This window comes from Triturus cristatus, chromosome 9 (assembly GCF_964204655.1).
Source record: "Triturus cristatus chromosome 9, aTriCri1.1, whole genome shotgun sequence".
Classification (NCBI taxonomy): Eukaryota; Metazoa; Chordata; class Amphibia; order Caudata; family Salamandridae; genus Triturus; species Triturus cristatus.
In genome coordinates this window covers 575,302,488-575,374,576 of record NC_140592.1, presented here as the reverse complement: position 1 = coordinate 575,374,576, position 72,089 = coordinate 575,302,488, and the positions used below count along the sequence as shown (strand labels likewise).

The 72,089-nt window shown below is 46.5% G+C and overlaps 1 protein-coding gene across 1 annotated transcript; it reads right to left on the bottom strand.

Moving 5' to 3' along the window:
• Window positions 1-45,348: 45,348 nt before the first annotated feature.
• Window positions 45,349-56,653, bottom strand: IRF2BP1 (interferon regulatory factor 2 binding protein 1). Its single transcript, XM_085625597.1, has one exon. It carries the CDS (start codon window positions 56,421-56,423, stop codon window positions 54,549-54,551), a length of 1,875 nt encoding a protein of 624 aa, XP_085481723.1. The 5' UTR covers window positions 56,424-56,653; the 3' UTR covers window positions 45,349-54,548.
• Window positions 56,654-72,089: the final 15,436 nt, after the last annotated feature.

Below are 72,089 nucleotides of genomic sequence, written 5' to 3'. Positions count from 1 at the left end.
ACTTATTTTCATTTTAAACTTTTGGCATAGGCGTACCCGCCGACGCTACTTCATGGACCACAATTCTTTGGGGTAACACGCTGGTAGGACTAGCAGAGTGCGGCCAATCGGATTTTTGTTTACATTCAGGCTCCCTTGAGCAGGTGGGGCTGACGAGCCCATGGCTACGCACCTGCGCGCCTTGAGCGGTACTTTACCTGAGAATATTTTTGGCAGCCTACGCAGCAACCCTACACACATACCTACTCCCTGCTGACGAGAGGCAACTACCTCGAAACACGTGTCCAGGGATGGCTAACGCGACACTTATTTTCATTTTAAACTTTTGGCATAGGCGTACCCGCCGACGCTACTTCATGGACCACAATTCTTTGGGGTAACACGCTGGTAGGACTAGCAGAGTGCGGCCAATCGGATTTTTGTTTACATTCAGTCTCCCTTGAGCCGGTGGGGCTGACGAGCCCATGGCTACGCACCTGCGCGCCTTGAGTGGTACTTTACCTGAGAATATTTTTGGCAGCCTACGCAGCAACCCTACACACATACCTACTCCCTGCTGACGAGAGGCAACTACCTTGAAACACGTGTCCAGGGATGGCTAACGCGACACTTATTTTCATTTTAAACTTTTGGCATAGGCGTACCCGCCGACGCTACTTCATGGACCACAATTCTTTGGGGTAACACGCTGGTAGGACTAGCAGAGTGCGGCCAATCGGATTTTTGTTTACATTCAGGCTCCCTTGAGCCGGTGGGGCTGACGAGCCCATGGCTACGCACCTGCGCGCCTTGAGTGGTACTTTACCTGAGAATATTTTTGGCAGCCTACGCAGCAACCCTACACACATACCTACTCCCTGCTGACGAGAGGCAACTACCTCGAAACACGTGTCCAGGGATGGCTAATGCGACATTTATATTCATTTAAAACTTTTGGCATAGGCGTACCCGCCGACGCTACTTCATGGACCACAATTCTTTGGGGTAACACGCTGGTAGGACTAGCAGAGTGCGGCCAATCGGATTTTTGTTTACATTCAGGCTCCCTTGAGCCGGTGGGGCTGACAAGCCCATGGCTACGCACCTGCGCGCCTTGAGTGGTACTTTACCTGAGAATTTTTTTGGCAGCCTACGCAGCAACCCTACACAAATACCTACACCTGCTGACGAGAGGCAACTACCTCGAAACACGTGTCCAGGGATGGCTAACGCGACACTTATTTTCATTTTAAACTTTTGGCATAGGCGTACCCGCCGACGCTACTTCATGGACCACAATTCTTTGGGGTAACACGCTGGTAGGACTAGCAGAGTGCGGCCAATCGGATTTTTGTTTACATTCAGGCTCCCTTGAGCCGGTGGGGCTGACGAGCCCATGGCTACGCACCTGCGCGCCTTGAGTGGTACTTTACCTGAGAATATTTTTGGCAGCCTACGCAGCAACCCTACACACATACCTACTCCCTGCTGACGAGAGGCAACTACCACGAAACACGTGTCCAGGGATGGCTAACGCGACACTTATTTTCATTTTAAACTTTTGGCATAGGCGTACCCGCCGACGCTACTTCATGGACCACAATTCTTTGGGGTAACACGCTGGTAGGACTAGCAGAGTGCGGCCAATCGTATTTTTGTTTACATTCAGGCTCCCTTGAGCCGGTGGGGCTGACGAGCCCATGGCTACGCACCTGCGCGCCTTGAGTGGTACTTTACCTGAGAATATTTTTGGCAGCTTACGCAGCAACCCTACACACATACCTACTCCCTGCTGACGAGAGGCAACTACCTCGAAACACGTGTCCAGGGATGGCTAATGCGACACTTATATTCATTTTAAACTTTTGGCATAGGCGTACCCGCCGTTGCTACTTCATGGACCACAATTCTTTGGGGTAACACGCTGGTAGGACTAGCAGAGTGCGGCCAATCGGATTTTTGTTTACATTCAGGCTCCCTTGAGCCGGTGGGGCTTACGAGCCCATGGCTACGCACCTGCGCGCCTTGAGTGGTACTTTACTTGAGAATATTTTTGGCAGCCTACGCAGCAACCCTACACACATACCTACTCCCTGCTGACGAGAGGCAACTACCACGAAACACGTGTCCAGGGATGGCTAACGCGACACTTATTTTCATTTTAAACTTTTGGCATAGGCGTACCCGCCGACGCTACTTCATGGACCACAATTCTTTGGGGTAACACGCTGGTAGGACTAGCAGAGTGCGGCCAATCGGATTTTTGTTTACATTCAGGCTCCCTTGAGCAGGTGGGGCTGACGAGCCCATGGCTACGCACCTGCGCGCCTTGAGCGGTACTTTACCTGAGAATATTTTTGGCAGCCTACGCAGCAACCCTACACACATACCTACTCCCTGCTGACGAGAGGCAACTACCTCGAAACACGTGTCCAGGGATGGCTAACGCGACACTTATTTTCATTTTAAACTTTTGGCATAGGCGTACCCGCCGACGCTACTTCATGGACCACAATTCTTTGGGGTAACACGCTGGTAGGACTAGCAGAGTGCGGCCAATCGGATTTTTGTTTACATTCAGTCTCCCTTGAGCCGGTGGGGCTGACGAGCCCATGGCTACGCACCTGCGCGCCTTGAGTGGTACTTTACCTGAGAATATTTTTGGCAGCCTACGCAGCAACCCTACACACATACCTACTCCCTGCTGACGAGAGGCAACTACCTTGAAACACGTGTCCAGGGATGGCTAACGCGACACTTATTTTCATTTTAAACTTTTGGCATAGGCGTACCCGCCGACGCTACTTCATGGACCACAATTCTTTGGGGTAACACGCTGGTAGGACTAGCAGAGTGCGGCCAATCGGATTTTTGTTTACATTCAGTCTCCCTTGAGCCGGTGGGGCTGACGAGCCCATGGCTACGCACCTGCGCGCCTTGAGTGGTACTTTACCTGAGAATATTTTTGGCAGCCTACGCAGCAACCCTACACACATACCTACTCCCTGCTGACGAGAGGCAACTACCTTGAAACACGTGTCCAGGGATGGCTAACGCGACACTTATTTTCATTTTAAACTTTTGGCATAGGCGTACCCGCCGACGCTACTTCATGGACCACAATTCTTTGGGGTAACACGCTGGTAGGACTAGCAGAGTGCGGCCAATCGGATTTTTGTTTACATTCAGGCTCCCTTGAGCCGGTGGGGCTGACGAGCCCATGGCTACGCACCTGCGCGCCTTGAGTGGTACTTTACCTGAGAATATTTTTGGCAGCCTACGCAGCAACCCTACACACATACCTACTCCCTGCTGACGAGAGGCAACTACCTCGAAACACGTGTCCAGGGATGGCTAACGCGACACTTATTTTCATTTTAAACTTTTGGCATAGGCGTACCCGCCGACGCTACTTCATGGACCACAATTCTTTGGGGTAACACGCTGGTAGGACTAGCAGAGTGCGGCCAATCGGATTTTTAGAAAGTTAATAGAGAAATGCATCATTTTTGCAACATTAATTAATTGATTAATTAAGTTGGTTAGAACATATTAAATTAACCAAAGAAGATTTTCAGTTTTGTAGAAAAGATGGTGTTCACCTTTCTTTCATAGGCAATGAAATATATTTTCTTAACATTAAAGAAAAGTTAGCGGGGAGGAGCCTAGCGCCGGACCAAGATGGCCGCGTGAGCTTTGAGCTCCCGAGACCCACGCGCCCTCCGTCGACTATCCTGTCTTCAATCCTGTATTATATGCACGGCATTTTGCAGATGACTTGTTATGGAGGCGATTGATGCCGCCCGAGTTCGGATCGCCCACCGGGAACCGGAGTTGTGCACGGCGGAAGATTGAGGCCTGTCTCCGAGGGTGCCAGGGGCTGGCGTTGGCAGGATGCCCGACCTCTAATTGAACAACAGCGGCCAGGTGAGGTGTGAACTGTCGGACGGAAGATCCCGTCCTTTCACTTTCACTTTCTCGCCCTTTGTCTGCCTTGGCCTGGGAGTGCTTTCGGCTGCTTTATTATCCTCTGGACGCTCTGCGCCCTACCCAGGCGGGCTATTGCAGATCTGACCTCTCCTGTTCCCTCTACCTGAGAGAGGGCCGTCTTTTGGCACCGGACTGCTTGGAGCCAGACATGTCGGGTAAAGCAGAGGTGGATCGTCTGAAACCCAAGGCTACCAGGCGGGGAGCTTATACTCAAGCTAATAACATGGACCGGTATGCCCAGCAGAAGGGGTCGCCCGGTGGATCGAGCCAGTCGCTGGATGGACAGAAGACTGCCTCACCCCCGGCCTCGAAGCTCTTGTTGCAGGACGTCATGGGCGCGCTCGAAGGGATGCAGGCCTCGATTGGGAGACAGTTTGATGCCCTGGCGCATAAAGTGGATACCATCTTGGTGGACGTTAACCTGATCCGCGCGGACTTGGGCAAAACTAATGAACGGGTAAAAACCCTTGATCTTAAGACCACGGGCCTCACTGACGATGTCTCGGAACTTCAGACTGAGGTTCGTAAGCTGCGGGCCGAGAGTGACCTCTCCGCCCGTCGGCTCGAGGACTTCGAGAGCCGGGCCAGGCGCAACAACGTGCGCATTATCGGGGTCCCGGAGTCCTCGGACGAGGTTTCTGTGGACCTTCTCGTGGAGGACTTGGTGCTTAATCATCTGAAGCCTAAGGGCCTTGGGAAGTTCTTCGCAGTTGAGCGAGCCCACAGAGTGCCAGGCGGGAGGCCCAGGGTGGGAGCGCCACCGAGACCGGTTGTCGCCAGGCTCTTTCACTTCCGAGATCGAGACGCTATCCTGCAAGCATCTCGGGTGACGGGCCCGGTCCCTTTTCAGAACGCGTCGGTGAGTTTCTATCCTGACTTCACCCAGCTGGTGCAAAAGCAAAGGCTGAGCTTCCTGGGGGTGAAGAGACGGCTTCGGGAGAGGGACCTGAAGTATGCCATGCTTTTCCCTGCCTGATTACGGGTGGTGTATGAAGACCGAACTTTCTTCTTTGAGTCGCCTGCAATGGCCGGTGAATGGCTGGACGCTTTGCCCCGACGACGGACTGGTGAGGATGCCGCCACAGACGGGGACAGTGGCCGGGATGGGCAGGGTTGATGCCTTTGGAGCCGGACTGACTTGATTTGGTTCCGGATGATGACTTGACCTGATTGCAGTACAATACGGAGGGTTGCGGGAGGACGATGGGAGCTCTTTCCTCCCTCAGGGTACTTTTTGTAGATTTGGGTATTGGTGGGGCGACAGGCACACTGCAAGTTGGGGGGGCTTTGTAAGCTGCAGCAGGGGTGCAGGGTGGGGGGGATAGTTGGGATTTTGGGTTTGTTGTTGGGGGGTTTGTTTTTGCAAGGCGCAGTACTCATTGTCAGGATTTTTCCATGGTGGCTCTTCGGGTGGGGGGTGGGTCTCTTGTGGTGTGGGGATGGGGGTAGGGGTTTAAATGTTCTTAGCTGGAATGTTAATGGTTTGGGGGATCGCATTAAGCGGGGGATAGTCCTGCAGTTCTTGAAACGGTCTTTGCCGGATGTCGTCCTACTGCAGGAGACACACCTTATAGGTAATACTTGCCATGCTCTTAATAGGAAAGGTTACAAATTCATAGCTCACTCGGGATTCTCCTCTGGATCCAGGGGTGTGGGCATCCTAGTTAGAGCTTCACTACCGTTTGAGGTGAACTCCACCATTGTTCATGATAGGGGGAGGTTTGTGGCGGTGGCGGGGAGGTGGGAAGGAAGAACTTTGGTTTTGGTTTCGGTCTATGTCCCTCCTGCCCTGCAGGCCTCCACGTTCACAGATCTGGGTAGGGCCTTGTTGGACCTCCCGGAGGGTATGTTAGTGGTGGGGGGCGATTTCAATGCTGTCGGCTCTGGGCTGCTGGATAGGTACCCGCCCAGGGATACCGGGGGGGCTCAGAAGTGGCTTCCAGACTTCCTAGACACACTCGGCCTGGTAGATTGCTGGAGGCTCCGGCACCCCACACAGAGCCAATACACCTTCCACTCCGGGGCGCATGGTAGCCTCTCTAGGATAGATTACCTGCTGACCCTGGCTGCGCATGCCTCATTGGTATCTGAGGCCAGGCATATGGCGCGGGGCATATCGGATCATTCGCCAGTGTGGGTCCGGCTGGATGTCGGGCGCGAGGGAGGGGGCAGGGTTGCTCCTATTAACCCCTGGTACTTTCGGGACCCCAAGATGCGCAGTGCGTTGTTGAAGACAGTTGATCACTTTTTTAAGGACAACCAGGGGTCTGTTGACTCGGTCGTGTCGTTGTGGGAAGCATTTAAGACTGTGCTGAGGGGAGAGGCCCTCTCCCTGGTAGTGGCGGCCAAGCGGCGGAGAGATGGCGAGGTTATGCAGGTTGAGGAGGAGATCGCGGCTTTAGAGGTGGCCCTGTAGGAGGAGGTTACAGAGGCCTCCCTGCATGAGCTGAGCCTGAAGCAAGCCGAATATAAGGACCTGGTGACTAATGCCGCCAAGACCCTTAGTAGGGAACAGCAGGGCCGCTTGTATGATGTTGGGGATAAGGCCGGGAAGCTCCTAGCTTGGCTGGGCAAAAAAGAACGGGTTAATAGAGTAGTGCCGGAACTGACGAGAGAGGGGGGAGAGGTAGTTGTTGACCCCGAGGGGATAGTACAGTGTTTTTCTGATTATTTCAGTATGGTTTATGCCTCAGTTTCGGATAGGCCGACCGAGGACTCGATTGACCTCCTGCGGGACATTGATCTGCCCTGCCTGTCTGACGTAGATAGGGACGACCTCGATGGAGACATAACGGTCGATGAGGTGGCGGGTGCCATCCGTGCGCTGAACTCGGGTAAGGCCTCAGGCCCTAATGGTTTGCCGATTGACTTGTATAAGCTGTTCCCGGATAGGGTTGCCCCTCACCTGCGCGCCATGTTTGTGGAGGCGCGGGGGGGAGGGTCCCTTCCGTTGGACCAGAGACTGGCGACGATTGTTGTAATACACAAGGAGGGTAAACCCCGAGATAAGTGTTCCTCCTATCGCCCAATATCACTCCTTAATGCTGAGCTAAAAATTCTGGCTAAAATTCTGGCAGGCCGCTTGGTCAGGGTGCTCGGAGACTTGATCCATCCAGATCAATCCGGCTTTATCGCGCACCGTAACACTGCGTTGAACCTTCGGCGCCTCCATGGAGTGATTGCCAGGGCGGGCACGATTCGAGAACCAGCTATTGTGGCATCTCTCGATGCCACGATGGCTTTTGATACGGTGGAATGGGCATATCTGTGGGCAGTGCTTGCCAAGTTCGGTTTTGGCCCTGGTTTTTTGAGCTGGGTGAGGTTGCTGTATGAGGGTCTCCTTGCGAGTGTTGTGGTAAACGGGCGGGCGTCGACTCCGTTCCAGCTTGGGAGGGGAACTCGGCAGGGATGCCCCTTGTCGCCTTTGTTGTTCGCCCTTGCCCGCGAGCCGCTGGCGGCGTGGATACGCTGGCATCCGGATATACGTGGACTTAGGTGGTCGCCCGAGCACGAGGACCGTATATCGCTCTATGCCGATGACATCCTGTTATATCTCACCTCGCCCAAGAACTCGCTTATAGTGGTTTGTGACGTTCTGACGTCCTTTGGCAGGAACTCGGGTCTCGTCATCAATTGGAGTAAATCGTATTTGTATGTTCTGAGCGGCGAGGTTCCGCCTGTCCCGCGAACGTGTTCAATCCAGATTGCCCAGCAGGGCTTTGTGTACCTGGGGATCTTTATCTCCACTGACTCCACCCTGCGGTATGAGAGAAACCTGCTCCCCCCACTGGCGCGCTTGCGGCGGGATGTTGCGGGCTGGCGGAAGCTGCCGCTCTCCCTCGTTGGGCGTGCCGCTTTGTTTAAAATGATGTCTCTCCCCCGGTTCCTCTATGCTTTGCAGAATACCCTTGATTGGGTACCGGCCAGTTACTTTCGGGAGGTTGAAAGCCTCCAACGATCATTGTTGTGGGATGGTAGGCCGCGCATAGCGATTGCTAAGTTGACGCTTCCGTGGTACGACGGGGGTATTGCGCTTCCGGACATTCAACGCTATTATTGGGCCACCCAGTTGAGCGCGATTAATCATGGTTTCTATGGTCCGGCTCTAAGCCCCGGTTATGCCATGGACCGATGGTTGCTGCGCGGCGGTAATTATCATAGAGCGCTGTACTCTCGGGCGCTGGACTCGTCCCTCACGGGGCCCACGGGGGTGGCGGTGCGCGTGTGGAGGTTGGCGACTGACTCGTTGGGCTGGAAGGATAGGCTCACCCTAGCTACCCCGTTGTTTGAATCTGACAAATTGGGGAGGCTCTGGCATACGAAAGGTTTTGATAAATGGGACTTGATTGGAATCTCCAGGGTTGGAGATTTGCTGATTAAGGGGAGGGTGAAGTCCTTTGAAGAGCTGCAGCAGGAGTATGAGTTGGGGAAACCCGAGTTCTTCCGCTATGTTCAAGTGCGTCATGCCCTGCGATCAGTTCTCGTAGACGGAGAGAAGGTGCCTGAGTCCTCTCCATTGGAGGATCGGATCCTCGACGGCCATATGCCGGAGAGTACGATTTCTCTCATATACAAGAAATTGATAAACGTTCGGGCGGACCTGCTGTTGGGGCTGAGGGACCAGTGGACTAGGGACGGGCTCGAACTGGATGACGAGGATTGGCAGTCTGCGGTCTCCTCTCCTAAGGAGGTCGCGAACCCATCACGACTGAGGCTGGTGCAGCTCAAAATACTCCACAGAACCTATGTCACGGGGCCTAGGCTGGTTCGTATGGGATTCTCGGAGGAGGGTTTATGTAGGAGGGGATGCGGTATGGTGGGTACCTTTATGCATATCATTTGGGAATGTGGCGTTATCAGGGAATTCTGGAGGAGAGTCCATACGGTGATGGGGGAGGTGACGGGCATTGTTATGCAGCCGGAGGCACGGTGCTGTCTCCTGAATGTTTGGGGGCCTACCGATCACGATGTGGGACAGACCCAGTGGGTGACCCTGGGTAATATGGTGGCTAAGCGAGACATCGTGCGCCTGTGGGGCTCAGCGGCTCCCCCCACATTGACTGCGTGGAAAGAAAACATGGACTGGAGTATGCTGAGGGAAAAGACAGTATATTGTGCTAGAGGGCGCCCCCGGAAGTGGCATGCCATTTGGGGGAGGTGGAACCAGTATAGGGGTGGCATATGTCTTGCCCCTGATTTGGGTCCCCCCGATGAACAGCTCTCTCCTTAATATTCTTTCCAGCATTTGTATATGTATCTGATTGATAATTGACTTTTTGGGCCTCTGCTTTTCCCCCCTTTTTCCTCTTAACACAGAGTTGTGACTGTTAGACGACGGGGGTCTGCTCTCCCCTGAGGGGCAATCACCAGTGGTATTCAGTGTCATTCGCCTTGCTGGGGTTTTGTGTGAGTTTGTGTTTATTTAAAATAGAACCTTTTTTGCTTCTCCTCTATGCACTGTGGACGTTTCATTGTTTGCTTTCTCAAAGCTGCCGAACCTCCGGGATGTCGGCTAAATAGCTGTGTCCATGTTTTCAAGAATAAAGGTTTTTCAAAAAAAAAAAAAAAAAAAAGAAAAGTTAGCAGATATATTAACTATAAAAACTTGGTGTTAAATGTAGGCTGTTACGGCGACAGTCTGTTTTTTCGCTCTCTAGTTTAAGCGAAATGTTGAGATAGCTGTTTTGGCTACAGATCTAAGGTAGATATGTATCATTTCTTACCCATCACTTAATCCTCCTCCCCAAAAGGTTAACAATAAAGATTTTCTTTTGACAAAGGGGTCATTATCAGAACTTGGGGGGAGAGGGGAACAGGAAAAAAGCCTGGCAGGATTTTTCCTGGTGGCAGAAATTGAGGCGCTCGAGACAGGCAGGAAAGGTTGGGGGCATTGCAGAGTAGGTTCGGGCAGAAGGAACACAGGGGAGCGATGACTGAGGCAGGGTGAATGCAGTAGATGAAAGAAAGGGGATGTGAGGATGGTATGTTAGAAGAATGTTTTATTGTTGGGAAGGCTTAAGGGTGGGGCGTGTTAGGATATGATATTCTATTAGTGAGGCTTTGTTTTATATATATATATATATATATATATATATATATATATATATATATATATATATATATGATTCAAATCCCTTTATTCGTAGCAATTCAGTGAAAAAGAGGACAGCACACCAGGAAACCGCACAAAAGTTTATTGTGCACTAGCTTTAGAAGGACGACGCGTTTCGGCGTTTGCCTTTGTCAAGTTACTTCCTGCATGCCAATCGACCATAGAAATAGATGTACATGGTTCACAGACATAGAGAAAATACTTCCGTATCGTACTCTGAGGCTAGCGACATATAAGCTAAACTTCAAAATATAATCGATGATAATACATAACTTAAATGAAGTAGCAACAATCATGAGAGTTTATCCATTGCAGCAAAAGACATAATAATCGTATTTGATACTGCATCCCCCTATTAGATGATCGTCATACAGCAATTGTCAGGGAACAATAAAGATAAAAAATACTGTGAACAAAAAACAGGTAGCTTATATTTGTGCATATCCTGATTGTGCAATATTGTGCATAAGTGCGCCATCCACTAATAATTCGGTTCTATAAAGGCTAAAATAGCCCTGCATTTTAAGCTACTGTCTGTCGTGCCAAAATACACAAATTAGATAAAGTAGCAACAATTGCAAAAAAAACAACATAATACTTTGCAATAGGAGGCATAGTTATCGCAATAAATATTACATCCTCGTATTTGATGATCGTCATACATTCACAGTCAAGGAACAGTCGAATTAAACAATAAGATATATGCAAAAAACAAGTAGTTTATAATTATGCATATCCTAACTATGCAATATTATGCGCAAGTACGCCATCCAGTATTAGTTCAAGTTTATATAGGCTGAATAGCCCTGTATTCCAAAATAATGTCCATATATAGGACCCTAAGATCATTATTTCAATCGGACATTATAAAATGGGACAGGTTAGTTGGGAATGGCTCTTGCTATACGTTTACAGAATATATATATATATTACCTACTGGCGGTGGCCAATAGGTAGTTATAGTTAAGGAAAATTGTAACATTCTTTTCCCAATAACTTTGGCGTCGGTTGACGAATCTTCGCAACAGTTTCAAAACTCGTGGGGTGCTCCGGTCAGCTCCTATCCTAAAAGTTTCGGGGTGATTCAGCAAGCGGGGGCCAAGAAAAAAGGGGGGTCCCAAAACATGTTTTCTCCATGTTAATTCCCATAGGAAACTAAATGGTGTAAATCCGTCCAGTAGTTCATGAGAAATTTTAAAAAGAAAAAGTTTCAATATCTGGGCAGAGCCTAATGACACATCTCATTGTGAGATCTGATTGGCTGTCAGCACTTCATCCTGGAATTGCTGACAGCCATCTTGGGACCAATATACATGATAGTACCCCATTGAAATGCATTGTAGTGAATCGAAGATTTTGAGGGTTACCAAAAGGAGAACTATAAAGGGTGAAAACAGACTTTAGTTACATTAGAATTCATTTGTTGATGGTACCAAACTAATTTCAGGAATTGTGGTGTGTTCTAAGGTGATTTTATCCTGTGAAAAACCTTCTGCTGGGATACCATGAACCATGTTTGAGAGAAAACTGAAGCTAAAATGAGAGCATATTTTCTGTAAATTCACATTATCTTTCTCAGTCATGTGACAATGAAGTCTGTCACTCTCAGTAAATCATGTATATCCAGCGAGGGCAGAGACTGTCAGTTGATTCCTTTGTGTTCTACTGCAGCTTCCCAGAGTGTTCTACAGAAAAACTAGAGCGCTAACAGCCTTACTTATGACAAAAGTATGGCACACCAAAAGCCATCTTGATTGGAATAAACTGGTAACTCTTAAAACATTTAATTTAAAAAGGAACAACATGAGGGGGTTCATTTTGTCATAGAAATTATGATTAGTGCTGTAGAAAGAAAAATTAGGACATGTTTCAAGTGTGATCTCAAATATCTTCCTGTTATAGTTCAACAGGAGCAGCCTGTCAGTTGATGCCTTTGTGTTCTACTGCAGCTTCCCAGAGTGTTCTAAAGAACAACTAGAGCGCTAACAGTCATCTGTTTGTATGGCACACCTGAAGCCATCTTGATTGGGATAGACTGGTAACACTTAAAACATTTAATTTAAAAAGGAACAAAATGAGGGGGTTCATTTTGTCATAGAAATTATGGTTAGTGCTGTAGAAAGAAATATTAGGGCATGTTTTAAGTGAGATCTCAAATCCTCTTCTATTTCATTAGAAAATTCTGACATGCAGACTGAAACAATCACTTTCAATACCAGCAGTAGACTTCCAGTTAACTCCCTGGTGAGCAGTAGCTTTACTACAATGATCTAATGAACAACTAGTGCTAACATCATAAATTTATTGCAAATGTGTGACACATACGAATGCCTTCTTGATGGAATCAAAGTAAAAAACTGAAAACATTTCCTACTGAGGAGACTGCAGTAAATGAGGACATTAGGAAACTTCATAACAAATAAGTCTCCCAAGATGGCCACCAGAGAAAAAAGAGCCCAAATATAGCACAAATCTCACCCAGATGTAGCCCACATATAGCCCAATGACAAGTGTGCAAAACACTTTTTATTTTTAGTTTTTCTGCAGTTTTATATAGTGCAGACTGGTCAGGTATTGAAGCGTTACATCTTACTTGGACCCCTTATTGCGTATTTTGAACAAAGTACATGTGATTGATCTTGCGAAACATTGAACTTTACGATTCTGTTAACCTGAAGTTGCTCTGAACTGGGCTTTGTAACACCCGTTTTTACCTACTGGTTTTAATTAATTCTCACTGTATTGTATTAGGAAAGAGGATTTACTGTTTTTATGTACACTTTTATGATCTATGTTTCTAAATCAGATCGAATAAAGTTTAATTAATTTCATGGCAGGACGGAGGCGAGGATTATGCATAACTTTTCCTCACTTTATTTGCATAGCAGTTCAAAGAAAACGTAACACAACAATCATTAAACAAAAGACTACACATCCCGTGAACCATTAGGGGGTAGTCTCCAAGGCAACTATAGTCCAATCATATCACAGTCCATCGTATATAATATCATGACGTCCCTTCCGCTTCCTCTTTCTTCACTGCTCGTCAGTTAAGTGCATTCCTTACATTCTTGGATTAATCTGACATTGTTGCTGTTTGTATAGCGGTGTCTTGTGCACGTTATTAGAATTATTGCCTTGATATTGTTTCATATTCCCTGCGCAGCAGGCTCTTGCCCGAGAGCATTTTCCCCCTCGCGGTTTCTCCCACTGTGCGCGGTGAGATCCTGTCAGGCGCATCTGGTCCGAGTGAGGCAGCTCCGTCGAGCGCTCCTGCTGGTCTTTACGCGTGTTTGGGAATCCAGTCACTCCTTTAGTGTCCGCTTGATTCCCGACAATCCCTTGCCTAATTTTGACACCGCTACACGGTGATTTCCCCACACGGCCACGTTAGTGACCAGCGCCACCTGGTGGTGGTAATTGGTATTGCGCCTCAGTCTATTCTTATAACAGCTTCGGGGAAAGCCCAGAAGTTGGAGCACCGGCTAGGGGGCTGCCTTAAGGATTTTAAGGGCATTTGTTCTGTGCTCACACCCTCTGCTATCATGTCTTCTCCAGAAGACCATTTTTACTCCTCCTACCAGGAAGTGGAGGAGGAATGGCCCCCAAACTTCTCCCTCCAGCAGTGGACCAAGCCCTCTCTCTGGCTATTTCTAGGGCGCTGGCTCCTCTTAGGGATCAGGTTGATAAGCTGGTGAAAAGCATCCCTGGGGTGTTCAGTGACCCAGATCTGGTGGTGGCGGGTCCCAGTAGCTCCCAGATGGGGAATAAAAGGGCCATTAAGCATAACGCGGGGCACTTGGAAGGATTTGATAAATTTACGGAGACCTTCCTCAAGAATGCGCAAATGCTAAAACATGCACCCTGCCGGGAGGAGGAGGAGTCCAGAGAAAATTGTGACGCTGTCACCACTATTGTAGACCCCGACGGTGGGTTTCCCGTAGAGGGAGAGGGTGTATCGGAGGACCGTTTCTCCTCCGATGAGGATAAGGACTCGGGCGTCCCTGGCATAGGGAGTCCCACTCCTCTCAGTCCCGGGTTGGGGACGAGGTCCACTCAGATATGTTCGAGCCTACCCAAATTTACCATCCTAGGTCGGCAGAGTGGACCCCTGACACCAAAGTGGCAGAGTATGTGGTGGGGAAAATCCATCAACCCCTTGAAAGGGAGGTCAGGAATAGGATGAGGGGAGAATGCCCCAGGCCCTCACTGAAGGGGAAGGTGGCACACACGCCTTAAATTGATGAGAAACTATGTACCTTTTTCTCCAAGTATGTGAGGGATCCCAAGAAAGGAATTGATAGGTCTTCGATGTGGTAGGTCCCGTGACCAAAACTATTCAATTGGTGGAGCGTTCAAAAGAGTCAAGATCCCCATTGTCAATGGATATTGTGGCTGGTTGGGCGCACTACCCTAAACCCTAAAACACTACCCCCTCCACTACCCAAACACCACTGCACTACCCTAAACCCTAAAACACTACCACCAGCATGACTCCCTACACTACCCAAACACCACTGCACTACCCTAAACCCTACATCTACCACAGCACAACCCCCTACACTACACAAACACCACTGCACTACCCTAAACCCTAAAACACTACCCCAGAACGACCCCCTTCACTACACAAACACCACTGCACTGCCTTAAACCCTAAAACACTACCCCAGCACGACCCCCTACACTACACAAACACCACTGCACTACCCTAAACACTAAATCTACCCCCAGCACGACCCCCTTCACTACCTAAACACAACTGCACTACCCTAAACCCTAAAACACAACCCCCAGCACGACCCCCTTCACTACCCAAACACCAGTGCACGACCCTAAACCCTAAAACACGACCCCCTACACTACACAAACACCAGTGCACTACCCTTAACCCTAAAACACTAGAACCCAGCACGACCCCTACAGTACACAAACACCACTGCACTACCCTAAACCACTACCCCCAGCACTACCCCCTACACTACCCAAACACCACTGCACTACCATAAACCCTAAAACAATACCCCAGCACAACCCCCTACACTACACAAACACCACTGCACTACCCTAAACCCTAAAACACTATCCCCAGCACGACTCCCTAAACACCACTGCACTACCCTAAACCCTAAATCTACCCCCAGCACGACCCCCTACACTACCCAAACACCACTGCACTACCCTAAACCCTAAAACACTACCCCCAGCACGACCCCTACACTACACAAACACCACTGCACTACCCTAAAATACTACCACCAGCATGACCCCCTACACTACTCAAACACCACTGCACTACCCTAAACCCTAAAACACTACCCCAGCACGACCCCCTACACTACCCAAACACCACTGCACTACCCTAAACCCTAAAACACTACCCCAGCACGATCCCCTACACTACCCAAACACCACTGCACTACCCTAAACCCTAGGGGGAAAAAAACACCCCATGCCCAATCCCCCTTACCTATCACTCCTCGTGGTTCCTCTCTCGTGGTTCCTGCTTCACGTCGTCTCTGTGGGGCGGTGCATGTCGTTGTGAGGAAACGCAACAGCCTCTGTTTCCTTACAACAAGGTGGATCGTCTACATGTTTTTTAGAACGCATGGTCATTTACCATACATACCTTTACAACAAAATTTGTTTTAAAGGCATGCGTGGTAAATGACCATGCGTTGTAATGGTATCGCAAAGTAAAAAAGTCATTGTAACGGCTGTTTACAGATCGAAGCTGGCCCCTGTTCTTCAGTGAGATGTTTATTTGATTAATTAGAAGGAAGGAATGTGTTTTTTTTACCAAAAAGTGCATTCCCAGCTGTTGTATTGTGAAAGTGTCCGCGTGGCCTGGTTTCACTTCCGGTGAGAAAGTGGAAGAGTCTGTTTGGATCTAAAGGAGTTCTGTTGTTGGACGGGGCCGGCGCGACACGTCATCAGAAAACATAGCTAATGGAAAGCGTCCACCCTGAAGTGTGGAGCAGTGCCATGAGAGGTCAACAAGTGTTTGTCCCACTGCGGTATGACAGTACCGCGTGACCCATGTGCCACCACCGGGGTACGGGAAGCAGAAGCGGCATCGAAGGTCGTCTTGAAGACCGTTGTAGCACTAATTCTACATTTTGGTACTAGGGCATTTTAACTTTGTTGTTCCTGCCAGATACAAAGAGATGCTCCGGTGTTATTCAGTGCCCTCCTTACCTTTTTTGTGGGTTGTGGTACTTGTCACTTCGCTGCCCCACCGGTGCACACGACTGGTCACCCCACCTTGTGTGCCATCTGCAGGGCCTCTTCCCTTGGATCACTGGTTTCGGTTTCTGGAGTGGCAACGTAAATAGTTGCTCCCAAAGGACTAGCTTGAACACTAGCATTCCACTGAAATTCTTTCCTAGCTCTCCCATGTCGACGAGGATGTCATAATAGCACGGCTCCGTTCGCAACACCATATGACAGTGGTTCCCAAAGTGTGCGCCGCGGCACCCCGGTGCGCCGCGATTAGAACCCAGGGGCGCCGCGCCGCCGCGCAGGATGTGGGAGATTGCAGCCGCAGCTCCGATCCCCAGCAGCATTGGAGAGGCACAGCGGGATGGCATAACTCACACCTTCAGCCCCGACATGAGCTGTTAAGTCGTGTTTGAAGGTGACTGAGAGGGAGGGGCTGCAGCTTCGGTCGCAGGGGCATCTTTTCAGATGCAAACAACCCTGAATGCGTCCTGTCATGTCTCTGCAATTTAGAGGGGCCTCACACATTCCCTTCCTGCCCAGGGCCATAAAAATCGTAGAACAGGCCCTGATTACACCGAGTCAGCACGTGGTTCTCTCCACAGAGTTTAATTCATGTCACTAAATTGTAAGAAAACCTCGGTTCTTCAAACATGCAGTCTAAAATGTAATAAAATAAAGACATGGCACAATCGCACCCACACTGATTAACAAAGTATGGAGGACAATCCGTTAAATCAGTTCTCCTTTAAGTACTGTACATCACAGTGGGGGATGGCAAAACTAACATTTTTGACAGAGACCCTGTCGTCTCGTTGTCTTGTCCAGGAGGGGGTGAGGAGCCCTACCCCACCTTGGAAGAGACAAAGATGATACTAGAATACTGCATGCCCACCCCTGTGCCCACCCTGGTGGATCCTGTTCCCCCTCATGTGATGGCTCCTGTCCCCCCCCCCCCAAAACCTGTGATGGCTCCTGTCCCCTCCCCCCCTATGGTGGATCCTGTCTCCGCCCTGGGTGGTTTCTGTCCCAGTCCTGGAATGGCTCCTGCAGCGAGGGTGAAGTTCTTGATGGGCCTCTTCTCAAAAAGGCTCAGCTCAAAATTAATATGAAAAGGTGAGCGAGTGAGTAAGTGAAGGGATGGGTGGATGGCTGGATGAATTAGTGAAAGGGTGAATGGATGAATGAAAGATTGAATAGATGGAGAATGAGAGGATGGATGGATGGATGGATGAGTGAGTGGAAGGATGGATGAGAGAAAAGGTAAATAGCTGGATGTATGGGTCGAAGGGTTGCTGGATGGGTAAAAGGGTGGATGGATGAGTGAAGGGATGGATGAGTGAAAGGATGGATGTGTGAAAAGGTGGATGATGAGTGAGTAAGTGGGAGGATGGAGGTGTGAAATTATGGATGGATTGATGAATTTATAAGTGCAAGGGTGAATGGATGGATGGATGGATGAGTGAAAGGGTGGATGTAAGGATGGATGGATGGGTGAGTGAAAGGGAGGGTAGGCGGACAAAAGGATGAATAGATGAGTGAAGGAGTGAAAGGATAAATGGATGAGAGAAAGGATGGATGAGTGATCTGGTCAATGGATGGATTAATGAGTGGATGAGTAGATGGGTCGGTGGGTGGATGGATGGAAGGATGGCTAAGTGAAAGGGTCGATGGAGAGAGAAAGGGAGGATGGATGGATGGATGACTGAAAGGGTGGATGGGTGGAAGGATGAGTGACTGGGTGGATGGATGAGTAAGTGAAAGGATGGCTGGATGGGTGAAAGGGTAAATGGCTGGATGGATGAGTGAATGGATGGATGGGTAGAAGAGTGGATGGATGCGTATACAGATGGATAGGTTGAAAGGGTGGATGGATGGATAATGGATGGATGAGTGAAAGGATGGATGAAGGGATGGATGAGTGAAATGATAGATGGAAGGATACATGATGGATAGGTTTGCAAATGGTTGAATATGTTTGGATATGGCTGGGCTTACTTATGTACTACTGCGCGACCTCCTCTGATGTGTCTGTAAAACTTACCTATTGTCCTGACACCTGCCTTTTAGAACTGCACCAGCAGGACCCAGCACACTTAAAACACTGGGTAGAGGGGATCTGGTGAGCCATCTTGGGTTCATCAGAGCCCACCCCATGTAAACTTCTTGTAACGCCACAGAGCTCCTTGAGCCTTTCTCTAGCAATTGAGATGTACTTTATAAGATCTTTTTTTTTTTTTTTTTTTGAAAACCTTTATTGACAGTTCAACAGAGAACAAGTATGGGCCTACAACCCCCCGGGGCCGGCCGCTAATCAATCAGAGCAAAAACAGGCAAGTGTAGGCACAGGCAGCACATCGGGTAGCAGAATCGTGATGCTAATACTGTGAACAGCGTAGGTAGGGCACCAGGAGAAAAAGGTTTTCGTTTTATAATGAAACGAGGCAGAAGGATCAGGTGCCAGACAATTTTCAAACAGCAATTACAGGTATGCAGAGTAATAGACGTAAACGATTTACAGCAATCTATTAGGTCAATGGCGCAAACACAAAAACATCAGGATGAGGAAGAATATCATAAGCAGTTGCGCCTGCAGTCCCCCGCCAGAACTCCCGGAGAACACCCCGGAAATTGTGGTACACATGGAGCGGCAACGAGTCATAGCAAAGGAGGCGTATCACACTGATCCCAGAAAAAGAAAAACAAAAAGAATCAGAGAAGAAAAAGGAGGCCATAGAAAAAGAGATAAAAGACAAAAGAATCCCCTCCCCCAACCCCCACCCTGCACCTCTGCAGATGAGTACGGCCCCCCCCCCAGCAGTGTGCCTGTCGCCCTGGAACCAGACCCGAAATATAGGAGAATAGGGAAAAAGAAGTAGGAAAAGAACCCCACCAGACGGGGGGGTAGAGAAAGTATTAATAAACTGGAGGAGGGCCTTCAAAACATACCCCCGGCTTCTCCCTCCCGCACGGTAAGTTTCCCCCAAAGTGAACAATAAACAGCACACAAGCGATCTTCTCAAAGAAAGATGGGGAGCATTATGCACCTATTATGCTGTTAGCTATGCCAGGAGAGCGCGCAACCCCTGAGCCCGCCCGTCCACTAGATGACCACCCCTGAAGGATCAGCCTTATCCCTGACCACTCTTTGGAATTCTGCCCATGCCTACCCCTCGACCCAGCACCATATCCGACGTTCCAAGGTAGAGGATTGTCCAAAAACGTCCGAGAAGCGACGCACACAGGTGGGGTGGAAGTCTCTGAGCATCAACACAGTCCGCAGCGTGGAGAAACAGGCTTCCCAGTGCTGCCCCAGGATATGCACTGCACTCAAGGTCCAGGAAGGCAGAAGCAGCCAAAGCAGACAATAGTTGCTGGAGTTGTCCCTGGGTCGCAGGAGGGCACGTACGGGACGAGGCTACCACATCCCACTCAGGTCCAATGCCACCAGGACAAATCAAGCCCTCAGCCGGACGAACACACTGTAGCATACTGGCCTGAGTGTCCAGCCGTGCACTAACCTCAGGGGTGGCCGCCAAAGTGTCCTCCTGTGCGCAGTGTGGGTAGTCCCTGTGTACGTGCGGACAGGCGGGCCGCCATTGCCCCAACGCCGACGCCACACCGTCGAGCTTACCCCCCAAGACCCCGACACCATGAATCAAGGAGGAGTGAAGAGCACCAAGGGCCTCGAGGAGGTCGCCGTATCCCAGCACAGCTCTCTGCGATCGCGCCGCCACACTCCCAAAAGTCGCACTCTCACAAGCCCGCTGCGACCCAGCGGACAGGATGGTAGGCTTCATCGCAACAAGATGGCCGCCAAGTATGCCCGACCCTCACCGGGGCCGGGACCCTGGGACAAGTGTCTCGATGGCCACGTCGCTGGTGACCGGGTTCCGGGGGCAGGCGAAAAGTTATCCGTTGCGTGGTCACGGGCAATAGTTGTCCCCACTACGGACCCGCTCACGGGCATGCACTCGGTCCGCTACACTTGACAGTAGAAACGACCACGACGAAATGTAGGCCGAGTTTGGCACCGCTCCGGTGGACCGCCTCCGCCCAGTCACAACAGGCCGCTGTTGTTGAACTGCCACCCGGCCACGGCGTCCACCTGAGGTCCCGGCTCCAGGGCCGCACAAGCCGCAAAGTTCAAATGAAAGTTTCTCCGGCGATACCGCAGCCAGAAACCTCGGAGTCACACAGTCGGGTGCCACTCTCCTTCAGAAACACGACCGCGTAGCACAGGTTGAGGATCTCGTGCAGGATATCCGTGCGGGATGCGGAGGTTCACGGAGCCGGGAGTCTACGCTGCCTTCCCGGTCGCCATCTTGGCTCCTCCTCCAACTAAAAAAAAAAGGATATAAGATCTTTTTGATTGTAAATAAAGTTTTATGATGGTGATGTCTACTCTCTGAATCCTTCATCACGTCTAGGCTTGATTCTTCATGTAGACCAGTGGTTCCCAAACTGTGCGCCGCGGCACCCCGGTGCGCCGGTAAAAAATTGGTGGGGAGCCACGGCCAACTGCCAAGTGGGTCAAGGGAGCCATGGGTCAAAAAGTTTGGGAACCACTGCCATATGACGTCATCGGAGCCATAAGAGGACCTCATCGGCGTGCTGATGTCAGTTCCACTCATTTTTTCTGTGCCACCAAGGCAAACAGGCGGACCGAGACATTTTCACATGTATACATGGTATAATAAATATATATATATTCACTGAAAAATCCATAGGTTTCAGGCACATTATAGTTAGAAATTACCATTTAAAAAACCTTAGAAATTCATGTGGATGTGTGTGTAGATCTTGGAATTACTGAATAGGTGTGTTGTAACTGGTATGGGTATGTCCATTGTTTTGAAAATGTTAGTTTGTATTTTTGAGTGTGTGTATCAAAGGTTATATTAGGGTGAGAGGAGGTCTGCCACTCTATCACAAGGATGATGTCATCAGTGATGTCATTTGAGATGTCATCAGTGATGTCATCAGTGATGTCACTGACCATGTCATGAGTGATGTAATATGTGATGTCATCAGCAGTGCATTGCGGGCGCGCGAGTTATAGTTAGCTGAACTAACTATAACGGGGGAATTTCTATGGTTTTGTACAAGTGAAATGTCCAACTAACTATAACGCCCCATAAACCTATGGTTTTTTCAGTGATATATATATATATTTTTTTTTTAGAGCTTATATAGCGCAAACTAGACACGAGACATTGGGTATCAGAGCGCTTTACATGAGCACCAGTTTCGATACAGATGGGCACATTAATTTTTGTTAGGCACGGGGATATTAAGTGATTTGCCCAGAATCACAGGATATTGAGCGTCATTATCGAGACTCGAACCTGGTTCCCCAGCTTCGAGGTCGACCACTCTAGCCGTAAGGCTACATCCTCTCCCCAAATCCCCCATTTGTAAAATGTGAACTGCATACGTGTCCGAATAAAGCGGCCTTTTACTCTCAATAAGCCTGGTTATTTGACATCTCGCCCGATGCGGTGGTGGGCATTTTGGCTTTTTCGCTAATTTTGTTTAGCATCAACAACAAAGCATTGTTTCTTTTAGTCAATGCTGTTCAGCATTGGCAATAAGCAACGGCAAAGCCAAAGGTCATCTAATGCCTTTGAAAAGCGAGACAATTGTTTTGCTTTGCTGGTTAATTCCTAGGAATTGGGTTACATAACCTTGAACGGTCTCATCTTACTCTCCCCTGACCCCCAGTTAATAATCCAGACTTAAGGGGTTGGCACATTATTAATGACACATTAAATTGCAACTGGGTAAATCGTACATCAAAGAATGATTGTCCGGCTATCTAAAGTTATTCTACCAGCTTATGTACTTATCTGCAGTTTTATATGTGGGCGTCTTTAGGATGGACGAGCTGGGCCCATGCCCGGGGCGCTGATGGGCAGGGGGGCTCACAGAACTTCCTGTCAACAGGCCACACAGCCATCGTTCTCTGATCTATCTCTGGTAAACTGCTCTTAAATCATTTTTAGGTCCCGCCTGAGCCAGCGCATGCGCTACTCGGCAAGACATGAAGTCAGTGGCTTTTGGAGGTGCTACCAAAAGCTGTTGCCGGCCACCAGCTTGCGATTATGCGCACATGCGTGCGCGCCAGGCTCCACCTCTCCAATCGCTGTTGCGCGCGCATCCCTCGCGTGCTTAGCACAGAGCGCGTCATCGTGATAATTTTTGCTTTCACCGCGATGACTTTCCCTTTCACGGCCACACGGCGTTACTATTACGGCCGCGCGGCCAGCGCTTGTTGTTACCTGTCTTGGTATAATAATATTACCGCATCCTTAGCAGTTGCCCAATACCATTTTTAACTCGTTCATGCACAATGTGATTTGCATAATACCCGCAGCTTGCGCCCCTGCTGATGCTAACACTCATACCTCTGCTGTAGCGTAGGGGAGGGGGCTCTTCCTTTTCAAGTGATTTCAGTGCTCCTGATGTCAGTCAGTGCTTGTTGTTACCTGTCTTGGAAAGTTTTGAAGTCGTGTTGTGCTAAAAACTTTTCTTTATCTCGTCTAGCGTTATAATGTTACCGCATCCTTAGCAGTTGCCCAATACCTTTTTTAACTCGTTCATGCACAATGTGATTTGCATAATACCCACAGCTGGTGCCCCTGCTGATGCTAACACTCATACCTCTGCTGTAGCATAGGGGAGGGGCCCTTCCTTTTCAAGTGATTTCAGTGCTCCTGATGTCATTTCATTAGACTGGAAATCTATGCATGATGCGCTGGTGTGTCTCGAGTTGAAAGAGGTTTTTGTTTCACAAGCCCTGTGATGGCAGACTGCTCGGGTTCAACACCCGGGCACACCCTGCCCTTTCTCAATATGCTTAAGTGAAGTTGAATTGTACAGGCCTTGATTCCGCCGGTATCGCTGTAACATGCAGGAAACACTAGGGCTGTTGTTTCAGATATTTATGTCTGACGTAAACTTTGCTGCTGTGTGAGTTTGGAAAGGCTGTGCCAAGTGCTTGTGAATGTAATATTTTTCTAGTGGAAAATGCAACATGAGACGTCCCGGCTGAACATTGTGGGTTAACAGCCCTGTTTTTGCTTGTGGTGCGAAAATGTAATGCCAATGCTCATAAACATAGGATATGACATACAGGAAACAATTGGGTTGTAGGTCCAGCACACACTTTCTCTTTTCCATTGATTTTTTTTTTTGTTGATCACACAGGTTGGTTTTCCATTGCCTTTCGCACTCTTGAAACCAAGGTCGCTTTCTTTTAAATCACAGAGGCTGTGTCTCTTCAGATTTACCATTGCTTTTATTCAACCCTTGCGTCTGTCGTGGGCCTTTGTGGCACGTTCCCACCCCGCATTCCAAACCTCCGCAGCACAGGGCATATCCCAACACATACCTCACCTGTCTAAAAGTCTTGAAAATCTAACCTCCATTGGGTATATTTTTTCCGAGATCAGTGGACCCTAAATGTGCTTTCTTTCATTTGGCACCATCAGAAAAAAATTGACCCTTGCTTGACCACACTTTTAGTTTTATAATTATGATTTGTTATGTTATTCCCCATAGGGTTGCACAACCATACCAAATTTCTATGTTGATGTTATTTGCATATATGCACACCTTACTTTACAACTTCCATCCACTGTAATGAAACTGCCTGTGAGTTCTAGCGATATGTCGACAAGACAAAGTAGTGTTTGTGCTTGTCTCTTTATGGGAAATGTAAGGATTTAGCATAATAGGTAACAAGCATTTGCAATGAAATAGGTCTCGCATTTACGCGAGATTAAGCTATTGGCATTGTAAATGACAATGCCTTTTATGTTTTAAAAACAAAAACATAAATAAAAGGCATAGTCATTTACAATGCCAATAGCTCAAACTCTCGTAAATGCTAGACCTATTGCATTGCAAATGCTTTTTACAGTTCGCATCGTGCTCAAAAAACCTAAACTCTCACCCCTGTCTTCGCCCCTTTTCTAATCGCGTCCCCCTATCAGGCCCCCCTCACCTTAAATTTGGAGCTGGTGTCAAAGAGGCCCACGTAAGTTGGGCAAAAGGCTGAGAGGTGTATGCTCACAGCAGGCCCGTCACTACTCTGAGTGGAACAGCCACTGACTGACCTGTGCATACAAAAGGGTAATAAAAGAAGTTCACCAGCAGCAGGACGCAGGCGGGAGAGATCAGCATATTGCCCGGAACGTAGGAAGGCCTTGGGCGGGAGAGAATTCTCCTCCCCTCCCAGCAACATTGTTTCTCTTTTTTTCTTCTTTGTAAAAGGCACAGATGGAGTAAATAGGGAACTGGGGCCTAGGCCCAGGATCAGGTCACATGGCAAAAGTTACTCCATGCTGATTGTGGGTATTTATTCTGTGTTTTCTCTTTTCAGTATGGTACTTGCAGTTTTGTTTCCACTCATAAATGCAAGATACTAATTTGTTGGGTGCAAATTAAAACAAGTATTAAATAAGCTAATGGAATTTTGGGAAATATTTTTCCTCAAAAGATATAAGGATGCCAAACTTGGTTTTGTAAGGGGCACTAACTGTGCAGAGACCACCGAGTGGGTGTATTAGAATTCAGCAGCAATTGTCATTACATCTCAATTATACAGAACGGGCACTTATAATTTGAACATTGCCATGATGCGTGGATTGAAACCTACCAGCAGGAAGGCGGTGGCTCTTGAAAAGAAAATACAATGGAATCCCACTACATGGGCTAGAGCACAACATGAGTAATGTGTTCAGGGAAATCGGTCCAGCGGCTCAGCTCTGATCATCTGACTAAATAGAGGTTGCCAGACGTTCTTCGGCCTGGCGGAAGAAGGTTGCTGTATCACGCAGACTTCGTTCATCAAGTCAAAGTAGATAATACTATTAGAACAGGCTTTCACAGTAGGACAGGCACCACTGCCCCCGCGCAATGCTATCTCTCTTTCAGCTTACAGCAGAGCTATGACAGTAAATCTGCGAGTACTCTTCAGGTTGTCTGCTAGACCATAAGTACCAACAGGGGTATGATGCAATCTCTGTCATAAGGGAAAGGCAGTCAAACACCTTGTTAGGCCTGTTCTTCTTAGGGTGGTCTTTCTTGCTCCAAACGTTTTGCTTTTGACCTTCATGTTTTGATGTATTTTTTTCATTGGCCTTAGAACTCTGAGCACTTTTTCACTGCTACTCAGTGTTAAAGTGCATGTGCTTCACCCCTAAACATGTGTGTAATTAGTGAATACATGAATGACACATTTAGTTTACCTGTGAGTCCCTTGTAAAGTGGTATATGATATACCCAGAAAGTGACAGCCATTTATTGACTATTGACAGTGATTCAGCTTTGGCTCCAAGCCTATCTCATTTTCCCAAACTGAAGGAAGACGCTATCCTCAATCTGCTTAAGTCCACTAAATTGGGATCTCCATTAGACTCAGCACCCCCTCAGGTCCTTCTCAAGGCGACAGAGGTCATACTTCTCCCACTAATGGTGCTACTTAATAAGTCACTAGAGTCCGGGTTAGTCCCGAAACATTGGAAGCATGCCGTAATCAGACCTGTTGGAAATGGCCCTTTCTGCAGGGTTAGCCCCAAACTTTTTGCTTCTTCCTCCTATTTTTTCCTGACCTGTGTTATAGGCTATAGGACTCTTGGAACTTTACCACTGCTGATCAGTGCTAAAGAGTATATGCTCTCTGTGTAAATTGGTATCGCGATTGGTTCTCCCTGATTGGCATATTTGTTTTACCAGTAGGTCCCTAGTAAAGTGCACTTAGTGTGCCAGGGCTGGCAAATCAAATGCTACTAGTTGGCTTGCAGCACTGATTGTGCCACCCACATGAGTAGCCCTGAAAAGAGTTCTCAGGCCTGCCACATTTAGAGAATAGCACTTTTAGAAAGTGGCTATTTTCTTGTTCAACCTGTGTGCCTCTGCCTGTTTGTGGATTGACTGTCTGGCTTTGGAGTGACAGGGGTTGGGGAGGTGCAGTGGCTCTGAGGAGTCTGAATGAGTGAGCACTAGGCTGAATAGGCCTGATCTGCATTTGGAGTGGTGGGAGGAGTAGCACCTGTACCTGAATAGGGCTGTGCCTGCCTTCCACAATGCTGGCTCCGCCTCCCTGTGGTGTGTCTGGAGCCAAGGCTCACACTGACAATTAATGTTGTTGTGCACTTGCAGAGTGCCCCCCAGAACTGGTTTGAACTGGGTTCAGAGCCCCTTGCACAAAGAGAACAAAGACATTTTGGGGTATAAGTATTAGACCTAAAACCCCAGACTTTAGATCATTCCTGAAATTCAAGAGGAACCCTTGCCAAGGAGACGAGCTGGAGAGACTGAGGATAAGTACTGCCCTTGCTTTGTGTCTGGAGTTGGCCTGCAGTTGCTGTTTCTGCCAAGGAAAGGAGAAGGACTTTGCTGTGTGTTGTGTCCCATGCTTGAAGGAGATCTCCAAGGGCTTGAAGTTAGATGGCCTCCTGTTCAGAAGTCTCAGAGACACAAAGACTTCACCCCAGCTCCCCTGAACTCTGCTGTTGTGAGTTCTGACCTGCCTTTAGGTGCCTGTGCCAGTTTTGGGCCTCTGGAGGTTGTTACTGCTGTTTGGGAGCTGGAAGACAGAAGAAACCCAAAGAACTACAGAAATCGACGCATCGCTCTTCTTTCTGCTTTCTTATCGATGCAACTTCACGGCGCAAGAAGAATTTCTACGCATCGCTGTGCCGCTGCAACAACCATCGCAGTGTCTGTCGTCGCTGCAAGAATGGACGCATCGAGGGATCACTGCTGAAGAGGACCGACGCAGCGCCGCTCAATGCCGCCGCATCGATCTCCGACGCATCCCGGATTTACCACGCATCGTACCTGTGCGGCAAGTTCTCCCACCGCATCACCTGTAGGCTGGAACCGCCATGAAGACTCGACGCATCACTCCCCATACAGACCGGAATCAATGCAACCCTTCCTCTGCGTGCAGCAGGACTGTCACATAGCCTCCTCAGGGTCTCAGGAGTGTCGCATCTCTTTGTTTTCCGACGCCGCAGCTGTTTGGCTTGGTGAACTTTGACACAACTACAGGCACTTGGGTGGAAAGTCACGCGTCCATAGTTTTTTATGGTACAAGTTCTTGAAACTTTTTGAAAGTCATACTTTCAACTGTGTATGTTGGATGTTTGTCGTTTTGGTCTTGTTTAGTTTAGATAAAGATACTTTATTTTTCTAAACTGGTGTGGTGTCCTTTTGTGGTGCTTTCACTGTGTTACTGTGAGTGTTGGTACAAATACTTTACACATTTCCTTTGGGATAAGCCTGTCTGTTCGTGCCAAGCTACCAAGGGGGTGAGCAGGGGTTATCTAAAGTGTGTATCCCCCTTACCCTGACTAGAAGCAAGGGTCCCTATTTAAACAAAGGTGCCTAACTCTGCCAACTAGAGACCCCCAGATCTAGCAAGACCTCTTCTGAAACAAAACCCATCTGGAGCGAGGCACCCTTAGTAATCTGCGACCTATCTCTCTACTACCTCTCATCAGTAAACTCTTAGAGAAACATGTCAATCGAACATTAGTCCGCTATTTGGAGGAGAATAATCTTCTCCACCCAACACAGATGGGCTTCCGTGCCCAACACAACACAGAAGCAGCCCTCCTGGCAGTTACTGAGGAACTGAAATCTCTATTAGATAATGGAGAGTCTGCCGCCATTATTTTGCTTGATCTCAGTGCAGCCTTTGATACCGTCTATCATGCCATCTTAAAAAATAGACTGAGGGAAATAGGATTCCGGGATAAAGCGATGGACTGGCTTATCTATTTCTTGAAAGACTGATCCTACCAAGTGATGGAAAATGACTGTTTCTCTGACCACCTGCCAACTACATGTGGGGTACCACAGTGTTCTTCCCTCAGCCCTACGCTATTTAATATATACTTGAGACAGCTTGACACTATCGTGCAGGAGTTTGGCTTTTCGCTTGTATCTTACACAGACAACACCCAGTTGATTGTCTTTGTCCAATGGCCCCACCCAAGGAAACCAACAACTGGCGCCCTGCTTGAATAAATTGTCTCACTGGATGTCGAATTGTTGCCTAAAAATGAACGGAGAAAAGAAAGAACTAATGATAGTAGGCAACATGGTCATACCCAGGCAACTGTATAGTTGGCCATCCTGTATGGGTAATTCACCAGACCCCAAACCAGTTATAAAAAATCTAGGTATCTGGATGGATAGTACCCTTGCAATGAACCACCAGGCAAACAAACTGTCTGGAATCTGCTTCGGGCTCTTAAGAATGCTGAGTAAGATACTGGCCCTCATCCCTGAGCAGCTAAGAAAACTGTCATGCAGTCACTTATAGTCTCACGCCTGGACTATGGAAACTCCCTTTACCTAGGCTCACCAAAATATATGACAAGAGACTTCAGGTTCTGCAGAACGCAGCAGCAAGGGTCCTGCTCAAGCTCCCCAGCTACATATCTGATAGAGAATCCTTAAACAGCTCCATTGTCTGCCAATTGCAGCGAGAGACAAGTTCAAATCCCCATGCATTACTCACAGGGCAATAAATAACAAAGTCCCTGAAAAACTTAGAAACCTGATATCCACCCACACCCCCACTAGACTACTAAGATCCTCCCATCTACACCTCCTCCGCATGATCAGAATCAAAAGATCGAGATGGGGAGGAAGATGCTTTCCACACCTGATCCCAAAACTGTAGAACAAGCTCCCTCCTGACCTAAGAGCATTGCAAAATGAACTCGCCTTCAGAAAAAAACGTAAGACCTGGCTGTTTTCCTTAAACCATTAATAGGATCTGTCCTCAATACAGCACTCTTCACTAGCACTGGGAAGCCATCGGGCAGCCATGTGCTCTAAAAATCCTGAAACTAGAAACCTGCAGTGCTGAGTGTGCCACCCACACCTGTGGCCTTTAAAACATGTCCCAGGCCTGCAACTGCAGTGCCTATGTGTACTGTTTAGTGCCACTTCAGCTTTTGCCAAGTCCTTTAAACTCCCCTTTTATTACATAGACGTCACACCTAAGGTAGGCCATAGGTAGCCCTAATGGCAAGGTGTTATGTAAATAAAAGGTAGGACATGTACTCTTATGTTTTGCATGTCCTGATAGTGACAGTCTATTTTGTTTTTCACTATTGAGGGGTCTACTCCTCTCATAGGTTAACATTGGCAATTCCATGATACACTTTTAAGCAGTAATCCCTGATCAGAGCGGAGTACATTTTTGTTGTTTCAGATGTTTGGAATGGTAATGATAAATCCTCCATACTGGTGAAGTTGGATTTAACAATGCTGACTAGCAATGACACTTTTAGAAAGTGGACATTTATCTGCACTTACTGCTCTGTGTGCCTGACAATCTGTCTCCAATACGCGTCTGGGGTGGGTGACAGCTAAACTTTGTGTATTCCCTCAAGACAGTCACAACACTGGAAGGATAAGTATGTCTGAGGACCCATCTACATACATCTGCAATCAGATGGCCTGGCTGTGTCCTATGCCCCCACAGATAGCCTGGCAGAGAGGACTCGGCTGAAAGGGGTACATGTGCACTTCAGAGAGCTACTTTGAAGTCACCCTCATATCAAAGGCACTTTTGGGTATAAGTACTGGGTCTCTGACTCCATCAAATCAGACACTACTGGACTTGTAACTAAGCTCTGCCAGAAGAACTGCTGTACTGTCTCAGAGACTGAACTGGGCAGCTTTTCTGCTTGTTGCCCTGCTGCTTTCTGACCCTGTTAAAGGAGAGCTGGAAACCGCCTTCTTTCCAAGGGATCTCCAAGGGCATGTTAGATTGCCCCTGTTTAAGAAGTCTCAGGGCCATAAAAGAATTATTTCTCAGCAGATGGACTCTATCATTATTAGTGAGCCTGGCTGCACAGTTAAACCCTGGTCAATGCGTTGCTCTCTGACCCGCAGAGGGGCTCAACAACAGTCAGTGCTTTTCCCCTGACCTGCAACCAAGTATCGGCACCCTTTTCCCCAATCGGCACTTCGTTTTTGTCAAAAGACGCTCTGCAATCGACCATGGCCATGCGGGCTGTTTTGTAATCACCGCTGCATTCCTTTCTCAACATGTTGCCTGGGCAATGACTATGCCACAGCCGCCCACCTGCAGGGAGTGGAAACAAATGCTGTGCTCCCCAGTCAGCAGCTCGCCTGCAACCCTGAGGTGAAGGAAGATCGCTGCAGCCGTTGTGTGCACCATTTAACTCCAACCACTGAGTCGGTTACTTAGGGCAGAACCATGTCCCTGTGACTCTGGATAATGTACTGTTTTGTGCGCACAGGACCCTCGCGTTCCCTGACATCAACCTGCGCTCTCACGGGCAGCTGAAATTGTTTGATTACACTGGTCTCAAGGGACCTGTGAGAAACTGACACTTCTTTGCCTCTTGGTGCACTGTTTTGGCCACGATACAGTAAGGAAACCAAATAATAACATGCCCTCCATTAATTCATGTTGGTTTTCCCCAGTCTAATGTGACTTGATGATCGTGAGTGCTCCCTAAGCACTGTGTTTACCTTGATACTTTAAAAGTGCATATGTCATGAACCACTCTTTGGATTTTTGGCATTCTGGTCTTGTTTTATTCAATAAAGAGTATACTATTTTTCTATACTGGTGTGGAGTCTTTTTGTGGTGTTTTCACTGTGCTACTGTATCTAAGTGTGCACAAACACTTAACACATCACCTCTTAAGATAAGCCTGACTGCTCTGTGCCAAGCTACCAGAGGGTGAGCACAGGCTATCTTTTACTGTGTATCTGGCTTACCCTGATTAGGATTGTGGTTCCTGCTTGTCCAGGGCGCATTCTCTGACAACCAGAAACCCAATTTCTAACATTGATGATCAGCAGTGCGGATAGAATTTGTGTTTGTGCAATACCATATAGTAACCTATCATTCATTACAACTCTTCTTTCCTTGCTAAATTATGTGTCAGTCTGGAGAAGCTACACTTGCAACTGCATCTGAAGTTCTGAGATTTGATCTGGCCAGGTTTTTGCTAAGATTTTTAGACCTCCATGAAAGACTTCACCGGGAAGGTGGAGCTGGAGAAAGACTTGAGGGCCTGGGTGAAGTCCCAGGTTGCAGGGGATGACAATCTAGATGAGGAGCAGGAAATTGCAGAGGAGGGTGACCTGATTTTGGAGTCTGAAATGGCTCTGGAACTGTCTGAAAAGTTTCAGCACTCCGTCCATCATCTCCTTGTATTTTTTTGTTTGCCCTACTTTGGCAGGGTATGCCCATACGCGAGTCCCTTGCTCACTGTGCCACTGGATTCAAGCTAGCCTGGCGCTGGTCCCAGGATGCTTGTTTCCGGTCTGGGGAAGACTTGGCTAGGCAGTTCGGGCTGGACTGTTCCCATGAGACACAGGGTCAAGACTGACTTGCATATAGCTGGGTCCGAACTGGGATGGCGAAGTGAGCTAAAGAATGACGATGGATTCAACCTAGATCTGTGACTGGGGGTGAGTGTTTCAAAAGTTTCAGCACTCCGTCCATCATCTCCTTGTGTTTGCTTTGTTCGCCCTAAGTTTGCAGGGTATGCCCAGACAGGGGTCCCGTGCTCACTTTGCCACTGGATTCAAGCTAGCCTGGCTGATAAGGGGTTTTACCCCAAAACCGGTCCCAGGATGCTTGTTTCGGGTCCAGGGTAGACCTGGCTAGGCAGTTCGGGCTGGACTGTTCCTATGAGGCACAGGGTCAAGACTGATTTGCATATAGCTGGGTCTGAACTGGGGTGGCAAAGTGAGCTAAAGAATGAGGATGGATTCAACCCAGATCTGTGACTGGGGGTGAGTGTCTGAAAAGTCTCAGCGCTTCGTCCATCATCTCCTTGCGTTTGCTGTGTTGAAGGAGGACCCACCAAGGAGGAGTTCTGTAGGGTACAGAGAGAGTGTCCAACCCTTGAAGAACTGAGGCAACAGGCTGAAGCCCAGGCAGCAAGTGATGCCTCTGGTAGTCACCATACTTACTGGGAGGACAACCTCCTTTACAGTGAGCCTAAGGTTCCTGTGCATGGGACAACAAGGGCCCAGGTGGTCCCCCAATGCAACAGGCCTTCCTACTGAAGCTGGCTCGCGGCATTTCCCTAGCAGGACACCTGGGTCAAGACATGACCTTTGCAAGGTTTGTCCCACAATTGTATTGGCCCAAGACTTCCTCAGATATGTTCTGTAGAACGTGTGTGTCCTGCCAGGCTAGTGGGAAGACAGGGCAGAGGCTTAAAGCACCCCTTAAACCACTGCCAGTCATTGGCAAACACTTTGGGAGGGTGGGAATTGACTTTGTAGGGGATATGGATCTCCAGACTGCTTCAGGCAACAGGTTAATCCTGTTTCTGGTGGATCATGCCACTGGGTACCCAGAGGCAATCCTTCTGAGGACGTCTACTGAACCCACAGTGGCAAAGGCCTTGATGGGGATTTTTGCCCAAGTGGGTTTGCCAAAGGAAATTGTGCCCAACAGGAGCAAAAACGTTGTTTGCATAAATGCAGTTAATGTGGAAGGAGTGCAGAGTTACTTACTTGTTCTCCAACCCTTCCCATTCACAAACCAATGGGGTTGCAGAGAGGTTCAACTAGACCCTGAACGGCAGGATAAGAGAAGAGCCTGAGACCTTGAGAAAAAGTGGGATATCCTCTTGCTATGCCTGTGACTTGCCTACAGGAAGGTTTCGCAGATGGGAATGGGCTTTAGCCCATTTGAACTTCTATTTGGGCACCCTGTTAGAGGACCCTTGAGTATGGTCAAGGAAGGCTGGAAGCAATCTCCCAGGAAACCTCCCCAGGATGTACTGAGCAACATACTGGCCTTCAGGAGCTAAACTGCAATGTTGTAGGACGTAGCTTCCAGCAACCTAGAAGCCAGCCAAGCTGTCATGAAGGAGTGGTATGACACACATTCTACCACACTGGATTTTCAGCCTGGTCAGAAAGTGTGGGTAATGGAGCCAGTGGAACCAAGAGATCCCCAGGAGCGCTAGACTGGCCCATTTGATGTGATTGAGAAAATTTGTGAGACCACCTACCTTGTGGATCTCAAGACCCTTCAGCAACCCCAGAAGCTGCTGCATGTCAATCGCCTTAAGCCCCACTTTGAGAGGTCTGAGTTCACCATGCAGCTGGTAACAGAAGGAGAGGAGAAGAAAGAGTGAACCTCTCCCTTATCTCTTAGCCTGTAAGGAGAAAGATGGGTATGTGAAGGGTGTAATTGTTTCCTCCACTCTAACCCTTGAACAACAGAGAGACTGCTGGGGCAGTCCTCCTCTCTGTTCTCCCTTATCCCTGGGATTACCCACCTGTGTACCTGTGATGTAGACACAGGGGACAATCTACCTGTTAAGAATAAGTTTAACAGTTTGTCAGATAAGGTGATGTACAGCATTAAGGCTGAAGTGTCGAAAATGCCGGAGCTGGGGGTGATAGAAACCTCCATTAGCCCCTTTTCCAGTCCTGTGGTTCTGGTACCAAAAGCTGCCCCACAAGGCACCAACCTGAACGTAGGTTATGTGTGGTTTATAGAGGACTTAATTCTGTGACTAAGACTGATACTCACCCCATCACCTGGGCTGATGAGTTGATTGACCAGTTAGAGGCTGCCCTGTATTTATGTAACTTTGATATTATATCAGGGTACTGGCAGATCGCCCTAACAGACGGAGCAAAGGAGAGGACAGCCTTCTTCAATGCAGAGAGTCACAATCAGGTTAGGGTGACGCCCTTTTGATTAAAGAAGCCCCTGACACCTACCAGAGGCTGATGATCCAGGTCCTTGCTGGTATGGAGGTCTTCTCTGCTGCCTATCTGGATGACATATATGTCTTCAGTAGCAGCTGAAAGGACCACCTTTTTCACCCCCTGGAAGTGCTTCAGGCTCTGCAACAGGCAGGCCTGACTATAAAGGCAAAGTAAGTGCCAGTTAGGGCAAGGGTCAGTGGTGTACGTGGGACACCTGGTGGGCAGGGTGAAAGTGCAACCCCTTCAGAACAAGATAGAAACCATCATGGCCTGTCTGCAGCCAACACCCCAGACTGAGGTGAGACCATTTTTGGACCTCACTGGGTACTGTAGGGGATTTGTCAAGGGCTAGGCTCCCTTGTGCCCCACTTGACTGAGCTGACTTCCAAGAAGCAGTTCAGGAATGTGAATTGGACCGAGGGATGTCAAGTTGCATTTGATGCCCTGAAGCAAGCCATGTGCACAGCTCCTGTGCTCAGGGCTCCTGATTTCTCCAAGGAGTTTATCATTCAGACGAATGCCTCAGAGCATGGCAGATGGGCAGTACTATCTCAACTTAATGACGATGGCCTAGACAAATCTGTAACCTTCATCTCCAGGAGGTTACTCCCCAAGGAACAAAGGTGGAGTGCTATTGGGAGAGAATATTTTGCTGTGGAGTGGACACTGAAGAAGCTGAAGCCATACCTGCCTATAATGTCCATGTCGGAGGAATTTAATTTAAGGCCCTGTAATAGCATAGATGCCAGAGGGACTATACCTGCTTGGTCAGGCTCATGTTTAGCATATGGAAGACAGGCATCTGAATTAAACCAATCAGCTGCAAACCAACACTACGCTGCAAGATAGTATATCTGGAAATCCAGGACCCTGAACCCACCTCGATTATAGGGGAGGACAAGTGTGTCCCACTTAATCTGAGGCCTGCAGCCAGCCCAAATTAACCTCAGCTACAGACCATGCAGGGTGAGGAAGCAGGAATTGGTCAGAAGTATGGGTATTTATAGAATATATATAAGAAATGGGGAAGACCAACCCTTTTGATGATGGCAATATGGCCCGCCATGTAATGGGGGAGATGAAACCATCGCTCAATTTGTACTGTGAGTTTGTCAATGGCAGGGTCATAATTGAGGCAGATTACAGATTCTTTGTCCTAGTGTAAAACAATGCCCAAGTGTTTAGTGGTGTCATCGCACCACTTGAGTGGATACTCACAGGGCTCAGGTGAGGTGATATCTGTAAGGGGTAGTAGCTCCGATTTTTCCCAATTAATATTAAGGCCACAGAAGCTGCCAAACCTGATGATCTTGGGTACAACAGGGGCAAGATTGTCCTAGGTGTGGCAAACAAATAATATATTGCCCGCATGCATAGATAAGAGCAAGATGCCTGGGCTAAATCAAAGACCTGGATGCATATATTGCTATGGACGAACTGGTCCATAGCAATTATGAAAAGTGGTGATAGGGGGCAGCCTTGTCTTGTACCCCTGGCAATGGCAAAAGGCTCAGAAACCGAGCCATTCACCAGTAGTTTGGTCACTAGATTGGAGTAAAAGAGTATGATCACGGTGGTGAAGCCCATGGAGAGCCCCAGTTTTTGCAACGTCACCTGCAGAAAGGGCCACTCCAAGGAGTAAAAGGCCTTCTCCGCATCTAGTAGTGCGATGGTGGCGAGTACATCTAGGGAGACTCTGCTGAGCACCGCAAACATGGATCACAGGTTCAAAGAGATGAACATGTGGGAACAAACCCAGTTTGAATAGGCACCATAATCTGGTCCATCAGCAGTGACTGCCGGCTAGAAATTACCTTGGCCACGATCTTGTTGTCGAAGGTGAGTAATGAGACGCGACGTTAGGAAGTACAGAGATGAGGGTTCTTTCCAGGCTCCAGCAGGAGGGTAATGGCTGCCTCACGTAGTGAAGGTAGCAAGGTCTACGTGTCAAGGTCCTTGGCATACCTGTCAAACAGGTGTGTGGCAAGAAGATGCCTATAAGGCCTAGGAGAAGGCACCTGTTAGGCCGTCAAGGTTAGGAGCCATCTAGGGAGTCTATTGCTTGGATTATCTCTTCACTGGTGATAGGTTCGCTCAGTGATTGGCGCTGCGCATGGGTGATCCACACCATTGCAATTTGTGCTAAGGATTTCATCCTTGCGTCATTATACCCATCAAGCCTAGAGAAGTACAAATGCTTATAGTATGTAAGCAGTTTGCGGATTACATCATTATTAGCGGTGACCTGGTCACCGCTCTCTAAGTGCAGCACAGAGAAATATTCCTGACCTCTGTTCGGTCGTAGTAGATGGGCTAGTTTACAACCTGGAAATTCACCCTCCCCATATCTGCGGGCTTTGGCATATTTACCAAAATAGGCAGTCTCCCTGTCGGCTAGGGAACAGAATTTCGAAAAATGGAGTATTGATGTAGCTAAGCCCCACCAGGTCGTTGCGAGTCAGCCCTATCGATGCCACTGAGTTCAGTCTCTGTTGGGGCCAAGTACTGCGGATATCTTGGAGGACACCTGCCTGGTTTGGGGATCAAACTCCCTGTATATGCACCTTCAAGGCATAACATAGCCTGACTCTGGACAGAGCCTGTGCTAAGTGTGAAATATTACAGTATAGAGCCATGGAGCTATGGACGAAACAGAACACCCAGAACAGCAGTGCTAAGGAAACACCACTGCCTCTCTAGCCCCCCTCCATATAGAATCTTCAGCACCATCCTCACCAAGAGCATGGGCAGTATATCGACAAGCCATGGGGCTGCCTGCACATATACGAGCACGTAATCTATACGTGTCCACATCGCATGGGGTGCTGACTAGAATGTGTTTCCATTAGCTGTGGAGTGTTTAAGGTACCAGGCATCTCTAAGGGCAAGCAGCCAGAGTCAGCAGGTAGCATTCCAGTATGGTGGTGACTAAGGCCGCACATGAGATGGCGGGCCCCAAGCTAGCCCTTGAGACGTGCAGCCAGGACCAGCCACAGCCAACCCTGGCCACGTAGCAGTCTCCATACAGGAAGAGCCCGATACAGCCTCCAGCCATATCGTTGGCCGCCCACCACCACCAGTCCAGGCCGCACAACAAGGGCAATGGGCGCCACACCCTCAGCGCTCCGCAAGTGCCGGCGTGGTGTCCGCCGGGTGCTGGTGGCCACAGGTGAGCTCCTACGCTATGGCCACCAATCCCCGCTGCAGGCCACAGATGTTCGAGGGGCAGTGCACACTCCAGACAGAGTATAGAAGGGCATGAAGGTAGTCGATGACTCACCAATGGTTGAGGGGAGGCGGGCAGTAGGCCCAGCGAGGCTCAGTAGCCTGTCGCCATGGAGTCTACGAGGCGTGTGCTAGGCCGCACCTGCCCGGTCCAGTTATTCAGCCCTGCGGTGCAGCATTGCGGCGAGGGACAGTAGCAGCCATGTCGCTGTCACAGACGAAGTTTCTTCTTCTTGCTGCGATGGGGGAGATTGCTTTGGCAGCCTGTAACCCAATTCAGGAGGGCTAATGGCGCCGAAGCTTCACTACTGTGTGGCCATCCTGGTCAACTGCGTGGCCACGCTGTCAGAGAAACACACTTCAATGAAAAAAAGTTAATTGAAAAACTATTTCATTGCAAACAAACAGAGAAATAGGTTTAAAAGAAAATGTGATAATGATGTAAAGGATAGAGACAAGAACTGGGTCTGAGCAAAGATTATCTTCAGGTATTGAGTAAAGGTTAAACTCAGGCAAAGCGTTAGGTTCGTTTTTAGGTTGAGCCTAGCGCAGCACGCAGGCGCTACTCTAGGAGAGGGCGGCTTGGAATCATTCCAGACTTCCCACAGACTTCTCCGTGTGAGTCGGACTCCTCCCACACATTCCACTGGCTTTTGCGTGTGGCTTTCAATAATGAAAGCACGCAAATGGCCAAAGACGGGTGCATGTCCCTCCTTTCCTCTAAATGTTCACTCCCATGGCCTTTGGGTCTCGGAAGCGAGCAGCGGCATGCAGGCTGGCAGCTGGTCGTGATATCAGGTTACTAATTTAACACAGTGCAGTTGCTTTCACTTTCGGAGCCGCTCTTGTTTTGTGCTTGTTTAAGTGGGCTTAACCGTTGAACACGGCATTGACCAAACCTTTCACCTTCGAGACCTCGTGGAGAAAGACATTGCACGGCCAAGCTGTTTGTCATTACATTACTGTCCAAACCTCTTAATGACAATTTCATTCAATACACTGATTTCGCGGCCTATGCATATGCATATAAAATATGCTAATAAACTGGCCGCGCGCCTTACAACCTCGCGCTAACAGCTGGGCTGATTTCAATTACAGTATCAGTGGAAATAAGAACAACCTTTAATTCACACACCGTTTAAAAGTCAGGCAGTGCATCAAGCACGTAAGCATTCTTTACATCGGCAGTCACCTGTGAAATCATATATTTTAGGCACTCTGCGCAGACATTTCAAGCAATACCTCGGAATTCTGTGCAGCCAAAAACATTCCTTCAGCAGAGTGACAGAAGTTCAGTCTGATTATCATGGACTTTGCTCATATGATGCATATTTGATGGATAGTGTGCAAAATAAAAAATGTATTTTGTTCAGAAATATGAGAAATGTATGAAGCATTATAAATCATGTTAAGTTTGTTATGCTCTTAGCCTAGATAGTTCACAGAATTATAACATATTTTTTGCCAATTTCTTTATTTCGGGAGTTTCATAAAGCGCTTACTGCCGCCTTCAGTGTACTTTAGAGCACTGCATGGGAGTCAAGCCCGGATATTGATTTGAAGCAGGTAGTGAAAGACCAATTTGTCGGGGCGTGGGGGCAAGAGAGCTTTCAGGACAGATTTCATTGGCACAGCCAGATACCACAGCCAGGACTGTGAGGTGTACCTCTGGACAAAGGTAACAAAAATGCTTCTGACGCTTTTTTATTATAACTTCTCAGCATGCTGCACAACAGTCACACTTCTTTCAGCATAGCTTAAAGACATTGGCAAAGTCAATATATCTAGCTAAACACTTCTAAGGTCCCAAAGGCGAGACCTAATGGCTATGCCAATGTTTGTTAGTTTAGCGTTAGACAAAGATTTACGTTTTGTAACAGAAAGGTTAGGATTTTGCCTGGTTTTACATTTAGGCTATGGATAAGTATCAATGATAGACCTAAGGTCCACATTAGGGTAGAGTTAGGATAACAAATGCGTTTCAGAGAAACGTCTATGAAAGAGTACCAAAGAAGGGGAAGTTTCATACAAACTCTGCTCCCTTTTGCCAAAGAAAATGTTTCCAAAGAAATTATTGAGCTGTTCATTTCAATGCAAGATGTTGGAAACTTTCACTGAAAAGCAGTTCTCTGAAAGTTACTAATATGAATAACCTAGATCCAAGGACGCCCTCTAAGAAACACCACAGGCCACTGAAGTAATCTCTTGGGTAGTTAACTCACTAATCTAGGCCTTGGCAAGGCTTTAAAAGCTACTTGATCCATGGTAAGACTTTCTACCAGAAATTAACTGTCGGAAGGTAAATGTCAATGGTCAACAGACTCCCAATATGCAAGGTCTTGTGTGCGACATCACATGAACACCTCAAGAAGGGAAAATAAACCTCTTGACGTGAACTCAGAGCCTATTGCTGCATGACTCTCTCTCTCCTTTGACTTGCTGGGTGGCCTGGCAGTCATCCTGAGGAGTAGAGGCAATATTGAGAAGCTCTCTGACAAAGCTAAATGCTAATTATGAGACCCGAGAAAATGTAGTGTTGGGTTCCTTTCTTCAGGCGTGGTTTACTCTCAAACTACTTCCTGTTTACTTGAAGATGTCAGACACGATGCCCGGCCTGCAGTAGGATACCTATCACTGCTCACTCCTTCAGCTGGGAGGCAAGAATACATCTACCTATCCACTAGTATGTATCTATATTGCCTGCCTACTATAGCTGATGTATGCTAAAAGATGCTGCCTGGTGAACAATCAGAAGCTCATTTCAGTACTTTTCACTACCTATCTGGGAGCCTAGGTGGGAACAGGATGACTCACAAACCTCTAAATCGGTCCAGGGCATTGATCATCTGTCTTAAGAGACCTGGAAAAAATAATTCTTTTCCAAAGTGTATTATTTTAAGGGGGTTTAACTTTGCTTTAAGCAGTCATTAGGTCACTTGCTGCAATTAACTCTTGGTAAAGTAGACTACCAGGTAGAGACTGTGTTGAACCAAACTCCCATTTCCTTAGTGGGTGTACCCAATGCTATGATGGCTTTTAAAGCTTTATCCTACCAAAAAGCTACAGCCACCATAAGTCATTGTCTACTTTCTACTCCTGCTTTTTATCACCCAGGGACCTGGTTATTTCTTGGACCTTTTTTGGTTTTGCAGATTTCTCCACAATCTCAGTATCTGACTAGCATCCTGTCAAGTACCAAATCTTTCTATGCCTACTCACGAAATTCACGGCACTTGTTAACTTCAGTTTGAGCTGGTGAGGGACTTTGCAGTGCGTCACTGAGCTCATCCGTGCACTAATATAAAAGTGTTGCTTCAGCAGATTTGCGCTCCATATCTGGCTGACACAATTTTGGCACATCTCCGATCTTGGGCAATCACTTATCTGAACATTCCCCGATGAACCTGCAGGCGCCAGTCATCATCATCTTCCCAACATTTTCTACAGGAATTGGGAGAACACCCGTTTTCTGTTTACCAGTTCAAGATGACAGTAGAATCACCATCTCCATTCTTCCTATCCCAATCCAAGACAGCCAACAGATATTTTGCGGGATAGCTTCCTGTTTGGAGAGTATATAAGCTGAAGCTTGGAGAAGTAAGGTGCCCCACAATGTATTTTAATATTATTTGTCACGTTCTTTGCCCCTTTGTATTAACTTTTGTCCATCTCCTTGCAGTTTTTCCCTCAAATCTCAGTCCTACCGGATCCAGACATGCTGCAGCTCCAGCCTGAGCTTCAAGATCATCATCAAGCCTCAGTGCAGTACTCTATATTCAAGGTTTTTTACTTCCTTTTGGCTTTTTCCTTCCTATTGGGGCTTTGTCTGGAAGGCAGGTGCTGTCCACGGACTTACTAGCACTGAGGCTACTAGGGGCAGCTCTTCAATTGGAGCAGGGGAGCGTTGCCACACTTAAGTGCCTTCTAAAGCTCCTGAGAAAAAAAATTAAATGGTAATTCATTACCGTTTTATTTTTCATTGTCCTGAACCGAGCGTCGGGCGGGACCTGTTGAATGGCAGCAGCCAGAGTGGTGGGCAGAGGGCTGCTTTTGCAATGTTTGAAGTGTGCATGTCTATTTGTCCAGCAGTCTTGCGACGGCCAGCCACACATGCACTTTAAACCTCTCAACCCAGGTGTCTTAAGACAGCTAGGGTGAGAGCAAGTGCAGGCATCCAGTTCCCTCGAGAGCACCGACAGACACCGCTTCCACCAATCAGGGCACTGCTCACATGCTGGTTAACAGCACATGAGCAGGCCAGGGTTGGTCAAGGAAGTTTGCTGGGGCGTGCACTGCAGTCCTGCGGAAGAGGTCGGAGTGAGAGGAGGACACCGATGTCATAATCGGTAAGTGTTTTTCTTTTTTCTGTTTGCCCCACCCCTCAGTAGATGCCAGCTGCCACTGTAGGCTACTGGAAGATGTGACCCTTATTCCTGGCATACCAACCTGAAGAAGAGGGAGCCAAGAGACTGTCACCCAGCTCTTGACACATCTGAAGTAATATTTCTTCTAACAGTCCAACTTTTCTCCATCACCTTCAGCCTGGGCAGTCTTCCTTTGCAAACTAAGTACTGCGTCATATAGATGAAAATGCCCACTGTCCACCATCACTAAATGCACCACTACAGCGCAGTACCTACAGCATTCAGGAATTCACTTTGAGGGTTGGCCACAGATAGATTTTCAGGAACATTTTATGAAGAGCACATTCTATATTACTTCACATATTTACCATTTTTCTCTTCATCATTCATTTGGTTTTTATATACCACTACTCATTTTGTTGAGCGGGGACCGGAAGTGTGGTTTTGTGCTATACTATTATGACATCAGTTACTGTTCTAAATCAAAAGGGTCAGGTATTGTCATCTCTTACAAATACCATATCCTGCCGCACAACCTGTCCTCTCTCTCGTCGGATAAACTGTCCACATGGACAAGGCTCACTTACCCATTCAAACCCATGCTTACATGGACATTCCAATGTATCAACAATGCTGGTGGTTCCATCTGCTTATATTTTTTGCACCAAGACTCTTCTCACTTTCTTGGCCCCTCACCAAGGACAGTGAAGGGGGCACTAGCTTTTGAAAAGTCCCAAAATAGCATCAGTCATGCTTCTTAATCTTTTTTCAAAAGACTGACTTGCAGGGTGCAGGCGACTTGAGAGACTAACAACATTCATTCCATAACCCTTTGTTCTGAAGGAACTGCCATGAATGTACATGAAATCTTAACCATACTTTTAAGGGCTCACCTCCAGGACTGAGGGGCCTTGTTCTTTAAACATTCATTCCTTTACCCCTCACTCAAGAATAACCTGCACAGCTATAAGGTGCTTGATTGCCAGGTAGACTCAGTCCCTTCTCTCTAACGAGATCACTTGCATGGCTAAAAAAGAAGCACCGTTTCCTGCTCATTCATTCACTGGCCTTTATTAGTCTGTCCGGGCTTGGCATAGGCTGGCATTGATTGACAAAATGTAACGGAAATCCTTTCTCTTGTAAAAACTCATAACATATACTTCACAGATATTAGCACTGACAACCTCCATTTTATTATACAAAAATAAAAATGTTGAAACAAAACTGTCATGACATATTTCATCAAACCTAATGAAGAACTTCTTGCTGGAATGGTTGGTATGAGGAGGTGTCCAAACTTTAAATTTATCCTGGCGGTGCCCCTTTTTACATCCATGACACTGGCTGTTCTGCTCAGTTCCATGTTCCACTCAGCCCTACCCCCAAAGCAAGGCTCGGCGGAAACCAAGAAACACCACTGCTGGAGGAAAACAATTGTGTATGTGGGAGGGATAGCAGAGGGAACTCAATGGAGAAGAACCGAGAAATTGCCTTACAGGGTGTTGAGAACATTCTATTAGGCAAGGAAACAGTCTGCTGAAAGTTAAGTAAGTTTTATTAAGGGTCAATAGGGATGGCTACATAGGAAGAATGGTACTTGGGTGAGAGAAGGCTCCACAAGGGAGATGTTGGGGAATGTTGAGGAAAGTGACTGTTGAGGGACGAATAAAGGAAGGAACTTCTGACAGAAGATCAATGCTGTTAGGGAGCTAGCAGGGAAGACCAATATTACCTGCTGTCAGAAAATGCAAATGAGGGCAAACATATAGCCAGCACAAAATGAGACTTTAAAAAACTCAAAACAAAAACCAAAAAAAAAAAAAAGAGAGAGTAAGGTAAATCAGCAGCGACTCGTGAAAGCGTGGTTCTGATACAGATAAAAGACAGATACTACAGAAAAGCAGTTAGGAGAAAAGTGCAGAGGGATTTATTGGGAACTGCCGTCAGGAGAAAATTCTTATGGGGCCAGAAAGATCTGCTGCGGGGGAGTTGGTGACGAAGAAATACCTAACAGGCGAAGGTGATGATCCTCGAGAGCTAGCTGGAATTCCAGACAGGAGAAAAGTGCAGACAGGGTTTGTGGAAACTGCTGAATACAGATTGTGGGCAACAACATGTTAGGAGAGCTAATATTAACCACAAATAGCCTGACTATATCAGTAGGTAAGATTACCCAAGGGATCATGAGCAGTACATATAAAAATGAATGCTTCCTCTGCATTATCATTCCTGAACTACAAACACAAATGAATGCTCCAACCCCCATTACCTCCTCTTGTCCCCTCTCCCTCCAATAGTTAAATAAGTGCTGATCATTTTTTGAAGACCGCTGGTCTTTTCCAGTCCTGCTTTGCTGCTTCAAATCCATGGGTGTCTTCGTTCTGCTGCTCTTTTCATAATCACTGGCAACCAAGGAGCTGCGTGCACCTTTCCGCAGTTAGGATGAAGTCAACTAAAAAGAAAATCTACATTGGGATTGCAGAGGTGTAAGGTGACCCATGTAGATCTCTGGGCCTTGTGCTGATGGAACCTTTAGTGCCTGTCATGCCCACAGCTGTCAAACATCTAGGTACTAACCTAGAAGACACATAGCAGGCGTGACATAGCAAACATGGCTAATTTACCTTCATTCAAGCTGCCGGGATGCTGGGTTTGGCTTCAATTGCTTAGTTTGACCATTGATACTGCTGGCACAAGTGACAGGAGCGCCAAATCTTTGTGTTTTAGTTCCATTACTACTGTTTAAAAAAAGTCCTATTGTTTGTGATGTGAGTGGATTAATATGGCAATGATGAAAACCAAGCACAAACCCTTTGAGACATTAAAAGAATTAAGTTGCAAAATAATGTAAGAATTGGCAGACTTCTATAAACCCTGCATTTCGCCTTTGCATAAAAAAAAAGTGTCTACATTGTGCGAAATGTTGATACTAGGCCAGGTAAGTGGCCTTTCTGACTTAATGGAGACCTTGAAATAACACAGTGCGGTCAGTCCAACTTCGCGCACCTGGTGGGATCATCTCTAGATTTATTTATCTAAATTGGTGGCTGTTGATTTTAGTGATTTCAGAAACCTCGAAACTGTATTCGAATCTACAAGAGCTCATCTTCTGAACCGCCGCCGAGCTGCAGAGTCAATCACCCTTTTGGCTTTCAATCTCCCGTGCCCCATAAAGGCCACTATTCCTTCCAGTTTACAACTCAAGCCATTTCCATACAGTCCCATGGGTAACACAAAACATCACCCTGACCCCTACCGTGAAAGGGAGCCATACAAACAAACCGCCTAACCCCATTACCCCCCCCCCCGCCCCAATAAATTAGTGACAATCGGGCCCTCTCTCAGACATTATTTTTGTCCCTTCTAACCACCCATACAATTAGTATTAATTGGAGCTTATTAAAAGGACAGCTCACAAGAAAATATGAGAAAGGGTAGGCTGTGTCGAGTTGTGGAAGGCTGCAACATGAGATGCATTCATTCATGCATGCATGGGTGCTCATTGTATCCAATGATGATTTGGTTCGTTTTTGGCAAACATAAGCAATGAAAAAGTGCTTTGATCATAAATCATTTATATGTCGTGACTCTACGTTTTGATATATAGGCAATACGATAAATCACAAGCCTCAAGGCCAATAGCTTATAGATTTCACCAGAAACCAAAAGAGGCATTTATGGACCGGGGTACAGGTTATACACACATTTCTATTTTACCGTGTTTATTTTGATATAGTATGGCACGAAAAAAAAAATTGTTTCAAAAAGCACAATATTTATTCAATGTAATAAGTCAAATACTTTAGTATGCTATTTTGAAGTCTGTGGCCTTAGTGGAAAAAAAACAGAAAACAGTGTCATTTGTGTAATTAAAGGCGATTTTAGTTAAGACATTTTCATATTAATTCGAGGTTTGAAAAGTATATTTGTCTGTAGGAGATAGGGGATGACGAGTTGACACGCTTTTCAACATTCAACTAAAAATGGCTAGTTTCTTGAATGAAATAGTTGTATTTTGCTTACATTTCCACGGACTTCTAATTGAACAAATCGGATTGATTAACAGGATAATGAGCTTTGATGTTTTTAAAATTCAAAGTGATTGTCATGCTTTGAGACCCACCGACTTGGGAAAAAGAAATCAGGCTGAGAAACTTCCCATTGGTAGAAACACAGTCAGAGAAACTACATTATCGACACCAATATATATATAGAGATAGATATAGAGATAGATATAGAGATAGATAGATAATGAGAGAGAGAATGAGAGAGAGAGAGAGAGAGAGAGAGAGAGAGAGAATATGTGTATACACATAGATAAAAGGGATTTTCCTTTGGCCTCTGAAATGTTGCTTTAAGAGAACGTAGAATAGATCTATTTATTTAACAGGGGCATTGACACCATTAGTCCATAGGAAAATATTTTGAGACTGCTAATAACTTTTGACCCAATTGATGGATTTGCACCAAAACTGTTATAATTGGGTCTTTCTGCTAACAGGTTTTGATTTCATCCAAAATACTCATGCGGTAAATCTCTGTATCAACCTCTTCCTCTCTGTCTGCCTCCCTCAGACTCCGTCTTTCTCTGCTCAAGCTCATCCGAAGGATTTTGGAGCCCATAAAATACATGTTTTGGCTTTTTATATAACCCTTTTTCTGATAAGTTAATGTAAAATACAATACTGCTTGGTACCTTAAAGGCTTGAATTAGCACAAAACGTCTAATAAAATTCAAGGATGTTGAGAATAGGGGTCCCTAAAATAGGTTTTGCTCTTGCCCTAAAAATCCTTAGAATGACACTGCCCAATGCCAATTTTAGCTTTCCACTAAATTAACACAACACTGAACAAATTTCTTGAAACGTGGCATTATAATACTGGCTAGGATTCGACCTATGTTGTGGTTTAGTGTACAGATCCTAATTATTAAATTTAAATAAAATTCTGATTGCTTAAAAGGATATTAGGTTATCAAACCCACCAGGCGTTGATAGGCTGTGGGAATGCCAGAGTTGGCTTCCCTTAGAAGATCTGTGAACATACGATTTGCGAGCTCACTATGCAAATGACTAAAGTGTTACGGGGCTGTAGACTAACGAGCCCATATAGGTACACTAAAGAGGGATGCAAAAACGTCCAACTTTCCCCACCTATAACTCACAGAGTCACGGCAGGATTAGCAAGACCACAAACTTGGGTCTGCAAATCTTTAACACATGATGACTGTGACCAGTAGCAGTTCACAAGATGGATCCGTCACTTTGCAAACCTCAAGCATACACAGGCCGATCACTGAGACCTACATTCTGCAAACCACAAGCTTACAAACTTCAAAAACAATGTTACAAAGAAATATAATTCTATGGACATATTATGTTAAGAAAGTGTATGATTGAGACAACACAGGGTGGTGTTTTAATATAGTTACCACTTCAAGCTACACAACATACTTATCAACATGCCCATATTGATGGATGCTAAGGTGATAAGATAGCTAGCGGCCTTTCCACCATCTTGGGATCAAATATATTAAGGTGTTTAAACTGCCTAGTTGAAACCAGGTGGCCCAATATTATATTACTATTTCACTATGTTTTGTGATCCTTGAAAAAAATCACATCATCACCTAGCTGCTTAATTTCTTTGGTGTCAAAAACTAGAAGCTATTAAAGATTGTTAAAGCTAGGCTAACTCCCGTTAAATCATGCCACACAAAATACTGGCCATTTGAAATCCATTATTTTGTCACTTCCGTTAACTAGATCTATTTAATGTGAGTTTGTCTCCGACATCTGTTGGTTGCAACCTGCGACTTATAGGTTTAAATCACGATTTGACCAACATAGTAAATTTATACTACTCATAACCTTTCATCCTTCAGCAGGTCCACAAAATAAATATAACTGAATTTAAGTTACAATCTATTACTTCCAATGTGATTACTACATAAATATTATGTTTTGGTAATGTCTATCTACAAATACAAGAGCCAGAATGTATGGATTAAGGACAAGAAGATCCTGCAAGGGACAGTGTGCGGTGAAAGCTAGAAACATAGATATAAAAAAGGTCTCTATGATAAACACCATGGAAACTATAAACTTTTCTGGAAATGACCTAAAACACTTACGTTTAACCTCTAAGTGGTCTAATGGTTTCTAAGGTCACCAGACATAGAACATGTAGCTGTGTATTATGGTGCTAAAGTGCCATCAAGCAGTTCTGATAACAGGATAATGTTGCACAAAGTAGAGTGGTTTGTAAATGACTCCACATGCGCAAGACTACAGTATTGGATCGTAATAACAAACTTTTTATATCTAACTTTAGAGCATATTCTGGGTGTAGAAAGTGCACAAGTCACCAAATAAGCATTTTATTTTTTATCAACTAAACATTTTTTATGGGTTCCAATGGGAAGAGAATCTAATTCACAGTACTGTAGTGTTTACCACGCGTTCACCCTCACACCATAGACAATAGGGAGCATGTCAAATTTTAGGTGGAGGAAAAGTACTTACAAACCATGTTTCAAATGGAATAAGATTTGTGGAATGAATGTGATTGAGGAATTGGAGTAGAAATGACATTATGTGATCTCTAAACATTTTATAAACTGGCAATCAATTAATAAAAAAAAAAAATTATATGTACAGATTCTGCACTGACAAATTGAAAACCGCTGCGAGTCAAATGTTACTCACATGCATTAAGAGGAAATCCACTTGAAGTATGAAAATCCACTATATGAGTGGAGGGAGGAAGGTCTGTTGGTCACTCTCACAGTAGGAGAAAATGTGTGATAGATATTACCAGACGAAGTGGTAGCTGGGACAAAATTTACATTTACCAGCAGAATAATTTTTTTTATTCCTGTAAATTATGGTTTGTGTTTAAGGTAAATGGTGAAAGTCCAGTGAATTAAACTAACCCATCCAGTTCCTGAGAGTTCAAAATCAATAACTGGGGCCCAAGATGATGGGGTTACATACATTTTCATTCCGGATCACCCCATTTTAGCCTTAGTGGGTCCCAGAAAGAATGTAAGCATAATTCTTCAAAGACTGATGTACGTTTTCATGCATTTCTTATCTGTGCCCGCTTTACAAAACCTCACATTTTTGTAGAAACTATTCTCCACACTACTTGAATGTATGAGAGGTGTGGAGTTTTCTCCCAATCAGCTCTGACAACTGGGGCAAGGTTTTCTTTGGCCCTTAACAGGTCATTTGAAACAAGGCGGGCAGTGAAGTAGCGGCCGTCCTCAGTGACCAGCTAGCATTGACCTCTCTTCCTAAAGCTCTGATCACATAATGAACTACTAACTGCTAAACGCCAAGTTGCTTGAACATGGATACTGACAACAGATGGCTGGCAAGCAAAACTGTACTGCTCATGTGCAAACCAAGGCAGAGTGTACTTAAAGCATGGATGAGGATGGGGATGGGATGGGGCACGACATACACTGTCAAACTGAGACGTGCATGAAAAGGTTGAATATGTTTTAGCCTCACAGCCAGTTTAAGCCATAGTCTGCACATAAGGAAAAAGACCAGTTGCACTCTTAATGGGGTAGACATGATATGAAATATAGATTTACTAATAAAATGGTGGCCAACACTCTAAAGCATGATTATCTTGCTTTTAGCAGATATAACTGCATGATCATTTTGAAAAATAAGGAAGTAGGCACTGTGTTGAATCGCTGCTGTGTAGCACTGTGACGGCAGAAATCATTTTAATGTAAGTTCAGGTTTAATGTCAAAATTGTAAGAAATTTGATATGGATTTAACAATTTCATAATATTACTACAAATGGGCATATGATGGAAGGTTAAGGATGTGTTTGTAATAAACTAGATATATACAAGTGTCAGTAAAAAAATAAAAAGCTATTAGCACAATTAAATTGCTCCCCCGATGGAGAAGGTGGGGGGGGGGTGGGTCTTTGTTCTTGATAACATCCTCCTAGCCACACATGTTAAGAAAATAGATCAACATGGACTGACTGCCTCATAAGGATAGTAGGAAATGTCACGACAAGCCGTGCTTCGGAAAGAACATTACAGCTTGGGCAGAGGCTGGATGGCCAGTACCACCGAGGCAGGGTGTATCATATCAATTCTTTGAAAAGCCAGGGGTGCCGGGTTAGAGTCAGTCGCATGTCAAACTCTGACCAAACGCGAGCAATTTGCCTCTGTCTTCTTGTCTTCCTCCGGGGCGTCAGAGCATTTTCCACTTTCTCTACATGTCATGTCATGTAACCTTGGGTTTTCATAGCACAGTACTTTTGCTGCCTGTGTGCCACTTCACTGTACTAAGTGGGTATGGAGAAATGGGAGGCAGAAATAAATTCACCTGGCATAACTCTCAATGGAAGAGATCAAACAGCATCTATTCTTCTCTCAGGTAAGGGGGTCAGCCCAAAAGACACCTATGAGGACAGTGGACAACATCAGCAATGCACCGCTCAACTTATGAATTGATATGCCTTTGCAACTTTTGTTTATTAGAGAGACTGGAGTGGAATAGCCATGCCACGTGATGATGGCAGAAGCGTTATTCCATTAGTACTTTTTTTAGTGCTGCAATCAATGCTACAAGTACGACAATGCAATATGACTGGAAACCTGGTGAAACCAGGAGCAATTAAATGTGAGTAGATATAGTCTAACTATATTGTCCAAGTTAAAGACTGTGCAATCTAGCAATCTGCATTCCTCTACTGTCTTGATAACATGTCCGTCCTTCCCTCCTATTCCACCATCATATATTGGTTTCCAATATACAGCTACTCAGTCTCTATATACACCATATTGATTTGGAGATATTCTTTGTAAAGCACCGCACTTGGGAGCTAGGCATGCATTATAACAAAATATAAAACATCTTCTCACTCTGGACCTCGGACCCATGGCTGCCAATGTGAGGCCAAAAATGACAACTTCATGGCACCAATCTTCGCTTGTTGCATTCACCCCCATCACTGTCATTTTAATTTTCCCAAAATGCACACCAAGCACAAGAAAGGCACTTAAGCACAGGGAGGCAAGACCTAGCAAAACTACCACCCAAACTAGGGGTCAATGTTATAAATTTGTTCTCTCAAGTATTGAGTTTTCTATTAAAAAGAATAGTAGTACAAGGAAGATAGTGCATTGGCACGGGAGCTGAAAACATGTCTTGGCCACTGCTGTTCCACATGGCCTGAACCTTGTTGGCAGCTATATTTTCCTTCTTAAAAACTATAAATGTTGTTGCATCTTTTACTTTATTGGTTAAAGGTCCACTACAGCCACCAAAGTCTACTAAATCCGTTGTTACAGGCTTACAAGTTGCAATCAAACATGTTGTCAATAACTGATGACATCATAAGTCATCCATTGGAATCCCAAAAAAAGACACCTTTACACAACTGAAATTATACACATTTTCCAGCCCACACAGGCATGCTGTAATGGTACAACATCCTACCACCCATTGCATATTCACCAGCACCGCTAAACAGGCTCTGTAGGACAACAATATAATGTCTCATAGTGATGATATTACTACCATCAGCCCACCAAATATGGAGAGTATTCTCCTCACAGCTAAGAATTCTCCTAACAAAAAACAGGGTGTATCTTATCTTCGCATCAGTCACATCACCAGATACATATAACAAGGACGCTTACCTCCATTCTTGCTACCTTATATTGGAGGGGGCCTTTACGGTCAGAAAAAACATATTTTGCCTTAAATTTTCAACAAAGCGTAGTTTACATATTTTGTCCATGGCTAAAATATAAAACACACTTAATGCATTACCCGATTACAAATAACCCTACTGGGAATCTTTTTACTGCTCTTTGAAAAGTCTTCACTCCTAATTCCCCAAAACAGGGAGTAAAGTACTGCCAATCAAAGCCTTACTGGGAGCATTGAATGCAGATACCCCCTTTGTATTTGAGTACAGCACAGTCAAATAGGGCTGACAGCACTACCATCTATTCTAACCCATCGAGCACATTGCTAAAAAACGATTATATCGTGAGCTGCTTGCTACACTTCACAAAGCTGAAATTGCTCCCAGGGACCACACTTCTGAAACTGAAATCATTGTCATTTATTACGACCAAAAAAGGGGAGCAGATTTCGACGCAGTTACATAGTGATGACATCACAAACACTCATTAACAATACACAAGACATACTCCGCTTCTGAAATGTGCATACCGTCTACACAATGAGGGCAGCTTCCCACCCACTCGCTGCAACTGACAAAACCCAACAGGGATCTAAGATAGCTCTTGGGGTGAGCACCAACTGTGGGGGATCTGTGTGCAAGTTGCAGGAGACACATAGTTGCCAATTGTTTACATGCCATGTGCAACAGCTAAAAAGCCAGGACTCACTGAAGGGGGCCGCGCTATGCGTACTTGGACTTGTACACCCATTATTAAAACCATAATTATAGGGTCCATATTGCAACGTGCTATCGCTACTAAAAGGACAAGAATGGCTCTGGGTGCCACACTGATCAAAGACTCAAAGCCCAGCAGACCATGATTACCTCATCCACCACATGCTGTTGAGAAAAGGAGTATTGTTTGTTAAAGTAAATATAGCAAGTTATTAAACGCCGGAGACAATTCACTTTTTAGAAAGGTCTATTTAACCTAACACCTCCCTTATGATTTCAGTGTGTTAATCTTAATGGGAGATCACGGACATTTAAGCAACAGTTTCCCAGAGGTATACATAAACCCACACATTCACCCGTCACCAGCCCGCGAGTGTATGATAAATGCATCCCTAGAAACGGATACACACAAGCACGCTTGTGAATGCAGGTGCATGTGGGTTTTAGTATCTCCACTGTGCAGTTGTGCTGCTCTCCTGGTGTGCTTGTGTGTGATGCGGGCTTGGCTGATGCTGTTGGGTTTTACCTGTTGCATCCACCGGAAGCTGGTGTGTTCCAGATGGCAAACGGATGGCCAGACTGGCAGGGAACGGTCCTCCTTACCTGCCGTTTGGATTACTTTCAAATTTTAGTCATCTGTCCGTTGGCTGGCTCCCCAAAGCGACAGATTTTTTGTTTGAGCAATGTGGGCGAGGGGGGAACTAATGGTAAAGTACGATTTAATGTGCCGTGTGCAAAGTACAAAGGGCCTGCCTTTATCTCTCAGACGCAAACAGACAAAAGAGGCCATAAAGGGCACACAGCAGCTAGCTTTGGCAAAGAGACGTTGTTAAGTCGTCCTGCTTACATGTTCAAATCTCACAAGAAGCAGGGGCTTCAAAATCAGAGAGAAAGCTCGTGAGGGGCTGAGACGGAGGAGAACAGAGCAAGGTCTTAATATCCCCATCCGCCGAGTTCATTCTGAAACACAGTAAACACGTGCTGCCATGGTGTTGCAATGTCACCCAACTGCAGCGTGCAGCCAGGCTGCTTGCAACACTGTCGATGTACAGATGTTTCAAACAGTGCTCGGTTCTTATGTTAACCCTGCTTCTTAAGTGCTTCCAATTTTATCAGATAGGGAAAAGGAGGTAAAGAAAGATATACTGCTTGCCAAGGATCACACAATTTGGTAATCTGGGAAGTAAGTACTAGAACTCGGATATTAAGACGAGGACCCCACTTTACAACAAAATCCAGTAGTTCTAAAGTAAAGTGTAATAGTAGGGAACTTGGCGCTACCAGGGTGTAAAAGAGAAGCGATACAGTACACAGACAAGTTGACAGGATTCGAGTCAATTTAGGGTGAGGTGCAGTGACATTCAGGTCTTACAAGAACCCCTTGCGGGTTGGAACTAATAGCAGGGGTTGGAGGCTGATATGCGGGTGTAAGGATATTGATAGGTTTGTCAGCACATCTTCCATGTCCCACCTGAGAACTTCCACGGGGTGGATCATGACTGAAGGCAGATTGTGAAATGCGCATGACTTTGATGAGAAATGAATGCTTGCACGGACCAAATGAATTAGAAACATTAACATCTGATGTATATGTTATGATAGAATCCGTGGACTGGATTAGGAATAAAGATGTCCCCTAATCACTACCCTCTATACAAGGCCATTAGAATGAAACGTTTAGCATGGGCTTCCCAGAGGGTTCGTATGGGTGGTAGGTGGGATAGCACATGTCCCCACCCCTACTGAGAAAAAATCATCAGATTAAAAAAAAATAGAGGTTGTGCAAAATGCACCTACTTTCCTGCCCATGATTGAAGCGCTGATTTCTACTCCATTAGCAATAGGGAAAAACACAAAAGTAAACGACAGATTGCACAGCCCTAGAACAGGCAGAAAAACTCACGCTCTCAGACCTCCTGAGCGGGCCAGTGAACGGGAATTAGCTCTTTAACACCGCATTGGATCATTCAGAAGATGAGTGCATGCAGGCATTTGCCTTTCCTTATTAGATGGATCCGCCTGAGCTGGGACACAATCAGACAATGTAAGACCCATCCCCGAGCACCTATAATCGTGAGAAACACTAAACACATCCATGTGTGGAGAAGGTGGGCCAAACTTGTTTGGTGTAATTTATCTATGAAACCTGCTGATGGAAATGGGAATGAGATTGAAAAAGATTAACAAAGTAAATAATTTCCATTTCTTTTTCTGTAGATGAGTCATGGGACGCATCTAGGGATGTATTTAAAAAAAACTCTATATATTTATATATCTACAAGATTTGAGCACTTTTCGGTCTCAGGACAAACAAGGTCTTCAGTTGATGACTAAATAATCTCTCCAAGGAGATACTGTCCACTGGCACAATCCAATCCTCCTCTTACCCCTGGAAAGTCGAGAATCTCCGCAGCTCAGGAATGTTAGTACTAAAGTTTTGAGTGCATGGTGTATGCACAAAGCGAGTGGCCCCTCTCTTGCTTAGTCCATCCAAGGCCTAGGGGTCTCGCTCCTTTTTAACTTTCACATCACCAGCAAGGATGGTGGCAATTTCGCCTTGCATGAAGGCCCAGGGCACATTGGATCCAATCAGTGGGCACTTCTCCCCGCTGGGGCAGTACACCTCATTGCTAGCCCCCTGTGACTTGATGAACTCTCTTGAGCAGGGGAAACAGAACTTGTGGTGGGGCACAGATGGGCACTGAACAAAGTGGGTATCCTCAAGGTGCTCATGGCAGATTGTGCAGCACAGTGGTATTGGGTTGGAGCTACCTGAAGAATCTGGGGCACTCTGAGCAGCCGTCTGTTCAGCTGAGTGCCCACTGGAAGAACCTGCAGAAAAAGCAGCTGAGTCCCCATTGCGTGACACCAGTCGGTGCTGAGTGGCAGACGTGGCAGCTGGCGAGGCTGGGCTGGCACTGCTCTGACGAGTGGTGGAATGCACCATGCTTCCATCCTTCGGGGACTGTCCAGCAGCAGTGCCCAGGCTGTCTGCCACATTTTTTAGTGCAGCGATGGGTGAGGGTTCTTTACGATGTGATGTCTCCAACGAGGTGGCAGTCGGTGTGGCAGCAGTAACTAGTGGCATGTGGGACATAGCAGTGTACATGCTGGCAGATGTTTGTGGCATGGTGTGTTGCTGCTGGCGTTGCTCTTCACTAGTGAGTTTCCCACCGGCGCCTGTTTCACTTTCTGGCTCCGGGGAAGCCTTGCGCCGCCGCATAACTGTCTTTGGGGGAGCAGAGCGGACAAGGTTACAGGGGGCATTGGGTGGGAGGGCACAGCTAGAATCCACATACTGCTGTGGAAGCATATCCAGGGACACCGCTTCCCTGAAAGAACGGACAGCTTCAGTGAAGAGCTCCCCCAACAGGCGCCAGTCGCCTGTTCCATGCCTCTTCTCATATTCCAGATACTTGAACCCCGATGAGATGACTTTCTGAGAATCTTTCATACAGTCTTGAAACATCTGCCTGGCCAACCCCGACACACTAGTATAAACGTTGCCGGAGCCACATGGATACTCTGTAAAGATCTTCAACTCATACTCATAACCGGGTTTGGCGCCTGCATCAAACGCTAGTACCCGGCCAACAAGTGTGTGGTCCTTCTTGAAGCGCACATTAAAGGGCGCGCAGGCAGAGAGGGTGACAAGCTGCTCGCGCACCATCTTCGGTTTGCTATGCCACTCTTCGGCTCGGTGACGCGCACTTTCGTTAAGTTCTGCGAAGGATTCATGTCGCTGCTTCTCCCTCAGCTCTCTCTCAATGTCGCTGTAAGTCATGGTAACAGTCGCTGGTCTCTTCACTGGCTCCCCCATCAATGGGCCAGCCATAGTAAGCATTGGCCGACCACTTAGCCCAGCCATGGCTGCCGCGAACAGGCCCTGTGAGCCAGCCAACATACCTTGAGGTATCATGTTGTTAGCCACTGGACCTACTACTGTGCGACGTGTATTAGGACTTTGCCTGCTGCCCTCGTTCGGGCCTTCGTCCCCTCTGGACATCCCATTTGGCAGCCGTGAGCTAAGGGTGTAGTCACTCATGACCCTGGTACGGTCAGTGGCACTAGGGTATCTTTCGGCTGTGCCAGGTCGGCCAGGCTCGACGGGCAGCCCTTCCTTCGTCTGCAGTGTGCCACCATGTTTGACGTTCTGTGGCCCTGGCGTCGGCGAGCGTCCCTCCTGCATGCCGTGGCTCCTCTTAAGCTGTCTGGCAGCTTCAATGAGCACCTCGATGCGGTCAGCGCCTTCAAAGTTAACACAGCCACGACACACAGCTTCACTGAAGTCCCAAATCATAGCCCAGGGCATTTTGGGTAGGTCGCACAGGTAGCACCATTGTCTTCTAGAGGCCTGCTGCGACGAGGACATCTTGCTGCTGCCGCCGCCCCTTCTGGGGGAAGAAGGCGGGGGAGGATCCCAGACGATATCTGTGCTCTCCTATCCGGTCTGGCCCTTGGCAGTGAATCCTGGCAGGCTGGGCGGTTGGACGTGGTTTGCCCTCCCCGATGCTCCGACCCACTGCTTCTTCTCCTCTGAGACCACTGCCGCTGCCTCAGAAGCCTGTCCGTTCGTGGAGAAACTTGCTCAACTCTGCCGCAAGGCCTGCTGGGAGTAGTAGTCCATTGCTGCAGGGAGGGGTCGCTTAAAGGGCCCGCGTTCTCTATTTTGTTTAGGGCTATATACCATGGAACAGCAGCCCGCCTTGCTTCTATTTAGTTCGTGTCATGCTTTTTCAAACTCTTGAGCGTTGTTGCTTTTCTGGGCAATCTCATGTCTGTGCTGCTTCCCGGAAAGATACTTCAAAGATCAGGAAGCGATATGCGACGTCTAAAAAAACAAGCATTGGCATTGCCAATAGGTCTCGCCTTTGGGACCTTATAAGTGTTTAGCCATGCAACAGTTGATGATGTTGCACCAAGGATATTGTACTGCATAACTAAATACTTATAAGGTTCCAAAGGTGAGACCTATTGGCTATGCCAATGCTTGTTCTATGTGAGCTGCATTCGGAGGAAAAAGCCTCTTGTGATTGTTTTTGTGCAGGAAAGTTTTCCTTCCTGCACAAAAATAATCATCCCCGCAACACAGGCACCCTTGCACCATGGTGCAAAGGTGCCTGCGTTGGCACACAGCAGTCCATTGTGCGCAAGCCCAGGAGAAAAGGACAGGAATGCGCTGTATCTGGCAGATACAGTGCATTCCTGCCCTTTTCTTTTGCCGTCAGGCAGCGCAGCAGGAAGGCCTGCTGCACTGCCCGCTGGCAATAACTCATAAATGAGGCCCCATGATTTAAAGCTTTCCTGAAAGGGAGCAGGTTACTCATGGATTCAATAAGCAGGGGCGGGTATTTCAGCCTTTAGATGCACAAATCCGTAGCTTCTTCCACCCAAGTGCAGCGTTTGAACTTCAGAAGTATCACATTTGTGTCCACTGAGGACGGTAATGTCTTGACGGTAGATACCTCGATGGAGTACACTTACTCCTGATTCCTGTCAGCATACAACATTCAGGGGTCCGTATGGGGTACATCTACCAGACTTTTGCCTGGTATACTCCATTAGAAAAATCTGGTGTGTAATTCTTTGTGGCTGACTCAAGGGTTGGGGACCATTGCATTGGTTTTCAGGTAAAAAAATGCATGGTAGTGTAATGTACACATTGCATACCTCTCTGAACTCTGAGTCTCCGAGATCCGGGGATATTGTGCGTGCCCTTTTCAACTCTGCATTGCTGCGCACTCCTGACCACATCCCATTAAATGTTGGGTCTTGGGGTAATGCCCCAAAATGAATTCTGAAACTAGCAATGCTGTGTAATCTGGAAAACTCCAAGAGCATCCTTGGAGAGGACGGGGATGGCTCGTGGACAGGAAGAGCTGCCCCCTGCTGGACAGGAAGAGGTGCCCCCCCTGCTGGACAGGAAGAGCTGCCCCCTGCTGGACAGGAAGTTACCATGGACCACGTGAGACCCCAGGAGCTTCGGCTGCAGAGGGAAAGGAGGGGTGACCAGGGGATTCCAACCCAAATGTACAGATTCCGCTCTTAATTCCTCATTCTTCGATCGCCAACCCTGGTGCAGTTTTACGCAAAGGTTTTCTTAAAGACCCCAGGCACGAGTTTGCGTCAGTGGCGTAAGGAACATGATGGCCCCCACTGCAAAGTGCATGGAGGCGGTCCCCCACCTTCCGGACCTAATCAGCCCTCAGCAGCTCTCAGGCCAGGGCACAGAGCTAGGGGCCCTCCGGCACCCCAAGGGGCTCCTGTCACCCACTGCGTTGCCTCACACGTTACGCAGTGGAGTGAAAAGCTTTGCTCTTGTTCTATATTCACAAACATTATCTAAGGTCTTCCAATGAGGGAGCCTGGCATGTGCCTTGAAAAGCCAACATGTTCGCCTGCTGGAGGGGCGTGGGGCACAGCTGCTGCGGATCATTGAGGAGGGCTGCACCCTGAAGCCTCGGGGGTGCCAGGAAGGAGGAAGTGAATCCATGGAGTCTAGAACCATCACGGAATGTTGCCTCACATCATTAATAGGCGATAAATATCTGAGTACGTCACGGGGCCCACACATGCAAATTTAACCCAGCAGCCAGGGGCAGAGGGAGTTTCTTGGCACAACTGCACTTCTGCCGCACGTGGTTGAACATTCAAATCATGTATTCATCTCCAGTACGTTGCGGACTGATGGGTTTGGACACCACCATGCCTGAATAAACACGCTTGTCAGAATCGTTAGCAAGTCAGTGGCGAGAAGAGCGCCTGCTTTCATGCGCAACGCCAGCTCTCCAGCCTCTCCTTGGTCATGTGCTAGAAAGCGCCTTCTTCCTCAATACACTGCCACAAAGAAATAAATATAAACAACTGCGTGGAGGGAGGGGAGAAGTAGTGAGATGTCCATGTGCACTTTTGGTGCTTTCGTCTTTCCGCTCTCCTAACCTCCACCACCACCCCTCCCAGGCTCCCACACACCTACCCATGAAATAGCGATTCGGAAGCATGGCTTCATTTCTTTTCTTTTTTTTATATATATTTTGCAGATTTATATAGCGCAAACTCTGCCCGAAGGTATTGGAGCGCTTTACATGAGCACCAGTCACGTTACACAAGGGCATAGGCAGGTCAAACTATCTTTTGGAAGGAGCATCACATCGCACGCGTGCACATAGCACAGTACAGTCGAGAATCTCTGCTCTTTATCGTCAGACTCGCACACGCAGTTACTCCTGTTTTTCAGCTGCGCAATAAATCACAAGGCGAGTTACGGAGGCACAATTCTACTCCCGTGCTTCGTAGAAATTCTAAAATGTATTGAAGAAGACCTGTTTTTCACGGTAGTGTCAAAATTACTAATCACACCGCGCAGATAAAAAATGCGCTGTGCACGTTCCATTAAGTGCGCACGCCATATGGATATGCGCCAGAGATCTATAGCATGCAAATGCAGAGCACGCGCGGAGATCAGCCCGTGACACGGGCCGGGATGGCGCACGGCTTTAAATAGAGCCCATTTAAATGCACAGCATGTCCCCGGTGAACTAACACAGTAGGGTCACACTGCTGTCATTGTGTTCACAATCACCATCAGTCACGCTGCCAGGACCGAAAAGCTCAAATCAGCGTTGTCGGTAATCCCTTCTGGAAGTAGAGCAGACAGCGGGATTCCTGCATGGACCCAGCATTCAACATAGCGGATCCTGCGGGATCCTCCTTATAGCTCAAAGAAGTATCATTCATGGAAGGACAGCGAGCCATTCAAGGAATGAAAAGATAGCCATACGCCTCTTCCAGCACTGCGGTGCTCCTTCCTTGTCGGTATCAAGGGATCCGACGGAGGATGTAAAGCTTTGCATCTACAATAATCCTCATTTGAAGGATGTAATCACCCGACCTGCCCATAAACATACTAAATCGTAATCCTGCATGGTCCCAGCCTGCAACATAGCGGATCCTGCGGGATCATCCTTATAGCTCAAAGAAGTATCATTCACAGAAGGACAGCGCGCCATTCAAGGAATGAAAAGATAGCCATACGCCTCTTCCAGCACTGCGGTGCTCCTTCCTTGTGGGTACCAAGGGATCCGACGGAGGATGTAAAGCTTTGCATCTACAATAATCCTCATTTGAAGGATGTAATCACCCGACCCGCCCATAAACATACTAAATCGTAACTATATGATAAAAAGCTGCAAGAAAGGCGCCCAAAAAATGATTTGTGGTCATTATCATAAAGTTAAAAAATCACCTTTCCGCAAGCAATAAACACACAACAAAACAAGTGGACGAACTTCGTGGCAAGCCCTCTGAAAACTGCGAACACAGTAGAACATTCTGCTTTGAACACCAGGCACCTAACCAGATACCAGAAGAACACACACTGCCTCTATTTCCTTCTTTCATTTAGTTGCTTCCCTGTGAAATGGATCCAAAAAATACAAGCTCGGGCCTCGCGCTGATGAGGAGTGGAGGAGGCAGCAGGGGGAGGGGAAGAGAGGAGGGGGCCTGCGCCAGATTCCCTTGCGGGAGTGAGCAGGAACCATATGTCAAAGCTCGCTCCCGCAAGGGAATGGCTAAACATGCACGCGTTGCCATTGAAGGCAATGCAACGCGTGCACGTTTTTGGCAGCCAAACTGAGTCAATGGCTAAAGGTCTCTTTCATATGCAGCGCATGCGCGCTGCGTAGGCGAGACATAAAAAATAGGCATGCAAAATAGACTACTTTTAACACTTTTTCGTGACCTTTGTGGCAAAGTAGTTACAGTGCTGAAACTGGAAATATGTAAACCAGGAACCCATGAATTGGGTGCCAAGGTACGACAGAGGAAAGAAGATGGAGTTGCGAGGAAGGAGATATGAAAAGTGAAGTCTGACAGGCAGATGATACTTTTTTTGTTTTTTAAATCTGCACCAAAGAAATTGCCAACAAAGAACAATTGGCCCAGGTGTATGTTGGTAATCGTTTGCGATTACCAAATAGCGAATTTTACAAATGTGCCTGACACATTGTGCGGTTCCCTGTGGGTTGCAAATAGATCTACCTCATTGATATTTATGAGGTAGGTCTCGGTTTGCGACCTATTGGGAATCACACGAATCACAGGGATGGTGGCCTGCTGGGGTCAGCAGATGTGTGTAATTGCTTTTCAAATAAGCAATTTCTTTTTAAATGCATCCTGTTTTACTTAAAGGAAAACGGGATGCGTTTCAAAAAGGAAAATGAAAAGTTTTCTTTTAAGAGTAGCCTGCTCTTAAAACAATTTTTTGTCATACATTCACGAAGCGGAAGGGGTCCCTTGAGGACTCCTTCCTATTTGCGAATGGAATACCACCTACTTGTAGTAGGTGGTAAATGCGAATATTTTGCAACCATATTTTGGTCACAAAAAACATTTACACATACCACTGTGATTTGGTATTAGGAAGGGATGCCCTAAACATGCACCTTCCTAATACCGAATCAAAAACCCATTTGGAGATTTGGTAATAGGTTACCGAAATGCAAATTGGGCCTTTGTACATTGAGAAATGCCTTTTTTAGTTTGCAAACAGCCCGATTCTGCGAAGGGGTCTTGACAGGGTTTAGTCTAAATCAGACTATCTTAAACAATATAACACGGCCAGAGATTGAGAATACTGAGTGCAATTACTTTTCATTTGAGTTATAATCCCGTTACCACCATATGGAGTATGCATAGTCTTCTCGCTATTGCAACCTTCAAGAGACAAGTTTGGAAATGAACAACTCCGGTAACCAAAAAGAATGAAATTGTCTTAAGCTTTGAAACACCAATGATAACTTGCACAGACCTGCTATAGGCTCATATGTACAAAAAGATTTTGCATTTCTAACGGTTCAAATCACTATTTCAAGCCGTTAAGAAATGCAAAACTGCCTTTACTAATGTACAAAGGCATATGGGGCGTTGCAAAATGCAATTTCTACCAGTAGAAGTTGCATTTTGCGAATAGGAAATCGCAACTAGGGATTTCCTATTTGCGATTTACTAACCGCATGTACATAGCATTTCCTAATTGTGACTAGTTGCAAAAAAGACATTTTGGAAATGCTATTACCATTGAATCAGAATAGGTGGTAACCAGGTTCAAACTAAAATAAAAGTCCCCAAAATGCATCAGGCTCATTCAGAATAGTGGCCCTGTATGCTTATGTTCTTGTAATCTTTGAAGAAGGATGTGGGGGGTATTTTATCCAGAGTAGCTCAAATGTTTTCAGTGTTTCCAAGGCAGTGCTGAGAATCATTGGGTTTGGGAGTTCCCATGCAATGTTATAACCAATCAAAGAGGGAAGATGCTTTTTTTAACCACTGTGTAATTCTTCAGTGAGTCATCACCTTGAATGCAGTGTCCATTATTGGAGATTACAGACTCCATTACGTGAAATCTACAAACCTGTTTCACAAAGTCAGGGTGTAGGTGAATTACCAAAAGTAATCTGTTTTCCTCTTAGACAGTGCTAATCCCACTTGCACGAGAGTTTGGCAATAGTGCGACTCAAAAGTAGGATGGGCATGTGATGAGCCACCCCCCCCTCCGTCCAGTGGGGATTGTGTGGACACTCCACGGAGGAGAAGGTGTCCCTTAGATCCAAGCATGTCAAAGAGAGGCCTGCCAACACCTTCAGAACACATATAGGCTATTTTATTTTAGTTTGTATACATAGGAAAGGAAAAGATATATTCTTTCATTTATGGGTACCCTCAAATTTAGACGATGTCGTTCTGCTCTTTACTTTTTACAATCGTTACCTGATCCATTCACTTATTATTGTCGGGCCTCGTTTTTACAGTGTGCTATAAAACAAGAAAGCAATTCCCGTAATTCTAAATATTTTGACACTAGACATGGTTTTTTCTACATATGAATTGTATATCTTTCAGTCATGTTTTAGCTAAGTATGTAATTTTAACTGGAATTTCTACAAAATTGTGTATAAGTATGGCTTTTAAATTTATTAGGATTATTACGTATATTGAACGTAGAATACTTTTAATGCCGTTGTTTTGTATTGGCAAAATAAAGTGAACTGAGCAAACAAACATATAGGCACTAGATATGTTACAATGACTAACTGTCATCCAAAGCCGTCAGTGAAAAGGGGAGGAACACTTATGCCTGGGACACTCCCCAACTAAAATGTTCGCTCTCGCGGTGGCGGCTGCCTACGCTGTGCAGAGAAAGCTGCTAATTTCTGTGTAATGAGGATCTACATTTCTGAAAGGATGAAGGCAGGTTGTCAATACAGGGGTGTTCTGCTTGGGTTGTCGGATCAGATAGAACCCGCTCAACAGAGCCTCTCTAACCCAGCCAGAACGTTACCCCCTCCCTAGGGCCTATTCACAATAAGTAACCACATATATATATACCACCTAAGGACAGGGAATTCCTACTATTTATACCAAGACCTACAAGTGGCGGCCTCGCGGTCCCAAGTGGACCCAGGACTTCCTACCCAGACGGCAGCCTCAGCCTCGCGGTCCTAGATGGACCCAGGACTTCCTACCCAGACGGCAGCCTCAGCCTCGCGGTCCTAGATGGACCCAGGACTTCCTACCCAGACGGCAGCCTCAGCCTCGCGGTCCTAGATGGACCCAGGACTTCCTACCCAGACGGCAGCCTCAGCCTCGCGGTCCTAGATGGACCCAGGACTTCCTACCCAGACGGCAGCCTCAGCCTCGCGGTCCTAGATGGACCCAGGACTTCCTACCCAGACGGCAGCCTCAGCCTCGCGGTCCTAGATGGACCCAGGACTTCCTACCCAGACGGCAGCCTCAGCCTCGCGGTCCTAAATGGACCCAGGACTTCCTACCCAGACGGCAGCCTCAGCCTCACGGTCCTAGATGGACCCAGGACTTCCTACCCAGACGGCAGCCTCAGCCTCGCGGTCCTAGATGGACCCAGGACTTCCTACCCAGACGGCAGCCTTAGCACGAGTTCATCCTATGATCACCATAACATACAACAAGGGAATCAGTGTTACTATTTATCAGATCACACAAGAACTGCCAGTTTGAGCACAACCTGTTCTCTGGTTCGAGGGGTTCCTCTCTCCCTTATTCAGTTACCACTTACCTGATCAGGGTTAACATCTGTTCATGTCAAGTCACAGCTGACTAGAAGAATAGGCTACCCTCTTATACAAGAACACGCAGCACATGTTGATTCACTACAAACTGAGTACTTTATTACCAATTACATACACAATCACATAACAGTACTATATGACACATATCCTGCAAAGAAAAGTGAAAGATTAGATTGTATACTCAAATAAGAAAGGGGTCGACATCACCTTAGTCGTGTGTAGCCTGCACTCAATGGTCATCTAGGTTCCCTCCTCGTCTGTGCCTCGGCTCGCTTGGAAGTAACACCTCCGCAATCACAGGTCTGTTCCCTTCTCCCTTCTCCGAGTCACTGGGATCTCTTCCTCATCGGCTACTCTCTCCTCTCTGGCTATTCTGCTAGGAGGGTATCTGCTCCTCGGTTTTTCTCCATCCTTAAGTTTATCATCTGTCTTCCCTGGAATAAGTAGTAGCTTTTCTGCTAACGGCTAGGTGCCGCCTATGGATTGAAAGAATAAGTGCCAGTATCTGCCTCAGACTTTCACTAATATAGAGGTGCATTTTCTCATGGAAAATTCCAGCCCGTAACCTGCCGCCCACCAAATTCTTGTACCTCCCCGTGCCAAGGACACTTTCCCAGCCGGCCGGCCTGATGTAGCGTCTTCGGCATGAAGAAAAATACAATCCTTCGATAAGGGCCGGTCTGAACCGGTTCTCTCCAAGCGAATAACACCTCATAACTAAAACATCCCCTTTAACCTAGAAGCATCTCAAGCTGCTGGAGCAGAAAGAAAGATGGAGTCTCCCCCGTTTGAGGCCTACCAGGCCTGAATTCAGCACGGCTCCATGAAATACCCTCACTACAGGGCAGGCTATCCCTAAGACTAACGAATCTATCCCCTAGGATATGTGTGCAAGCCCTGATCTATGGGGAAGAACACAGGATCATGTCGAAGTGCCTAGAAAATAGACTTCATTCACTACTCTAACCCTTAGGCTTGAATGGTAGAGAGACTGAAGTCACCCTAATCACCCATCAACACAATAGGGCCGGGAAAATCGAGCAGTACAAGGGGATAACGAAACGGTTCAATGTTTGCAGCTGGAAAAGCATGAAGAAAGAGGCTTAAATATGCATAGTCTAGAACGGAGGACGGAGGGGTCAGGGAGTGCAGAGACACTGGAAACACTTGATTCACCAGAGGTAGAAACACCGTAAAGAAGAGGAGAATGTTCCATCAGGTGTGGTTCTGAAATAGACAGCTAATCAGGAAAATTAGAGGGAAGCGTCAAGAAAAGTAGCAAACTTATGAAATTGCATTCCGGCACAAGTACTGAGAGCAACCCCTGATATGATTCCAAATTAAGAATTGTGGTAGAGACAAAGGGGCATAATTGAGATGCACACATACATTTGTGGATTTAAGTTCCGCGTTTGACTGCGTAGATCATTCTATGTTATGGAAGACGCTTAGTGACATGGGTGTAGATCAACAGATCCTTCTATTTATTAGAGAATTATATAGGGATGCGGGGGCCAGGGTACGTTACGGGAGAGGGGAGGGCTTGTTCTGATAAATTTAACATCAAGAGAGGAGTTAGACAAGGGTGCATCTTAGCACCCTTCCTCTTCACCCTATATATTAATAGCGTAGGACAACATCTTAGGGACTCTCAGTTCGATTACCCCGTTGTTGGGAGAACATCCATCCCCATTCTTCTGTATGCGGATGACGCAATAATAATGTCACGTACCTTTATTGGCCTACAAAGGGCGGTGGTCGAATTCTCAGACTATATGAACACTCGTGGACTAGTAATTAACGTCTCTAAAACATATTCTATGACATGTAGCACCTCTAGAAAACATTGTAAGGCAATCTTGCTGAAAAGAGATAAGATTAAAAATACCAACAGCTTCTGCTATCTAGGAGTCAATTTTGATAGCAGAGGGAATTGGAAAGGGGCAGTGTTCGCCAGAAAATTGGCCTTTAGTAAGGCCAACAGTGCTCTGTTAAATTTCTCTTGGAAATTAGGTGGCCGACCAGTTAAGGAGCTTGTACAAATTTATAAAGCAAAATGTATTCCTACTGGTACCTATGGGGCAGGACTTTGGGGGATTGTTAAAGCAGACCAGATACAACAAACTGAAAATGATTTTATTTGCTATCTGTTGGCAGCCCCCAAATCCATGTCCACTTATTTCAGTCATAATGAACTTGGGATACCTTTTATCGATGATACGATTAAATCTGCCCCACTGCTCTTATGGCATAAAATTTGGGTAACACCAGAAACATCTTTAAATAGAGATGTTGTTTCTGATTGCTTAGCTTTAGACGGAGCTGCAAATATTAAGTGGTTACAGTATATCAAAACCATGGCATCGGATATAGGGCATAAATAATATTTTGAAAACCCAATTTGCCTAGAAACGGTCCCCAAACGTACACTTAAAAAAATGATCTCGGAATATTTACAGGATAAAAGGAGGCTTGCTGAAAAAGATAAATGCACAACCCTGGAAAACCATTCATTGATTCTTCATGTAGGCATTCAACCGTATTTATTGCTAGAACCTAGTCCTTTTTTGAGGATGTTGTTGACCAGGTTCCGGGTTGGCACTTTTTTTCGACTGTTAACATTTCCCAATTGTAATGATTGGTCCAAATCATTAGTGAAGTGCCCCTTTGATGACTTAGCCGATCAGTCTAACATTCACAGCATTCTATTTTGTAAATTCTATACGATTGCGAGGAAAAGGTTTTTGAAGCCGATCCTTATAAAATGGGGTATTAGGAGTTGCAGAGCAGCATATTATAAATTGAAGCAATTAGAAACAGCTCTTGTGGTAAAAGCGGTCTCCTCCTATTTGAGACTATCAATAGGAGTGAGGAATACCATGGGGGCAGGGGTAACCTAGGCAGAAGTGTTTGAAATGTCACTTTTTATCTTTTTTCTATCTAATTTTTATATGTAAATATATGACGATGCTATATCTTATTATATAACATTTTCAATGTTTTTATCTATTGTACTATGAAATATGTGCTTTTATGATTTTACAACAAAATCGAATAAAGCTAATTTTTGACTTTGACTTTTGAGATGCACAAACTGAGCTGGAAAGTTAGGACCAGGAAGTTTGCGTCTAACTAGGTATAACACTCAATGTGATAATGATCTTATAGCACAATCGAGAGGAGTATCATTATCACTGATTTAGGCATGTTCAATTAGACATGGGAATAACTAACGGAATTATGGCTGCTGAGCAGCTACCAGAAGCCTTTAGCTAGTGGTAATCTCCATGTCTCTCATGGAAGCAATGCAGTATTAGAACATTTGAATAATATTGTTAAGATTAAGGCCCATATGTGTACGTTCTGCGATTTCCTATCAAGAAATCTCAATTTAGCGATTTCCTAAATTGCGATTTTCTAATAGGAATTAGGAAATCGCAGTTTACATACATTCCGTTTTGCAATCCCCAAATAACGATTTCTATGGATTCGCTATTTGGGAATAGTACATATAGGCGCGAGTAAGTACGTTTTAGCCATAGAACTAGGATATTTGACACATAATCCCAGCTTTACCACTTCATCTAAATATAACAAAAATACACACAGTGTCCTAAAGCTGAGTAAGATGTAGCTCAAAGTGACAGATCCCTCGGGGCAGCCAACTGGCCTTGCCTTTACAATCATAGCCACCCCAGTTGCTGTCTACTGGACTAATTAGAAATGTAGAACAAGAAGACACCGTAATTAGCCCTGGCCTCCCATTCAGCCAAATTGTGTGCTCTTGGACAATCATTTATTAAACTTATTTGTCTGCTCCCTTTTTTCTATAAAGATTGGGAGAATTTAAAATCACTGTAAAAGTTCCTAGTAAGCGTGTGGTGAAAAAAAACTGAATGCATGTTACCAGGATGAAGGGAGAAGTGCTCCTTCCCATGGTATATTCACCCTATTGCATTATGGTGGTAAATGTACACCTTTTGCAGCAAGCATTGTGCTACATTCTTGGGTTTACTCCTTATTTGATCTTGGGCAACTCATACTCTTCCCTGCACCTCTGTTCAGAGATCTGACTATATTTCAGTACCTTGAAACATGTTTCATAGAAGAAATAAACATCAACGACATACCTCCAGGACAGATTCCCAGAATGGTATTTATTAAAGCATTTAGGGCTGTGTGCAATGCATCTCAACAGATGACCATGTCCATGAAGCTCCTTTGTGAAGGAGACCTCCGGAGCTGCAGAATCTCCCTTCCAGCCACCAAGAAGTACATCTTTCATTGCTCATAAAGGGCTGAAATACTGAGAGATGCTTGGCCTTGAGGGTGTTAAAATTGTGGGGAGCCAAAATGCAGAACAACGAGCATCCTGAAGTGCTAGCAGCTTCGACAGGGGATCTGATTGGGGGACAAATCTGCATAATGTGGGATGGTCGGACACCCTAGCAGAAATTGTTTAATAAAGACTGGTTAGTAACAACAACTCGTGAAGAAAATTGCTTGAAGTCAGTTTTTCTCTGGTGGTGGAGTTGTGCTCTAGTCCATATTGTAAACAGTTTGATCCTAGCCAAATCTTTTTATATCCCTGAACCTCAGGCTCTCTTCGGGTGAGAACAGTAACAAAACAATGTGGTACTGTGTAAAGTGCTCCTTGTAAAGAAAACTGGACAAGTCATTGAGATTGACGCACCTAAAGGAAGGAGATTCACTGTGTAGTTTAACTCTTTAAAGACCCCCCAAAGACATACATTCCAGATGTAAACTGATGCAAAAGCAATGGCCGCTCATAGTATCTGTAGTCCAAATTAAAATAAAGTGATAACTAGCACTCATACAGCGCAGGTTGCAAATTAATTATATTGTGCTATAACCCTTTCAAAAGGTTTCACATTATACAAGTCTAAAGTAACAATTGTTTTAATGAAAGAAATAAAGTAAGAAAGAAAGAAGGGCGCATCTGCCTCTCCAGGATTCAAATTTGTGGCACTTGACTGGCGTGCTAATCTCTATAGCAGTTATAGTAACCCAATAAGTTATTTTATGACTCAAACAGCAATGAATATAGATTGCTTTTTCCACCTAACCTCTACATACCAAATATGTGGCCTTCTAAACCTTTTAAAACACACAGAATGCACAATAACTATATTCTTTTCAAAGTCCCCAGCTTTGCTTTTTACTCTGCTTAAGACAAGGTACTGATACTAACCAGCGACCAGTTGCAAACACCACGGACCATATCACACTCAATGGGCACTGCAATTGCTAATTTAAGACATGGTCTCTGCCACAGTTTGGTGCTGACTTGTTTCTTAAATAGTTAAAGACTTGAAACAGTGCTACTTTACCACCTTAGACAGTGGTAAATGGTTGCTTATAACAGGAACTTGAAAGGCCTGGGAGGCTTTTGGATAGAAAGAAAGCATAATTTCTTAACATATATAAAGGAAGCAACTGAACATAACGAAAAAACCTTCACGAAGCAACAACATAAGAGCAAAGAATTGACAAACAACAAATATGCCCTATCCCTATAATGATCTCAAAATCCGCCAATTTTCCTGAAGCAAACACAGAAGCACCACTTTTCATGCAGTTCCGGCATACTTCTCTTCTTTCTTGCAATTATCTTATAGCTAGGGTTTCATACAGTGATTTTATAACCACCCTGTTTTTCTGCAACAATTGTATACTCAGTTGTCTTTTCGATAGTCTTCTCATCTACCCCTTTTTCATTAAACAGTCTTTAATTGACCTTATTTCCTGCATTTATCTTGTTCTTGATCCTTTTTCCTTTATTAACAAATAATCCGTTTTTTGTAAAGAGAACTATTATGTAGGAGAGTAGGATCTGTTTCACATGGGTACCCCCACTTTTTGCTGGTGTTTCACTGTTTTTCGACCTTAGTCTGGCTGTGGCCCTGCTAATCAGGACCCCAGCCTAGCTGCTTTCTGTCTAAAATGGTTTGCATGTACATTAGGTACATATATAATTGGATTCTGGAGTGCCTTATAAGCCCCTAGTATATGGTATACTATGTACCTAGGGCATAGGTACCTCAGAGGCCTACCAGGGGCTGAAGCATGTATTATGCCATCCCTGGGAAGCACTCCAAAATGGCACCACAGGTCTGCTACTGCAGCCTGGGTAAGGGTGTGCTTGCACCCCTTACTGTGGTATAGGCTACCTATATCACTATCATTGCACACACATATAAAACCTATAAGTCACTCCTATGGCAGGCCTTAATAATCCTGAAGGCAGAGTGCTTGGTTTTATGTGAGAGGGTGCCCCTGCATGAGCAGAGCCCCTCTGCAGCGTTTGGAGTACCTCATCTGATGCTGTTTGTGGTGCAGCCTGACCATATACTCTTAAGTGCATTATAACCTCGTGGTAAATGCTAACTTTGGGATGGCTGCACGGAAAAATGTCGTGTTTGGTGTCAAACACTTTGGAATACTATCCCCCCGCCAGTTCTGGCAGCGGGGGTAGTATTCCACCCTTCTAGAGGGAGAGACATGTTCACACTGGTCTAACCCGGTAAGACTTTCCTGAGCCCTGGCATCACAAAGTGGATGCCTCTGCCACAGACACTGGTATGGCCTCCTGCTGCTGACGAAACTCCGGCAGGGGAGGCCTGGACAATAGGTTTCCTGTCGAAGGGAGGTGTAACCACCTCCCCAGACAGGCAGATGTGTATTGGAGCTGGGCGGGAGCACTCTCTGGTGCTTTGAAGTCCTGCACTGGGGGTACATTTGGTGTCCCTGTGCATAGTCCAGTTCAAACCGGTTGCAGGGGCTACCTGCCGCTGCTCTGGTGCGAAACTGGACAAAGGAAATGGGTGTAACCACCCCTCTTTTCAAACCCTTCCATAGGAGGGTCCCTAGAGTATGTCGAACCCCCAAACTTAGTATAAGTATGGGAACCCAGTCCTTGTGACTTTAGATTACCCTGGAGGAAACTCTGCAAGATATATCCTGGACCTTCGACGTTCTATCCTGACTAGAAGACTGAAGAAATCTCCCTTGGGGTCAAGGAGTGACTCCCCTGCTTGGCAGGCACCAAAGAAGCAACTGACCGGTCAGCATCGCTGAAGCTCCGGCCGGACGCCGAAGTCTTTGCATCACCAGAGGTGGATTTCCAGACTTCCCCGAGGCTACCCTGAGCCCACATCAAAGCTCAGGCCCGTGCCTATCGTGGGTGACGTGGAACCGTGACCCCTGGACACCGTGAACGTTTGCAGCAACACTATCTTCCTGGTCTTCCTCGAAGTTGTGCTTTGGGTTCTGAGTAGCCCCAGCCTTGAGCAACTCCTGCACCGAAGATTGCTGGCCTCCACTCCACGAGTGACCCGTGGGCCAGTTTCAAGTGCGACCTCTCGAGGCTCTTTGGCGATCACTAGCCCGTTGGCTAGCAGGTCCCCACAAAGGCAACTCCTCTTCTAATTGGGCTTTCCTGGTTGCTCCAGACGTGCCCTGACTTACCCCCGCTGGGTGAGTCCCTCAGACCTTGCTGGTCTGCACCGCAGTCCTTTCTCTGAATTCCAGTGACTTGCCGTTGCCAAGGCTTGTTGGGTCCATTCTGGTCGCCGACACCGCAGCACTCGACAAACTTTGTGGGACAGCTCGAATCCGGATTGTGGACTTCGTTGACGCCTCCTGGACCTCGTGGCTGAAGAGTCAAGACATCCATCAACTCACCTGAAACACCCGACATCTGTGGGCATTGGTCCATCCTGCCCTCGGTCACTGGCTAGTGACACAGACTCTGTCCCCTCTGCTTTCAGGTTCCTTCCATCCTAGATCCAGGCTTGGATCTCTTCGGACACTTCTCCTCTTCACGGCAGCAGCAGTTCTTTGCCAGCTTCCATTGCAATCAACGACGCGAGCCGACACCAAAAGACACCTATGCACCCGGCTTCCCTGGGTGA

What these genes read in the sequence shown, in the direction of transcription:
- IRF2BP1 (XM_085625597.1), bottom strand. Translation starts at nt 56,423, where the DNA reads ATGTCCTCGTCGCAGCAGGCCTCTAGAAGACAATGGTGCTACCTGTGC.